At 37.9% G+C, this 71,285-nt stretch overlaps 5 protein-coding genes across 9 annotated transcripts; 3 read left to right on the top strand and 2 right to left on the bottom strand.

Annotated features, from left to right (window-relative positions):
• Positions 1-469: 469 nt before the first annotated feature.
• On the bottom strand, positions 470-13,149 carry LOC126695736 (putative pentatricopeptide repeat-containing protein At4g17915). Of its 4 annotated transcripts, none has more exons than XM_050392557.1 (5): positions 12,998-13,149; positions 12,672-12,785; positions 5,791-7,538; positions 1,790-1,921; positions 470-983 (listed from the first exon to the last, which is right to left on the bottom strand). In XM_050392557.1, the coding sequence occupies exon 3, from the start codon at positions 7,502-7,504 to the stop codon at positions 6,134-6,136; it is 1,371 nt and encodes a 456-aa protein (XP_050248514.1). In that variant the 5' UTR covers positions 7,505-7,538; positions 12,672-12,785; positions 12,998-13,149; the 3' UTR covers positions 470-983; positions 1,790-1,921; positions 5,791-6,133. The 4 variants fall into 4 exon arrangements, with proteins under 4 accessions (XP_050248514.1, XP_050248516.1, XP_050248513.1 ...); XM_050392559.1 differs by having other exon boundaries at positions 470-1,181; XM_050392556.1 differs by lacking the exon at positions 1,790-1,921.
• A 173-nt stretch (positions 13,150-13,322) lies between these two features.
• LOC126695740 (uncharacterized) lies at positions 13,323-23,836 on the top strand. Its single transcript, XM_050392564.1, has 21 exons — positions 13,323-13,585; positions 14,069-14,145; positions 14,231-14,308; positions 14,733-14,864; positions 15,142-15,192; positions 15,291-15,431; positions 15,542-15,664; positions 15,812-15,889; positions 16,132-16,224; positions 16,296-16,418; positions 17,348-17,431; positions 17,938-18,036; positions 18,178-18,372; positions 18,862-18,937; positions 19,644-19,747; positions 19,831-20,090; positions 20,182-20,268; positions 20,348-20,578; positions 21,931-22,009; positions 22,125-22,188; positions 23,257-23,836. Exons 1-21 carry the CDS (start codon positions 13,495-13,497, stop codon positions 23,373-23,375), a joined length of 2,385 nt encoding a protein of 794 aa, XP_050248521.1. The 5' UTR covers positions 13,323-13,494; the 3' UTR covers positions 23,376-23,836.
• Positions 23,837-33,137: 9,301 nt separating this feature from the next.
• LOC126695778 (probable nucleoredoxin 3) lies at positions 33,138-35,148 on the bottom strand. Its single transcript, XM_050392595.1, has 3 exons — positions 34,818-35,148; positions 34,126-34,611; positions 33,138-33,906 (listed from the first exon to the last, which is right to left on the bottom strand). The coding sequence occupies exons 1-3, from the start codon at positions 34,917-34,919 to the stop codon at positions 33,319-33,321; spliced, it is 1,176 nt and encodes a 391-aa protein (XP_050248552.1). The 5' UTR covers positions 34,920-35,148; the 3' UTR covers positions 33,138-33,318.
• Positions 35,149-37,713: 2,565 nt separating this feature from the next.
• On the top strand, positions 37,714-41,332 carry LOC126695788 (60S ribosomal protein L11). 2 transcript variants are annotated; one of them, XM_050392604.1, is made up of 5 exons: positions 37,714-37,856; positions 37,982-38,089; positions 38,247-38,289; positions 39,646-39,841; positions 40,894-41,332. In XM_050392604.1, exons 1-5 carry the CDS (start codon positions 37,854-37,856, stop codon positions 41,090-41,092), a joined length of 549 nt encoding a protein of 182 aa, XP_050248561.1. In that variant the 5' UTR covers positions 37,714-37,853; the 3' UTR covers positions 41,093-41,332. The 2 variants fall into 2 exon arrangements, with proteins under 2 accessions (XP_050248561.1, XP_050248560.1); XM_050392603.1 differs by lacking the exon at positions 37,714-37,856 and having other exon boundaries at positions 37,976-38,089.
• A 7,910-nt stretch (positions 41,333-49,242) lies between these two features.
• On the top strand, positions 49,243-51,551 carry LOC126696358 (NAC domain containing protein 52-like). The gene is made up of 2 exons (XM_050393115.1): positions 49,243-49,707; positions 51,057-51,551. Exons 1-2 carry the CDS (start codon positions 49,243-49,245, stop codon positions 51,549-51,551), a joined length of 960 nt encoding a protein of 319 aa, XP_050249072.1.
• The last annotated feature ends 19,734 nt before the right edge of the window (positions 51,552-71,285 follow it).

The following is a 71,285-nucleotide window of genomic DNA, read 5'->3' on the forward strand; positions in this document are numbered from 1 at the left end:
ATACCTAATTTTCATCCCAAAATGAAGCTTATTGTGGCTTCTAGTTATACAGAGCTAGCTTATTGTGGCTTCTAGCTGCATGGATCCTGGTTGAGTGATGGGTTGAAGAACATGGTGTATACCAATTTAATTGTGTATTCTTTTTTGATGAATATTTTATTGTGTGTTCTGCTAGAGGAATAAGTTTTCCTTCTCATGGAGCCAGATTGAATACCCCTTTTTCTTTAAGTTCCAACAATGTGCACGTCTTGTTGATTTACAAAGAACACAAATTTGATTATTTGATAGGCAGGAGTACAAATACTTTAAGTAGGACAGCCTGAAAATAGAAATGAAGAGCATTCTTGGCCAGTCAGTAAGAATATAGGATCAAGGTATGAAAATCCCAATAACCTGAGAACATCATCCCCCCCCCCCCCCCTCCCCCCCCCCCCCCCCCCCCCCCAATCACCTTCATCATATCCATGACCATCATATCTTTATTCTCAAAATAAATGAATAACAGTATAACACCTTGATTTTGCATATAGAATGTTTTATCCGACAGTTGACTATATTGGATAGCTTAGGTAACAGTAGTGTACATACTCTAGATCTCCCTTGATATAAACGAAATCATCAGTAATCTTAAAGTTGCTAGCATTGACCTTCTTACCACCAGCGTCACAGTGCATCTAAGCTTGATATCTTCTTTGGGTGTTAGCCAAGACATCGTAACACTTCTAAGCTACTTCTAAGATGTCACTCCAACAATGCAACTAAGCTTTTTCATTGTGCCACGTTCAATTTGTCACCCAATGCAATTCCTCTTCCTACATAAGATCTGCAATAAAAAGGTAGTAACCAATGCACAAAACTCCCACTTTTGTAAGATATGAGAGAGATGAATAAGAGAGGCTGATTCCTGGACTCGAACACAAGACCTATTGCTTTTGGTGGAAGGCACTTGCCATCGCACCAATGCCCAACCTCTACCACAAGACCTGCAACAAATTGATAATTCTTAGTCCAATATTATACAGATTTTTTAAATGTCAACCAAAACATATTTATGGAATTATAGTGGCAACATTGGAAGCAAGATCATTTTATTTGGGATAACCAGAGAGAGCCAGCTGAATTGCAACTGATATGGGTTTTCAACAGCACCAACTCCCATGAATGAGTTGCAACTTGCAAACCTAAAAAGCAAGCAGCTTATAGTAAACAACACCTTAAAAGAAGAGGAGAAAAAGTAAAGAAGAAAGTCCAAATGACATGTCTCCATTTCTAATCCCCAACACATGGCAGCAGGTCCCAAAGTCCGCCATTATTCCCTCACTAATCACTAGTGTTCCACCAATATCACCCAATTATTGTCTAAGATCACATACCAAGACATAGACAAACAATCTATTTCATATAGATGAACAAACATTGTCATGACTCATTAGTAACTGTATTAGTGTCAAATCCTATACTAGTTCACACTCTACATCCCAGAGGAAACCATTGAGCCTGCTAATCCTGCCCGTTGGCCACCTTTTGGCGCCCTAAGAAATATACCACACACACACATGTATCCATTATTATTCAAGAGAATTTAAGGCTAATCCTAAAAACAGAGAAATCTGTCATCAAATTGAGATCTACTTCAACAGCTAGAATTCTTAGTAAATGTGCGTAGCTTCTATCAAGGGGAAATTTTGACAAAATTGGATGAGATTTAAGAATTTTGTTGGTAGTCCTTGCACAATCACATAATGGACCTTCAAATCAAACCAGTACACAATGAAAGCCGATTTCTTACCAAAGGGGTAACAGATCATCAATCTCTATGTCATTATATTTTCTTTTTGCTTTGGTTCTTGTAGATTCAGTCTTGTCATGAGGGAATATTGTATGAATAGGGGGTGGCTAACAATTTAATAGACAAAAGATCCTGTAAGTCAAAGAAGGAACAAATGAAAATTAACAATCCTGTAGTAGTTGGGGAGAGCAAAACCATTTTTCCTACTTTCCTTCCATAATAAACTTAATAAAGGAATAAATGTTATTCAGAACAAACTTTTACGACATATTCTATGTTATGGTTTTCAACTAGAAGATATAAGTTTATCATACTGTTGAAAGGGGGGAAAGAAAAGGCAACTCCCAAATGCAAGACAACATGATAAAAGCATTGTCATTATAATTTTCTTGACATGAGAATGCTAAAATACTATAGGAAGGCTAAAGAGAGACCAGCCTATATAGAAAATAGTAATTACAGTGACAACTAGTGGGTATATTTTAACTTGTAAACAACAACATTTTACATTAACCAATGGAATCTATCAATTGGCCTTTGTTTATAGAGACCCCAAGAGAGACTAAATAACTGCATTACTCATTCTATCTCATGGAAGAAAACTATGTGGAAAGTTCTAGCCATAGCAAACAAAAAATTTATTTCACAATTCCTGACAGTGTACATGCTAGTTCCAAGAACAAATTGTTAAAGAATCCTCATTAATCAGCCATAATGTTAGGGTAAATTTCATTTTTTGACCCTCAAAAATGAGGCATGCATGATTTTGGTTCCTCAAGTTTCAAGTGTTTTATTTTAGTTCTTCAATTTTTGAAAGGGTAACAATTTTGGTCATTTCATTAACTATGCATCCAAATTTTGGTGCACCCACATCAGTAAAATTAAATGCAAAGTTGATGGCAGGACTATTTGTTTCACTTTTGAAATTTGAGGGACTAAAACAAAGCACTTGAAAAATTGAGGGACCAAATCATGCATGACCCAAATTTGAGGGACGGAAAATGCAATAATTTACTCTTATATTTATGTACAGAGAGAAAACGAGATAAATTATATGGCAATTTTTTTGGAAGCTGGAACATCTTCAGACAACTAGGGGCTGTTTGGTAGTGTATTTAAACAACAGTTTTCAATGTTTAAACAACATTACATGTATTTCCACATACTTTTTCACTCACACTTATTTTTAAAAAATACAAACAACGTTACTAGAACAATATTACTAAAAGGCCCCCTAATGTTTATAATGCATGTATCCCAATTATTGCTTTCCCATTTTTCAAACACGACTACCCAACTTTAAAGGTGTTAATAGCAAAGCCTGTTCCTAGCTTCCAATTTTGTGACTAGTCAGCTTTTCTAGGCAGAAGAAACAAGCAATAGCACTGGCCCTGCCCATTGCCTAATGAGTCTAATTAGTTAAAACAAAGTGTTGGTTGCATAGATACCCCATTTATGAAAACCTCAGTGGACCAAGGAGTCACAGGTTGATCTCTGTTTCTTCCAATAGAATGAAAGCCACCAAAAAAGGGACCCAAAAGAAGGTTCATGATAAATTGACAACCAGTGGACTGTGATCAACCCCCATCGCATGGAACCTTGAACAAAAAAAAAAAAAAAAAAAAAAAACTAGAACAAAAAAGGATAAAGTGAATAAAACATTACCCATCAAAGTTGCAAGCAAGGCCAATGCCATTAAGTATTTTAGTGTGTACAAATTATATTTAATCAGACTATGATTTAATTTTTCAAAGCACCCGAATAAATTTACAGGGAGTAATATAACATTAGCTGCAGAATTACTTGTGATATTCTAACAAAAGGTGTTCTGTAAAGTCCTTGTCATGACACTAGGTCATATGAGTTAAACTAAAGTAATGTCATTTAAGCACCAATGTAGTAGGAGAAAGATTGATAATCTCAACAAAATACTCAATATCCCCCACAAATTTCTCCGTTAGCTTTCATTTCAAATTGTTAAAATCAAGCAAGAACCCATACAGATGCCTATTAAAGGCACCCACATTGATATCTTATCTACAAATTTTCAGCAATGCATTTACTCAACCTAACTAGAGTAGCATCAAAACAGTTATATCTTTCCCATTGGACAAGGTTTCTGGATTTAGATATAAAGCAGGTTGTTTCACTTGCTCAATACTGTGATAATATTGATCTACTAGACACAATAGCAGGTCAAATTAAAAAAAACGACAACTAAAGAAAAAAGAATGTCATAGATGAAACTCAGAATTCATGTACTAAGCTTCTGACTTGCATGTAAGTTACAAACATATTGCCTGCAGAGTTTTTACTTTATTTTTTGGATAATGAGTCGGATTTATTATTGAAATAGGTTACACAAGCCCATGATGATGAGCATTCTGTAACCCAAAACATGTTTTTTTGACTCATAATAAGAGCGAACAGCACAGACGCTGCTACCTTTTAATTTCCATTACATCCAGTCACCCCTTGACCTCCTAGGGAGATTGGAATAAATAAGATCTAAGTAAGAACTGACTTCCTCCAATTCCCAATCATGAAAACATCTTATGAAACCTCACATTCCAGAACTGATCATCCCCTTCCCTGGCAATCCAGGACTAAATGAACTGTAACATTCTGATCAGAGAACCAGCAGAGCAGGATACAACTCCTTCAAAGATTGACTCCCACACCACACATCATGCCAAAACCGCAGACAATGGTCATCTCAAACCTCAAAAGAGACAAACTAGCAAAGTGCTCCAACCCGCCCTAACACTCCTCCACAAGTTGCACCCATGACAAACCCTAACTAAACCCAAAGTCCAACCACCCCATTCCTCCCCATATTTTGTGGCAATAACCCATCTCCACTAATATATTCCCAATTCTCCCAAAAGTTTAAACTATTAGAAAATGGTGAATTTAATTACTTAACCATAATTCTAACACTCCCCTTCACATGTGGGCCTAAACTCCCCCTTATAAATGGGGCCCAACATGTGGGATTTTTATCATTTTAAATGGAGATGGAGTGACGACAAGGATTAAACTCAAGATCTCCTGCTCCGATACCGTGATATATTACCAATTCTCCTCATAGCTTAAGCTATTAAGAAATGGTAAAGTTATTATCTATCAAAAAAAATTAAGAAATGGTAAAGTTAATTGCTTAACCATAATTCTAACATCCACAAATGAGTTACTTCATTCCTAAATAGCCATAATCATTAAGTAAAAGTATTGTTCCTTTAACCTACTTGAAACACAAAAAGTTACAACAAAGGCAAGAACACCAAGAAGACAAACTTGAAATTTGTATCCCTCCATCACTACATGACTTTGCCGATAGATCATCCCAGTACAGAGTCCAATAGTTTTTTTTTTTTTTTTTTTTTTTTTTTAGAGATAATTACAATATGTTGCTAACCCCGCAACTCAAACCCTTACTAATCCCGTAACTTGAACTCTTTCTCCCCAGACCCCCATACACTTTGTGCATAGGGAGGTGCCAATTCAGAATAAAGGAACAACCACATTTTCTGAAAGCTTTGGAAAATATTTTAATTTATAGAATAGGAATTTGAATCTCTCCTCCTCACCCATAACAATGTCAAAAGATAATATCAATAATGAGTAAAAAATTAGGATAACAAATATAGGATAAAGAAACAATGATGTAGAATTTTTTTAATAACATGCACATGCATAGATATATTTTCTAGGAAGACTGTCCAATTAGGCTTGTTAGGTATATTCTTTTATGCAATAAAAAACCCTTTCAACAATTTAAGCTGATTAAACTAGGTCCTTTGTTTTGGGCCATAATATGAATATGAACAAAATCAATTTTATCATAAAGCTCTCCACTGTAACTAATAAAACAGAAAGTTCTTTTGAAAAAAAAAAAAGAGAAGTACTTATGTTCCACCAAGGAACATCTCAAGCACTTTTTTCACTAGATAACCTTAAGGAAGTATAGCAGCCATCAAAGCATAGGAAAAGAGGTTCACCTGTGAGTCCATCAACTTGAAGCAACTGCCACATCTAAAAGCTTCCCAGATGTGCCTAGTTTTCTTTGGATATGCCTAAAGTTATTTGGCAAAATCTTCCAATCATATGCATCACCAGATGGAATGTTAGATATGAAATGTATGGACAGCAAAAACTATACTGAGTCACTGTCCATTAAATAAGATTGACTATGGTACTAATATGCTTCTCAGTATAAGGCTTATTAGTCCAAAACACTGGACACTTACAACCAGGGGATTCACATGGCAATTTCTTAGACCTTGATCCAAATAGGATAGCACTTATCCAAATAGGATAACACTTGAAAACATATGCAAATCATCAATGTAACAGACGAGCCGACCAAATTTTTGATTTAAGCTTCCTTGCTTCACTTGTATACCCCGAATTACAAAGACCGTCGAGGACAGCACGTTGGGTAGACTTGAGTATTTTCATGCCACCTTTTAAGCAAGACAGTAAAAGCTTGGATGCAGAACGGAATCTCCTTGCCCTACAAAGGTTGTGCACCAAGGATGTGTAGGTAAAAGAATCCTTAATCTCCATAGATTCAAACAATTTCATTGCACAATCAATCTGACCAGCTTTACACAACCCATCAATCATGCAGTTGAGGGCAACCAAGTTTGAATCAAAGCCCATAGTATTCATGTAACTCAAATGTTGTTGAGCCCCTTCAATATTACCGGCCTTGCACAATCCATCAATAATAATTGTGTGAGTATACCTGTCACATTCCAAACCCCTTTTCTCTATCTCATCCAACAAATTAAAGGCAGCTTCCAACTTACCTTCTTTACAATAAAGATTAATTAGGGTATTATAAGACACTAAATCAAGCACGATGCCATTCTTGATCATCTGCCCCATGCAATCATTTGCCTCATTTATCTTGCCCATCTTAACTAAAGCACTAATGGCAGTGCAGTATGCAAAGCCATCAAACGTATGGCCTTCACTCTTCATCTCTGACAAGATCTCAAGCCCTAGTTTAAACTGCCTAGATTTAAAGCAGCGTTTCATAACTGTAGTATAAGTTATGCAATTTGGTTTAAGACCTGATTCCCCAAGTTCCTTGAGGACACTCCTTGCAGCCCCTAATCTGCCTGCCTTGCAAAGCCCGTCAATTAGAATATTATAAGTCTCTAATTTGGGGACAAATCCATGACGTTGTAAATTCCTAAATAAACCAAGGGCATTATGCATGTATCCATTTCTACAAAGGCCATTGATCATGATGTTAAATGTAGTTGGACAAGGAGAAAGATTGCTAAGTATGATATCCCGGAAAACCCTATAAGCTTCATCCGGTTTTCCTAATTTAAAGAAGCAATGCATCAAAGTGTTGTAACTCCATACATCAGGATGTATACCTGATTGAAGCATTTCTTCAAATATATCCAACGATTGTGATAATAAGCAATTCCTGGTGGCACCAGCTAACAAAGAATTGTATGTAATGACATCTGGACTTATACCAGCTTCTCTCATTCTAGGAAGAATAGTATAAGCTGCATCCATGCTGACAAAACGGCAATATGCATCAATCAGTGTATTGTAAGTTACCACATCTGGGAGAACCCCTAATCTTATACCATCAATTATAACCGCTTCAGCCTTTTCCAATTGCCTGGATTTACAAAATCCAGCAATACTAATATTCAACAACCTAGTTGACAATCTACAAACCATTATTCACAACACCCCAGATAACTACCATTGAAACCTGCAAATCAGAAATAAGATGTATAAGTGAAATTCCATTACATATCTGATTTTTAAGTTCATAATATATCAGCCAAAGAATAAAAAAAAATCAGTCTCCAAATTCTTAAGCAAAATACTCCTCTTCCCCATGACTTCATAAGATTTTATCGCATTAACAAGCAGTTGGCGCAAAACTGAAGAAGTGCAAATAGTACTGCCCCAACTATATTTATATTAGAAAAACTGAATTCAGGACAAATATGCCAATATGTGTTCTCTACAAATTGCCAATAACCTTTAGTTTTAGGTCAAATGCCACATCCTAGTGTTTCCAAAGGAGATATTGACGTAGGACAACCACACAATATTATGGGGAAAATTAAACAACAGAAAAACAAAGGATAAACCCTAGGAGTCAGCACCAAGCAAAACTGGAGTTGGCACCAGCGTAAAAGAAACACACTTTTTTTCTTATTCTCAAAAACTGGAAAATAAAGGACGCTAGTGCTGCTAGGAAGAAAGAACTCAGATGGGACTATCAGGTTACATCTAATATTGGGTTGATGGACTGGCTGTTTGTTGCAACAGTGGTGGTCTTGTGATGGCTGTGGGCGGCAGCTCTGGGATGAAAGGGTGAGATCGGCATTAATGAATTCTTGTGATACTGATCTGGTGGAGTGGGTTGGCTCTGCGGTACTCTGAGACAGAGGAGGAACTCGAACTGGCCGGGCTTGAAGAGTTGGGAGCTTGGTTTCTATGGTGTTTTTTTTGGTCTGGATTTTCTGTTTGGGTAGAAAATATGGATGTGGATGGATTTTGATTATGGTGATGTTGGTGTTGCAGAATTCAGTGGTGGCTGGTCTTTCTGGCAGTGGAAAACACAGTGGTCATTTTTATTTATTCTCTCTTTCTTTCTTTCTTTTGGTGGCAGATGTGGTTGGGATGTTTTTGTCAATGGTGGCGAGATGGTGGTGTTGGCAGGATTTTTGTGGGGTTTTCTAGTGGTGGTAAGAAGACAACAGTGATTGGAATTTCTAATGGGTTGGTTAACAGTGGCTTTGTGACGGTGGTTCAACAGATTTTTTTTTTCTTCTGGTTCTGGATTGACTGCAGTGGTCCTTCAAACAGATTGGTGTTTGCTCTGATACCAAAAATGATGCAATAGGATTGAAAGACTGGAAAATAAAGGGATACTAGTTGCTAATCCATGTGATGCACGGGTTTATGAATTATCACTTCTTTTAAGTAGTTTTGCTATGAACATGTGAGTTCCAGCTTATAGAACGTTTTAGAGTCCAGAATTTTTTTTTCTAGGTATAATAGCGTCCATAAAATTGCTAGTAAGAAGCATTAAATAACTGAAACACTTGCACATGTAATATGGTTCAAACTAATACAAAGTTGGAACATCTGTGTTTGTAGTTTACTCTAATGAATGAATAATTAGAAAGCTGGTATTTCATTTTGAACTAAAGTTGATAGTAAATTTTCACCCTATAAAAAAACACAAAACAAATAATTAGGAAAAAAAATGATCTTCAAAAGAGAATCACATATTTGAATCTTTATCTAAGTAGATAACTTGAAATTTCTCTTTGGATTCTCCTCTTGGTTTTGGTGCTTCCATTTGAACCATTCACTTTCACCTTTGATTGAAGATGGAAATTCCTACATACACTTTCTTTAGCTCTAGTTCTAAGGCTCACTCAGACACACACATATATACATATATAAATATTCAAACTAAATTGCATGCTTTTAAGATCTTAGGATCTAAGACATAAAAATCCATCTACAAAATATGCATGCAAATTTGTGTGTGTGTATATATACACACAAATTTTCTCACCCTAAACTCAAATGAAAATAATTAAAGATTCTAGAATCTTTAACTGCTTTTCCTATGATATAACCATAGCCCTCGAAACAACCTGGGTGCAAGTTACAACTACCTTGGTTGGGGTTTCAAATGGTGTTATTTGGTAAGTTTCAATTTTTAGTGGTAAGTTTCAATTTTGAGTGAGACTTTTTGTCAAACACGTGGAGTACATATTCTAAATGGGAATGAAAAGAATGTTTTATAGCATGAAAACACCCAAAAAATGCACCTAAATTAAGCACGCTACAATTGAACATTGACAGAAGTGAAGAAAAAACTTCAAAACAATCCATAACGAAATTTAAGAAACATTAGTTGAAGTTGAAAAAGCAATCCCTTGTACCTTTTCCCTGTATAGCAGCAACATTAAAGAAATCAGGAAAGTAGACACATATTTTGTATTTGATTGTAACCCATTTAAATGAAAGAAATTTTATGTAACAATGATCATAGAGTTAGATATGACTGAAGCTAAATTCTTTACAACTTTGATCTTTCACAACAATTCACAACAGGGTATATCAATAGTTATAAAAGATGCTGTCTCTATAGAGAATCATCTAGAATGTCACTGTTATGCACACACAAACTGCTATTTAGCAATCCCTTTGCTAAAGTTTAGAGGATCAAATTACCTATCAAAAAAAAAAGTTTAGAGGATCAAATCTAGGCAAAGTAGAAAGCAAACATTGAATCTTTTGTTGAAGAGAAAACAAAATGGAGAAGATTCTAGGAAGGATTGTAACTTGGCAAATTAGTGCCAATTACTGATGCTACAGTCAAAGATTATAAAGATCACAACTCTTACGACATCAAAAGACTTGTCTTTGTCTCCCTCCCACACTTGCTGGTAGATTTTTTTTTAACGAACAATAAGGATTTATTAACTGAGACTCAGCATCAAACACCTATCAGGCACTATAACTGAAATTTAATAAAACCTAACTTTAAATTAAACGGATTAAATTTGGAATGAAAAGAATTTGGAGAATTACCAGAAAATAATAAATAGGGACAATTGTCAATGTAAGACTACAAAGCACAAAATAAAAGAATTCTGAAAGTTAGATAGAGATTCAAATAACAATGAAGGAATTTGAGAGGGAGAACGGGTACCCGCAGCAATAGAAGGGGAGGCGCTTGAAGGGGGTGCGGGACTCTTTGGATTTGGCACTACCCCAAAAGTTTCCCTACGTATCTGATGAGCTCTACCTCTGATCGCTTACTTCTTTCTCATTTGAGTTTTGGATTTTGATTTTGGGGGAAGGAGAGGGTTTTGATTTTTGGGTTCTCGAGAAGAGAGAGGAGTTACGGGTTTTAGTTTTAGTTTTTAGAAGAGAATTGGGTTTTATTTTGGGTAGAAAGAGTTTTTTTTTAAATATATATATATATATATATATATATATATATTTGCTGATGTTGAAAATGTGGGAACTCCAAATCCTACGTGGCAAGCTCTAAAGAAGTAAAAAAAAAAGTCAAATATTGGTCATAGTCTTCAGTTTTATAGTATATATAGATATAGATGACCTAGGTGTCCGCACCTTGGCTTGGAGTCGGCACCAAGCGGAAAAACCACTAGGAGTCAGCACCTAAGGCGGAACTAGAGTCAGCACCAAACCAAAGAGACTAAAATGTCATTTTTTCATTCATCAAAATATCAACTATCTCACAAAAGGAGTACAATAGTTTGCTTATAAAGGATTGCTAAACCCTAGTTCTAATTGGCGTAGGAAACCCTAATTGACTTGATTACAAAAATAACCTTCCAAATATTAAAAATACTAATAGCCTAGTAAACTACTAGGACCTAAAACATAAAAATACAATTGACTTGCAAACATAAATAATTTTAAAAGAAAACCTTCTTGCATCTCCCACATTAGATATCCAGGGAGTTGCCGGGGTTCAACTCCCCCCTCACTTAATCTATACAAATCAATACAAAGCCATTTATTCATCCACAAACATAACAGGATTTCTTACAAATCCAGCTAAAGTTTTGGTTTTTTTTTTTTGATAAGTCAGTTTTGGCCCCAAGGGGAGGCAGAAGGGAAAAGCTAAAGTTATGGTATTTGAGAGTAACCCATTGGGATATGGTGCTAATCTACTGAAAATGCCACATTTTATTTTAAAAAGTAAAATAAAATAAAAGTAAGAAATTATGAAAAATGTGATAGGACTGTGAGCAGTCAGAGAGAGCTAATTGCTAATTTACTCAAAGAGAACTAAATGGATTAGATAGATATAATGCGATCATTAACAGTTGGATAAATCACCGAATCAATAATAACATTGTCCCCCCACTAATAACCATGCCTTGTGAAAGCCCCCAAAATAAATTACTTTGTTTAGCAGCTAGGGGAGACTGTTAATCAGCTCTGGAGTGACTACAAGGCCAAGTATGGAAACTAAGGGTTCCAGTTAAGTGCTTACTGAATTGAAAATCCTCCACCATCATAAGGTAAATAATTGTACTCCAATGATTGCTTTAAGTAGCTTTCCTGGAATGTTCACTTGAAGCCTACTAGATTGATCAACAATGAAGCATTCCATATACAAATTTACAAGTACATATGCAAGTTAAGAATCTATATTTTAGGCTAATCTGTTAGCTCACACTTGAATATGGCATTTCATAGGGTTACCCTGTATAAAGTTGTAAAAATCTAGACTCGGATGGTGTACTTTGTGTTTAGTGTCATTTAGGATTCCACCGCCAATCTTAGTTTCTTATTTTTTCCCCCCACAAGTCAGTAATAAAAAAACACATACATTCATTGGATTCTAACTTTTTCTTTAAAAAAAATCATATATAACTGAATCAACCAAAGCACTTTCAAATGTTCCATTCTGCATGTTTCTTTGACTCAGAACTGCAAGCAAATCCTACCCATTTGAAGAGCAGGCCATTCATCATGATAGCTTGCGCGCACACACACACCCAAAACAAGAAGAAGCTACTTTTATGCTCACTACGCTAATAACTCTAGGAGAACATGTGATGACAACAAGGGTTTGCTTCAAATAAAAAAAGGAAAAGTAATAATAATAATAATAATTTTATAAAAAATCTAAAATTAAAGAGCATCAATCATGGGAAAATTTTTAAAGCATTTCCAGAATCGAACCAAACGCAGCTTACATGAAAGCTGCATATTTTCTACCAAACAACCAATTTAATTTTTTTTTTTTTGAAATCATAATAATGTTCACAAACACAAACACACAAGTAAAAGCTGTAAAAGTAAAATGGTTAGTAGCACTACCAACCTGCATATTCCCCAATCAGAAATGAAAACAGTACCAAGCCAGAAGTTGAATTGAAAACTGCAAAGCAGATTTCCCAGACATAGGTACTTGTTCAAAGATTTTGACCAACAGGAACTGCATAACAAAGAAGCAAAGTATAAATCATCAGACAATAATAATATTAATAATAATTTTAGAAGTGAACTGCAATGTGCTCTACAAGGCACATGAAATATAATTGAATGTGCACAGCATAATAAGACAAGACCCAGTTCTATACATGGTCTGAAAATGCAAGAAATAAAAAAAGTAATGAAGGTTCAATCTTTAATGGGGAAGAATCTCACCCCCAAATCAGTCAGATTCCACAACCTTAATTCGTATCCCTTCTTCTCCAACTAATAAATCAAGATCGACGGAGAGAGAGAGAGAGAGACACAGAGAGACACTGAACTGTATTCTTCTTTGTGTCTGTGACTTTCTTGGACACAGTTGTGGGCTTTCTAGGAAAAAAAAGAGCCCATTTTCAGCCCAATATGCGCACTTTTTTTTATTATTATTGCTGCTACAGTGCTACTATTATTTTAGGTTCAGAAAATAAATGAAGGTAAATTACCTAAGCTACCCTTAGGTTTTTAGTTAATTTCCAATTTATACACCCATTTAAACAAAACCCTGGAAACCCTCTTCTCTGTCTCTGTTTCTTCTCTTCTCTTCCATGCTTGCATTGCAGCTATGTTGCTCTCTCTTCTCCTCTAACCGCAAAAACGACGACGCATAAGCAAATAAGCGTGGTTTCAACGTACAGTTATTGCGGTTGGTTTGGTTGGTGGTGGTACCAAGCATGGGAGGCTCGAGGGTTCAGGTGAACAAGTCCCACAAGTCTCGCTTCTCTTCCAAATCTTCCCGTAACCTTCATAGAACCGACCTCAAAGGTTTACTATTTTCTCTCTTCTTTTATTTTATTTTATTTATTTCATTTTTCCACTTGTGTATTGTTGCTCTTTTTATTTTCCTTGGTTTTCATTGCCTCTTTTAAGTTTCCAAATGCCTTTTAATCAATATTATTATATTGTTGGTAGCACATGAGAAATTTTAGTTCTTGAAGTTTAAAATGTGATCTTTTTTATATGACTTGCTCAAACTAAAATATTGGTATGTCATCATTTTATAAGACTTAAATTCACTCACTTTTAAGTGTTTAAGAAAATAAAAGTCACCATTTTAAGTTTGTTAGTGATTAAAACCGATTGCTCATGAGAGAAAGAGAAATAGTTGTTTTATTGTGTTATGATAGAAAGAAAAAATGGGAAAAACCTTGATGTTATTGTGTGTACTTGCCAACTTGATTTCTTGGATTTTCTCGTGCTCGTTCGGCTGCAAGTTTATTTATTTGATATAAATTATTGGTGGTTTAGATAAGAGCAGGATTTCCAAATCCGGTGGCAATGTTGCTAAGGGTGCTAGGGCTGCTCGACTTCAGCATAACAGAATGGTAATTAGTATTTAGTTTAATACTCTCACTCTTTCTCATCACATTGTTTACCCAATTTCTTATTAATGTTACATTGTCTTGGTAGGTACGGGAGCAGAAAAAGGCAGCCCTGTTGAAAGAGAAAAGGGCTACTAGTGGATCAACAAGCCCTCCCCGTGTTATCGTGAGTATTAAGTGTTGTATGTATGATTAATAGTTTATACCATCATAAATATTTTTCCCTTTATGTGCATTGTTCTACATGTTTTTAGTATGTTCTTCCCTCTGTTATTTATTTTGGAAAAAAAAGAAATCAATTTATACTCTGTAGCTTGTAAGCTTGGTGAATTGTCACTCATCAGGGTGCAGCCTAGTAGTTGGAGGCTTGGGATGAGCTGTAGCCTACATGATACATGGTTCTGGCAGGTGGGGTCGTGTATCCATGGTTTACTCCCTAGGGGTGGGTTAGGGCCCTGCCTTGGTGGGGTTCCATGTCATAAAAAAAAAAAAAAGTTTGGTGAATTGTCATTTTAATCTAAACTTATAGGTTGTAACTGTATTTTTGCTCTTCTTTTTCTTCTTTCTATTCTAACTTGTTTCAATTTCAGGTTCTTTTTGGGCTTTCTGCTGCTGTAAATGTAGATTCACTTGCTGTGGATCTTCTGTCCTTGTTATCTAAACAAGGTGCTGGGGCTGCTTTTTCAACAGTTGCTTCTTCTGAGTATAAGCTGAGAACTACGGTAAATAATTTTTTCCAACGAAATGCGGGAGGAAGATTTGCTGTGTGAAGGGTGCTACGATGGAATTTTTTTTTTTGTTTTGGTTTCATGTTAAGCAGTTAATTACCACTCAAGTTGGCTAGAGCGTATATGCATGTTTGTATTTTCATATATGTACACTTCATTAGTATTTTCTTGTATATGATTCCGAATGAAGGGTTATTCTTCTGAAATTATGACTGCCATGCCAGACTGAATTGTGAACTTGTAAATATCTAATGGAAGTTATATGCTCTAGGTATTGAAAGCACCTTATGGGGATTTGCTATCATGTATGGAAATGGTTAAGGTATGTCCAGGAACTGCGTACTTTTTCCTATTTTTTCCAGTTTTTAGGAGCTTCTACTTTATTTATTTTTTAACACATGGGAATGGTTTGAATGGTAGGTAGCTGATCTGGTTGCCTTTGTGGCCTCAGCAAGTTCTTCATGTGAAGAGAGCCCTTCTTGCTATATCGATTCATTTGGAAGTCAATGCCTTTCTGTGTTTAGGTCTATTGGTTTGCCAAGCACTTTTGTGCTGATTCGTGTATGTTCTTGTTGATGTTCATTGAATAGTTATGAAAATTTTGGGAATATAAATTAGTTTTTCCATTACTTGACATGAAAGAAAAAAGAAATGTTCTTTATTTCCTCTAGGACCTACCTGCTGAGCTGAAGAAAAGACAAGACTCGAAGAACACGTGTATGTCTAGTCTTGCTTCAGAATTTCCTGAGGACTGTAAGTTTTATCCTGCAGATACAAAGGATGATTTGCACAAGGTGATTGTCTTGATTATTTATCTTGAGCTGCCGTTATCAGCACTAAGTCCTAATCATATAATTTTTTTTGATAAATCTAATCATGCAAAATTAAATGGAACTAGATCTGGATATGCAGTTTTTCTCACGTATTGATGTTATTTGCAGTTCATCTGGCATAGCAAGGAGCAGAGGCTCACTGTTCCTCACTGGAGAAATCAACGGCCTTACATCATGGCTCAAACGGTGCTAGTTTCTTTCTATTATGTTTTCACTAACATTGACTTCACTTAGAGGTAGCACCAGTAGGGAACAAGATAGATTTTATTGTCTCAATCTCAAATAGTTGCTTTGTAGACAAGTTACCATACACTCATTGAAAAGGAAAGACAAAAAAAGATAAGAAGAATGATTTAAGTGCTATACTTTATATGAAAATATATAGATACTTTTATTGATTTATTATTCTGTTCATTGATGCATTGTAGGTTGATATGGTGGTTGATGATGGCAATTTAGAAAAATGTACCATGCTCCTCACTGGCTACTTGCGTGCTCATAGCCTCTCAGTGAATCAGCTGGTAACTAGAGCAGCCATTTACTTGCCCCTGGTGACTTTTTTACTTGGTTGTCTCATTTTCCTTCACTTCAGGTTCATGTTTCTGGTGCGGGTGATTACCAGTTGACTAAAATCGAAATTCTTAAGGATCCATTTCCTCTAAATCCAAGAAAAGAGCAGGACTTGATGGATGCAGATGAAGTGCATGATGTGGAGGTAAACATTTACTTGGATATTAGTGGAACAGGTTAATATAGTGAAATTGACCAGGACTTGTGTTCTAAATTACTGAAGGGGCTGTGCCATTATTCATTGTTACTCTAATATAATATGGCTCTCTAGAGGTTAAGAAGGGTATACGGGTGGAGCATATTAAATTTGATCATTTTCCCCTTCTCCTAGGAGGAGATGAAGAGAGGAATATGAGAGGGCTGAGAGAGAATAGAGGATCAAGAAGTTTAAGCTTTTCTGAAAATAATTTATTCAATTAACATATTTTAGAGTTATTATTATTGCTTATCCCATATTTAACCAGAGGATTAAATTTCTGTTACCTCAATTAAACTACCCTTTTCCTGATTGCAAATTATGCATTGCAATTTACTTGATGGTGGCTTTGAGCTGTACAAGTTGACATGTAAATATTTACACTAGTTAAACTCATTCAAGCTAAATTATGATATTGATTCTACTTTTTGTTAGTTTCGGCTGAATGATGGAGTATTTTAGAAATACATCTGTTCACGTTATCTCAATTAATCATGTATTTGAATTTGTATTTTTTAAGTGATTGATTTTTACTTGGTTATGCCTTTGTATTTACTTAAAATAAGTCTGTCATTTAGTTGGTCTTGTTTCTAAGTGAAAAGTAAAAAATGATTCTAATCTAAGCAAGCTTCCAATGGTTTAAGTTTGTTAGATTGACAGCTAAAGGTTTATCTCAGTTTCATAGTTTGTTATGTCAGACTACAGGTTTATTTTGAACGTACTAAAATTTTGATGGTGATGACACAATGAATTTCATTGTTTGTAATTCATATTACTTTTGATATGTTTGACTACTTGCACTCACTTGGGGATGGGTTAATACATCTATATGGCTGATGTAGTCCTATTTCTTTTCTATTTTATTTGAACTATTTCAGGTTATTCATTCTTTGGCTCCTGACCCAGAGAAACAGGAGCCTTTACTTGTTGAAAACATTCCTGATCCTCTTGATGGAGAACAGGTAACTTGCATGCATTAATATGAAACCATTGTTCTATTAATCAAGTATATCAAACTTGGTTAACCTTATGATTTGGAAGTTGTGGTTTATCCAACATGATTATCTTATGCTGTTATTATTGGCTTTGTATTCATGCATCTTCCATAGAACACTATATACTTATCTATGGATCAAGTATGTAATTCTACATATTTCCTTGGGTGCTTAATTATGTTTTAAGTTCATCTCTTAGATTTAAAATAAAAGAGGCCAAGGGTTGCTTTCTTGAAGGATTTGTATCCAAATGTGTGTGTGAGAGAGAGGGAGTTCCTTCATCCCTAATTTGATTTTTTTTTTTCTTCATAGTTGTAATGAAATTCCCCCCCCCCCCCCCCCCCCTCCAACCACCACACCCAAAAAGGGGGAAAAAATTATGTTAGTCATCCATGTCAGTTTCTTCCGTTTGCGGGAGTGATGGGAATTTTCTTGTTACAATTGCCATTGATGACATGGTTCTTTTTTATCAGACATGGCCAACAGAGGCAGAAATGGCTGAGGCTGATAAAAATCAAAAGCAAAAAAGGTTGAGAAAGAGAACTCTTCCTCGAGGCACATCAGAATACCAGGTATGCATGAATTCATGCCCATATACAATGTTTGGAAGCCCTATGTTTTAAGTACATTTCTTTAACATCTCTCTTTACCAGATATGTACTTCACGTGAATTTGTTAGTAGTAGACTCACAGGCCTTATTTATATATCACAGGCTGCTTGGATTGTGGATGATACAGATGAGGATTTAGATAGTAATGATGAAGCCGATGATGGAATGGTATTGGATAAACAGGAGAGTGATTTTCCTGATCAAGAGGGCACTAATAATCTAGACCTTGATGATGACCAACGTTCCTTAAACTTGAAGGACTCAGATGAAGAAACCGATATCGATTCAATGATGATGGTGAGTTTATGATTTGCAATTGGGTCTCTTTAGTGTCATTTAGCCATTTGAAACAATTAAGGTGCAAACCACATGTATTTTTCTATTTTGGTCTCTGGCCAAAGAAGTAAAAGAAATTGCCTTTTCACTATAGACAGAATGAAGAGACCATCAGAGCTGACCCCTGGAAATTAAAGCAGGAATTTATCTTTCTTTATATGGTGCACTGTGAACTTTTCTAGCATGATTTTCTTTTTCCTTCCAGATTCACAGAATGCAAAATACTTCTTTTTTTTTTTTTTGATAAGTAATAAGTTTTATTATTATCAATATATCTTATTACTTGTCAAAAAAAAAAAAAGTAATAAGTTTTATTATTATCAAAAAAGGAACACCCTAGTACATAGTGAGTGTACAAGGGGTCAACAATTCAAGTAAAAAAATTACAAGAATCAAGGAAATCAAGTACTCTTTATTGGATTGAATGCAAAATACTCTTTTGTAATGCAGGATGGTGAGACCTTAACGCGGGAACAGATAGAGGATGAGATTCAAAAGATTAAAGATGCACATGCTGAAGATGAGGGTACTTATCTCTTTACCCGAGCATTTATTAGTACTTCTTGAAATTTCTAGTGATCAGTGTCACACTTTATGGCTAGCGAACTGTACAGTATCAAGGGAGTGAATGCTTTAAGCAGTTGAATTACTCTTGAAAAGAAAATGAGCCTACTTATCTTCAGTTTTCTTTCTCTTTATTTATTTTTTCTTTATTTTGCATGTTAAAATTGATTTCTTAGGAAGTATTAGGAATTATCTTTCACTTGCCCAATACCATTCGAAAACTGATTTTTATATTTTTATTTTATTTATAAAACCAAATCATTTCAAAATCTAGATTTCACTCTGTTTGGTAATATTTTTTCTGTTGCAGTAAGACACTATTCCATTTCTTTGTTTTATTTTGCTCCACTGGATCAAACTGATCCTTGGTGTGTGAGCTTTAATCAGTGGCTTAGTTGATATATTCTCCCAGCCAAAAAAGAACAAAAAAGATCATACAAAACGAAAGGAAGTTGGGGGAAATAGCTGGCCTGTACCACTCACTAGGAGTGGATTAACGTGCACTCATATAAACTTGTGATAGAATGGTTGTCTACTTGCTCCAGATGAATGAGATATTAGTATATTTGATAATTGAAACATAGTTCTTTCGGGAATAAGCTTTTTCGAGGCTTCTTGTTGATGATTTATTTTATTTTATTTTATTTCATGGATTGTTGTTCTTTCAGAATATCCGGATGAAGTGGATACACCATTAGATATTCCTGCTAGAAAACGCTTTGCCAAGTATAGAGGCCTCAAGTCCTTTAGGACTTCCTCCTGGGACCCCAAGGTAACATTCATGTGATTCTGTGATGCTCTACACTGTCTCTGAATATCAAGAACTCTACTAAATTTCTTTTTACTAAATATCAGGAATCTCTACCTCCAGAATATGCCAGAATTTTTGCATTTGATAATTTTGCAAGAACGCAGAAACATGTTCTTGCTAAAGCTTTAGATATGGAGCAAGAAAACAGGGATGACTGTATTCCAGCTAGCTCATATGTAAGGTTGCATATAAAGGAAGTACCAAATAGTGTTGCTTGCAAATTATGCTCACTGATAAAGACAGTGCCTGTTATAGTGAGTGGTCTTTTGCAACATGAGTCCAAAATGTCTGTGCTGCATTTTAGGTATATTTTGCAGTCTCTTACTTCTCTGGTTCTGTGTAGTCCATTTTGATATCCATTTCATGAATTATCTATTTTTCTCTACGTTTCACAGCATAAAGAAGCATGACACATACAGCGCTCCTATTAAATCCAAAGAGGAGTTTGTATTCCATGTTGGTTTTCGCCAGTTTGTTGCTAGGTAGTGTTTTATACTGCTTTTCACTGTAGCATCTATTGATATTATTGAAGTTTTATGGTCATATCCCATCACTTTGCAGGCCTATATTCTCTAGTGACAACATTAATTCAGACAAGCACAAGATGGAGAGGTTTCTTCATGCAGGGCGTTTTTGTGTAGCTTCTATTTATGGCCCAATTTCTTTTCCTCCTCTTCCTTTGATAGTCCTGAAGAGTGCTGAAGGGGGTGCTGCACCTTCTGTTGCTGCTGTTGGGTCATTGAAAAGTGTTGACCCAGATCGGATAATCTTGAAGAAGATCATTTTAACTGGGTATGATTTATTCTTAACTCTGGTGATCGAAATAGGCCCTCCCCTCCAAAGAAACCAAGGCCATGTACTACCATTGACTCGAGAGAGCAAAATAATTGATTGATCTGTCATCTGTCTATATCTGGACTCTTATGTCCAATCCGAGTGTCAGACTTAGAGTATTTCTATTGAAAGTATTAAAATCTTCTCTTTTACTCATCCAACAAATGAAGTGTTTGATATTGACCCTAAAAGGGATGCAGAACTGAAACCAGCAGTGGATTGTCTGGTTTGGTTGATTTTGGGTGTGGCTTGCAAATGCAAAAATATCCCTTAAAATCTGTTGATGAGTAGAATAAAGTGAAAACCTGTTATATCAATTTTTTTTTTTTTGGTAAAGATACTTAAATGATTCTATACTTATTAAAAAAAAATGTTGTAAAATTACTAAATCATCCAAAACAACAACAAATTTCTGTTAGATGGAAACAAATTTAGTAGTTAATTGATACCAAGTTGACTTCTGCTGGTGAGGCGTTAAACCCTACCTTTACAATTGGGTTGGTTTGTTTCAACCTGAAGACATCTTGGTCCAATACTGCAGATGTGGATTTGGGATGGCCAGCTCTTGGCGATGTTGATAATTTATTCATGAGAAGTATAATTATATTTCCACATTGGAACTGGTTTATAGTTTGAAATCCTCATAAGAGTACCCTATATTGAATTCTACCTGAAATTAATGTATACATCGTTAGGCACCGGTTGGAATGAAAATTTTATCGTAGAACTGAAACTGTAGTTGTTTAGTTCTTTCATGTATTTCGAAGAAATTTCTTGCACTTCTTTATTCTGTATGTCTTCATTCAATGTTGCTCAATGCTATGACAAGAATACTTCCATTGCAATTATGCTCAATGCTCCTCCAACTTTACTTCAACTTTGTCCATAAAATTTAATTTATTAAGGTCTGACTCTGCTTTATTGCACATGTATCATGATTAGATATGAATATTATTTTCTTAATACAATTACAAAGGAAATGCCATTGTATTTTTTTTTCTTTTTTGATAAATAAATTCCCTGGAGGGTGTGATTAATAGAATGTATACCTTGAGGTGGACATTTGTTTAGACAAGGTGGAAGCGTTTACTGATATGATATACTATAGATCTCAATACACGTTACATAAATGCTGTTGTTTTGACAAAATTTTCCATGAAGTGAACATTAAATATCTAAAATTTTGGGCAGGACTATAATTTTTCTTTTCTGTGTGTTTTCTTTTTCATCATTTTATTTCTAAATATATGTGGCATTTTTCAGCACTTCATGAAATATAATTCTAAAGCTCAAGCTTTTTTCTGATGCAGTTATCCGCAAAGAGTATCAAAATTAAAGGCTGCTGTAAGATATATGTTTCATAACCCTGAGGATGTGAGATGGTTCAAGGTAAGAGAATCTATTTGCATATATAAAATATATATGTGTAGAGACTTAGTCTACATTCATCATGATTGGGTTTTTTATGCGACTTGTTTTTTTACGTGGGTGTTGGATATTGCAGCCTGTGGAAGTGTGGACCAAATGTGGTCGTCGGGGTCGCATTAAAGAACCTGTCGGTACACATGGTATGGTGCTCATTGTAACAAGATAAATCTTTTAGAAAGGAATGTGGTATTGGTTCCATCCTAATGTCAATAAGGCTTGATATAATGCAGAGTTAAGGCTGCTGTTTGATGCTCTCTACCATGCTTTTGATATGATGTTGAATTGGATGTTTATTTGTTCCCTTTTTTTTCCCACGTTTAATTATAACACTGAAAGCATTATTTAGCTTAGCTTTATTAGTACTTTTCCTTTCCTTACCATCACCATTTATGTTGATCTGAATACTGTCACCTGCATTACATTAGGAAGATTATTTGGTGACTGGCAAACAAAATAAACATATAAATGTTTAGCATTTATGAAGCTATTTAACATTGAAAGACCAATGGAATGTTATTATGTTTACTATGGGGCCTGAGATGATGACCTGAATGTTGAATCTAATAAAGACTTACTGTGCTACTACTCACAGTAATGATATTAAAGTGTTTTATAAATGAAAAGAAAAGCAAAAGACTAGAAAGGGGATTGTTCAAATTTTGTTTAGGATCTATGTGGGGAAAATAAATAGAAATGTTTACATAATCTATAAATCTTTGTGGTGATCTGTGATCAATTAAAAATGAATTCTGAACTGTTGTGATGACTGTCAAAGTTTCTCATTGTATGCAAATATCCTTAGATTGCCTTGTTTTCAAGGTATTGTGTAGATGCCAGGGAATAATCGTATTCCTGTGGTGGGAATGTGTCCATGACAGAAAGTGGTGGTCGTCGTTGATATTGATGATGGAAAATTAAAGTGGCATCATTTGATCCAAAGTATCTTCAATCCTTTTATTATGAGGTTTTTTTTTTTTTTTTTTTTTTTTGCTTTTTCTCTATTGGGGGATCCGGATGTGTATACCCTTTTTTTGAATGAAGATTATAACTCTATTTGGATACCTTTGTCCTGTATAAAATGCCAAACATGCCCACTATATGAAGTTGTCAATTAAAGGACTCTAATACCCTGTTGTTTTTGAAAATCATGTCATGTTTTGTTGCATTTATTGAGTAATTAAACGGTATTCTCTTCATTTTTGGCTCAGGGGTGATGAAGTGTATTTTAAATGGGGTCCTTCAGCAGAATGACACCGTGTGCATGAGCCTATTCAAGCGTGCATACCCCAAGTGGCCAAACCATCGCTTTCCAATTCTTGATGCCTGATCAACTGTGGTTGGTGACCAATCCTGTACAGTTGAGTCTGGAATTTGGAAGAAAGCCATGCTAGTGCTGGGAATGAAGCTTCTGTGGTTCAGAATGTTGGTTCCAATTTCATGTTTGCTGATAACCTTGCGTGCAGTTGGAGTGACATGGGGTTCATTGCGCCTTCTTTTTTTTAATTTCAATATTGGTTTCTCTTTGACATATATTCTTTGAAATGTAGAACTTAAAATTTATAGCAATTAGCAAAAGGCAAGAGAGGGTAAGAGAGAGGGAATTTCCATGTCTTTTTTGTTAGCGCATATAGTTGCAAAAACGTTTGTTATCGTAATAGAACGTTTATGCAGCATGTCATTCCTTAAAATGTTCAAGAGAGTGCTAAGTAGCAAGTATGCGTTTTTGCGAATGATTCATACATGCCCCTATATTCTGTTATGTCATTTACTAATTCCTCAAGGGCGTGACACGTGATGGTTGTGGATATTCATTGATATTGGGAAATCTGCTGTGGCATCGAAATGGGTTTAAAGATTTGAGTTTTAGTTTTTGGTTACGAAGATATAAAAGCAGAGCACAAAATGGAGTTATTTTATTTTATTTTTATTAATAAAATTTAAAGGATTTGAGGTTTATTAATTAAAATTTAAAATAATTAGGTGTAAAATTTGGTTTTAAATTCATAATTGCAAGCACAATTGTTTTTGAAACCATAATAGCACAATTTACATTAATTAAAGGGTTAAATGGACTTTGTCAAAGAGATGTTTTTTTCATTCCTAAATAGAGGAGATATAGTGGGGGTGGGTTCGTAGTTTTCTCATTGAGTCCAAATTTTTTCAATTAGTTGTAGAGGAAGGGGGTCGTTATTTCTTGTTATGGATTTTTGAGAGGGGCAAATTCGTTATGAGATTAGTTTTCATGGGCAAGAATGCAGCTCAATGGCTGATGTTTAACATTGAACACCTTGTTGTTGGGGAGAGTTTCAAACAATTTTTTACTTTTAGAGAGGGTGACATTGCTTTCACTCTCCAATGGTGTTCCAACTCTTCTAGTCAGCTCCTGCTGTTGACTGAACTCAAAGCTGGTGGGTCTAGGAGGTCGACTATTATACTGGAAGGCAAAGAGAGATATGGTTGGAGGTGTTTTGGTCTAGAACTAAGGAAATTGTTGAACCCTTCTCAATATGCAGTGAGTGGAAATGGTCTTCCTAAATTCATTTCTCAAGTGCGGAAGTATAACCTGGAGGATCAAAACTCTAGAACTTTTGCTGAAGTTGTGCAAGGCTTTCATGGAAGAACAGAGGATAGAAAGCAGCTGAAACAACTAGGACTCACAGCCAAGGGGAAGTTAACACAGTTAAGAGAGGAGAAAAAGGGGGTGAATCTGAGACTTACAGGTGCAAAAGTGGGGGAAATTCTAGTAGGCAAGTCTGAAAAGATGGAGGTGGTGGGAGGGGTTAGGAGGGAGCAACGGTTGAATGAGGTGGCAGAGGTGGATAAGCAAAAGCTGGCAGATACTAGGTTACATTTCCCAAGCTTTTTGAATTCAAAAGCTGATGAAAAGGGGAAGAAGTGTGATTTTAGGAGATTTTGCTGGTCAGGGAGAGGTCTTGTCGTAGAGGTTGATGTGAAAGGGAGGAGACGGGTCTCTTGGGTTAGAAAGAAAGGGGGAGCTTCAAAGATCAGAGGGGAAGCACATGAAGAGGAATGGGATTGCATTTCAGATGCTTCTAAGGCCCTTAAATGGGTTCCAAAGGGAACCAAACAGGCTGTGGTTAAGCCAGTTTTAGGCCTTGGAACAAGCCCAGTGCTGACTGACTCAGTTTTGGGTCATTCTTATTCGAGCCCAAGCTTATTTGAGGTGGGTGAGAGCTCTCTGGCTGGGGAAGGAATTCCAGCCCAGATTCTGTCGTCGATAGAGGCATGCCCTAAGGCTTGTCACCATTCTCTTAAGCCAGGAGCGTCGGACCGGTGCGCTAAGCCTCTGGTGGAGGCCGACGGCTCTTTCTTCGCCGGAACCAGCTCCGACAAACTCTTGGTGCCACCGGGAAAGACCGTTGGTCTCCTCACTACCGGTACTTGGTCCGTTGAGTCTCCGATGCAGCTGGTGGAGGCCGACGGCCCTTTCTCTGCCAGAACCAGCTCCAACGAGCTTTTGTTGCCACTGGGAAAGGCCGGTGACCCCTGCACCGCCGGTTCTAGTTCCGTTGAGCCTCCGATTCCTCCGTTTAAGGCTGGCGGCCCCTCCTCCGACGGAATTAGCTCCGATGTGCCCACGATGCCACCGGGTAAGTCAGATATGGTGCCGTTGAGGTCATCGGTAGAAAGCTTTTTATCCGATTTCTTTTTGAGCTTATTGCGGGCTGGGCTTGTGGTTTTGAGTGATAATGTTGGGGTTGAAGGTGGCTGGGACAATTGTGCCAACTTCAAGCCGAAAGCTGCCCTTGAACTTGAGCAACCCAGTTTAGTGGTGTCACCTACGAAGGCTTTGTGCGTTGTCCCTGGGTCGAGTGCTTTGGTGGAGGAAGAATTGAATATTTCAGATATGGGTTTGGGTGGAGAGGATAATTTATCAATACCTCTGTTGTCTATCACGCCCTTTGGGTTACCTTTGTCAGCTGAGTTGAATTGTAGCAACGAGGCAGTGGAGAGTGTGAACCATTGTTATTAATTCCGTTCCATTCCGGCCGGAATGGCCGGAAAATTTCGTACCGGCATATAAACTGGAACAATAGTCCCCCGTGTTCCACCTCGGATCAAATTTCGGCCTGTTCCGGTGAGTTTCGGGTGTTCCGGGCTGTTTCGGTCAATTTCGGCCGAAATACAAGATTCGGCCGGCATGAGTTGAAGTTATGGGTCTGAATATAGAGAGAGAAAGAGAGAGGTTTTGAGGTATAGGTGTGATGTGAGAGAGTGCTTTGTGTGAGATAGAGAGAAAACAAAAGGGAAAAAAAAGTTTAATACATGCTTAACTGCATTCGGCATCAAGACAGAAGCAACGAGCAAAAGGAGTGTTGTTTCGGTCAGTTCTCCATTGTTCTTCAAAGTTTTGAGAGAGACAAGATTTTGAACTTGAAATATGCAGAATGGGCTAGGGGGTAGGTAGGGTAATAAATGGGAGAAGATATTTAAACAATTTTATTACTTTTTTATTGAACCATCTGTTACTTCCAATGCTTTTATCTATTTTTTTAATTATATTATTGGGATATGCATGGTAGACGTGGTAGGTAGCTTAAGTTTCACACAATCTCAATGATAAATGTAGCACTGGTGGGTTATTCAGGGGAAAAGAAAAAGTAAATCCGAAAAAAGATAGAAGAATAAGAAGAAAAAAAACTAATAAGATGATTTTGATCAGTTAATTAAGCATTTTTTTTTAATATTTATTTCATTAACTTGTATTATTATTTAACTAAATAAAAATTAAAATATGTAATACATTTTTTTATGTTAAGACTTAAGACTAAATAATTTGTATTATTTGATATTTAGTTATCTACTTCTTTGAATTGCTAATTTTATATTGTATAAGAATATATATATATATATATATATATTAGGAAACCCGAAACACTTTAAAACGGTACGCCGAAATAGGCCGGTACCGAAATATTTCATTCCACTGGACAAACCGAAACGGGGTCCGAAACGTTATTCATAACAATGGTGTGAACACGTTGGATATTTCTAGATGGGTGAAGAACAGACTTCCTGGTTTTAGTAAACTGGTGGGGCTGCCTTTGAGCCGGCATGAGAAGTTATGTATTGCCTTGCTACAAAAGATTGAGAGGGAGACGGAGGTTGCCAAAGAGTTGAACAGGAAAGCTACAGTTTCTAGAAAAGTTGTCATCTTTAAGGATAAAGGGAAGAGAGAACTGAGGAATTTGCAATCTTCGGTTAATTATGATGGTAGGTAGTGTGTTGGCTGCTGAGCTTTTTATCAGTTAGGGATTTCTTGTCTTTATGAATTTGAATATTCTTTCTTGGAATGTTAGGGGTCTGAATGACTGTCGGAAACGTTTGGTAGTGAAAAATTTATTGCGTGAATGGAAGTGTGATGTAATTTGCCTTCAAGAAACTAAGCTTGCTGGCCTGGATAGACAGTTGGTTGGTAGCTTATGGAGTTGTCCTTTTATGGATTGGGTGGCTTTAGATGTTGTCCAGACGGCCGGTGGGGTTTTGATGATGTGGGATAGGAGGGTTTTAGAGAGGTCGGAGTTTTTGGTGGGTTCTTTCTCTGTGTCTGTTCGGTGGCGTGGGGTGGGGGACGGTTTCACTTGGGCGTGTTCGGGGGTTTATGGCCCAATTGATAACAATGAGAGGGGGCTAATGTGGGACGAGTTGGTTGGTGTTCAGCATTATTGGAACGTCCCTTGGTGTTGCATCGGTGATTTTAATATTGTTCGTTTCCCTAGTGAACGGTTGGGTAATTCTCGTCTTACTCTGGCCATGGAACTCTTTTCGGAGTTCATTGGGGATCTTAATTTGATAGACTTACCTCTGGAGGGTGGGAGATATACCTGGTCTAGCGGGTCAGATCAACCTTCAATGTCTAGGATAGACAGAGTTTTGGTGTCTCATGATTGGGAGGAGCATTTTCCGAATGTGACCCAACGAATTTTACCTCGCCCTGTTTCAGATCATTTCCCAATTCTAGTGGAGGTAGGGGGAATGGTGAGGGGTAAAAGTTCGTTTAGGTTTGAGAATATGTGGCTAAAGACGGATGGGTTTACTGATAGAGTTCATTCTTGGTGGAATCGACATTCTTTCTCTGGTACTCCTAGTTTTGTGTTTGCCAAAAAGCTGAAGGCTTTGAAGAAAATATCGTTCAGTGGAATCGTTTGGAGTTTGGTCATGTTGGGCGCAAAAAGTCGCAATTATTAGAGGCTTTGAAATCCTTTGATGCCAAGGAAGGGGAATTTGGCCTCTCTGATGCTGAGTCTTGTGAGAGAGATGTGGTGAGAACTGAAGTAAAGAACCTTCTCTCTTTGGAAGAAATTTCATGGAGACAGAAATCAAGGATGTTATGGATTAAGGAAGGAGATAATAATACTAAATTTTTCCATAGGGTGGCTAATTCCCGTATAAGGTTTAATAATCTGAGTATTTTGGAGGTAGATGGGGTGATTTATGAGGAGGAATCCGAGGTGGCTGCCCAGGTAGTAAATTTTTATAAAAATTTGTATCAGGAGACAGAGGAGTGGAGGCCTTTTGTGGAAGGTTTGGAGTTTGATCAGATAGATGGGTTGGAGAGGGGTTGGCTTGAAAGGAGGTTTGAGAAAGAGGAGATTCTTCTAGCTGTTAACGAGCTGGCTGGAGATAAAGCTCCAGGTCCAGACGGTTTCTCTATGGCCTTTTTCCACCATTGTTGGAGAGTGGTGGAAAGGGATGTCCTAGCAGTTTTTGAGGAGTTCTATCAACATAGTAAGTTTGAGAAATCTTTAAATGCTACTTTTATAGCTCTAATTCCTAAGAAGAATGATGCTTCCAATATTCGAGATTTCAGGCCTATTAGCTTGGTGGGGAGCTTGTACAAGATCCTGTCTAAGGTTTTAGCGAGCCGTTTGAAACTGGTCTTAGATCAACTGATTTCCGAGTCTCAGAATAGTTTTGTGGGAGGAAGACAGATTCTTGACTCAGTTCTTATTGCCAATGAGTGTGTTGATAGTCGAGTAAAGAGTAAGATCCCAGGGGTTATTGTAAGCTAGACATTGAGAAAGCTTACGATCATGTGAATTGGGAGGCTCTTCTAGATCTTTTGAAGAGAATGGGCTTCGAGGAGAAGTGGTGTAGATGGATTCGCACTTGTATCTCAACGGTCCAGTTTTCTATTTTGATTAATGGGGCTCCAGCTGATTTTTTTGGGAGCACAAGGGGTCTGAGACAAGGGGATCCGTTATCTCCATTGTTGTTTTTAGTCATGATGGAGGTCTTAAGTAGGATGTTGAAAATAGTTGAAGGTGCTGGCTTGATCAGGGGTTTCAAGGCTGATGGAAGACGGGGTGAAGGGGAATGTGTCTCGCATCTTCTATTTGCGGATGATACTATTCGGTTCTGTGATGCGGAAGTGGAGCAAATCCTTCATGTGCAGATGCTTCTCCTTTGTTTTCAGGCTATGATAGGTTTGAAGGTTAATGTCCTGAAGAGTGAGATGGTTCCAATAGGGGAGGTTAATAATATTCATGCCTTGGCAGAGATTTTGGGTTGTCGGATTGGGTCCTTGCCTATGACCTATCTTGGTATGCCGTTGGGGGCTTCCCATAAGTCCCCTTCTATTTGGAATCCTATCTTGGAGAAGATTAATCGGAGGTTGGCCGGGTGGAAGAAGTTGTATTTGTCAAAAGGTGGAAGATTGATGCTGCTCAAGAGTACGCTTTCCAGCCTTCCTACTTCCTATTTATCCCTTTTCACCATCCCGTCGCATGTGGCTAATAAAATTGAGAAGATTCAGAGGAACTTCCTGTGGGGGGGAGTCGAAGGTTCATTTGGTGGGGTGGAATAAGGTGTGTGCTCCTAAGGCAAACGGTGGCTTGGGTATTAGGAAATTAACTTCCTTTAATAAAGCCTTACTAGGAAAGTGATTATGGCGGTTTGGGGTTAAGGAGACTCATCTTTGGAGGAGGGTTGTAGCTTTGAAGTTTGGGGAAGAGTGGGGGGGTTGGTCTTCCAAGCTGGGTAGGGTGTTCATGGGTGTGGTTTATGGAGAAGCATCCGAAAAGGTTGGGAGGTTTTTAGCAAGTTTATCCGGTTCGAGGTAGGGGTGGGGGATAGAGTGAAGTTTTGGACAGATCAGTGGTGTGGGGACTCACCTCTCCATATATCCTTCCCGGTAGTGTATGGGATTGCTACTAATAGAGAGGCTTTTGTGGCCTCGTCTCTCGAAAGATTGGGGACCGAGGCTCAGAGAAGCTGGAAGGTTCTTTTACTTAGGGATCCTAATGATTGGGAGATGGGAGATGTGGATGAATTTCTTCATACCTTGGGGTTCTTGTTTACCTCATTCTGAGCAAGGAGACCGCATGATTTGGAAATTGTTGAAGAAGGGGGATTTTGACATTCGCTCATTTTATGACAAGCTTCGAAGTCCCTTGCCTTTTACTTTTCCTTGGAAAGGTATTTGGAAGGTTAAGGCCCCTACGCACGTCTCTTTCTTTGTTTGGATTGCAGCTTGGGAGAAGATTCTTACAGGGGACATTTTGCGGTGTAAAGGCTTTGATCTGGTTGACTGGTGTATTATGTGTCGTTGCAATGGGGAGACGGTGAATCATTTGCTTCTCCATTGTGAAAAAGCTTATAAGTTATGGAGCTTGATTTTCATATCTTTTGGGATTTCATGGGTCTTGCCAAGATCGGTTGCAGAAACGCTCTTCAGTTGGTGGAACTGGTTTGGAAAGCACTCTTCTAGCATTTGGAATTTAGCTCCGTTGTGCCTAATGTGGTGTATTTGGAGGGAGCGGAATTGGCGAAGTTTTGAGGATAGGGACAAATCCGATGACTAGTTGCTTGCTTATTTTTGTGGTTCTCTCTTTGATTGGTCTAGGGCTTGGGGACTCACCTCTAGTGATTCTCTCCCTTTGTTCCTTTGCTCTCTCCTTTGTAATTAGTTCTTTGTTGTTCTCTGTTTGTTTTCTTGTTCTCTTTTCTTTCTTCTGTTTGTTTCTTTCTCTGTATTTTTTGTTCTGCCTCTGTTTTCATGAGGTAGCCTATTGAATATACTTCTTTCTTACTTATCAAAAAAAAAATAAAGGGTTAAAATATGGTTTCAAATTCATGAATCATGATCACACAATTTAAATTAATTTAAGAGTTAGAAGAATGATGGGAGGAAGAAAAGCCTATAACCCAAGATAGTCAAGATTGAGATTTTATGTATAATTGTTGGAGGTAAGTGGGAATCGTGAATTATAAGATCCTGCTTATTTTTAGATTTAAAGCAAAAAACACATTAGTAGTTACTTTGTATGTTGAATTTTCAAGTAAATTATGAATTCATCCATTAAAAAAAGAAAAGAAAAAAGATTTTCATTGTATGATATAATTTGCATGACATAAATACTAATGAAACAAATACACTTAAGTTTTGACTCAATGTATCTAAAAAGTTCAACAAATGTTTAATTAGCAACCAAGTACCAAAATATTTATTAACATATATGGAAAATATTTTCCAACTTCTAAGTTCCAAGTTTAAAATCCAAAATAAGTTAGCAAATGAAATCCAAAAGTAAGATGAATATTTAGGTGAAGTGAATATTTAATCATTCAAATTCTGATGTTCTTATAACCACCATCCTAATCATCATTATCCATTTCATCATCTATGTAGACATTGTATATTTGTATACTAAAACTACAAAATACATCAAAATACAATTTCACACACAACTATTCAAGTTATACCACTCAACAACAATTACGGGATATGCTCAAAAAAATAATCAATTAATATACAAATACAAACATAACGGATAAAATTATATATAAAAGAATATTTTAATAATATTAGAACACAAATTAACATATTGATCAAACAAATTTAACAATACTATAGCTTAAAAGGCAACAAAGGCAATATAAAATTCTTCATTTAGAAATGATGCAGCATTCCTTCATTTTGATTACAAGTGAACTAGAAACTAGAAAGCATTTGCATATGTTAACATAATTTTCTAGAAAAAATAAAAACCCTTAAAGCTTTATCAAAACCAAAAATTTATCCCATTAAAAAAAAAAATCAAAAATTTATTGTGAGGGCAGGTTGTCTAAGCACCTTTTTTTGGGTTATAGGCCTTGCCCGAGAATGATTAGACACCCGAGGATGGTTGAAGGTTCCATGCATATCTAATTCAGAAGACCGAGGAGAAAAGAGAAGATTGATGTAGCAGCTGAGATTCCCAAGGAGCAGAGGAACCTCGGGAATGCTTTAGGGAGTCAACCATTTTGGAAGGATAAACTTCAGGGGAAATAGCAGAGCTGTATTAGCAACGGAAAGAAGAAAGATTTTAGAAGGAGATTGTCACCCCCACATTAAATGCACTGCACCAAATCAGCTGGCCGCATTTATGAAGAAATGGCATCTAAACGTGCCATCCCAGCTCACAGCTTCTCTCATTGCTTCCAGAAGGGCCTTGATGGGACAAGCATCCAAGGGATTTCCTAGAAAGTGAATAGGTGGAAGGCTGGGATGTATGGAAACATGACTATATAAGGAAATGACCATAATAGGGCACAAAATTTGAGAAAAAAAGGATAGAAGAAACCTTTGTATACAAATATACTTGATTAATACAAGAACATCCCATCCTCGGGCTTGATCGAGGATTGATATTTTTATCAATTTTGTGTGTTAAATCTTATTGTCTTGGATCCAATTTGTTAAAGGCCTGAACTTAATTAGCATGATAGCTTGCTTGCTAGACTCACTCTCTAACAAATTTATTGTTTTGGACTTTTTGGGCTAGCTTCCATAGTTCTTGGCGGGCCTAAGTATCAAACCTAGTCCTTACATTTATGTTTTGGTAGAATCTATAGAATCGGTAGGAGCTTACACGATCCTACAATTTTTACGATTCTAGTGCAATCTTAAATATTTTGGTAAGGTGGGATCGTAAAATCGTGCGATCTTACGATCCATATCATGATTTTGACAATTATGTATATACCAAAATATTATATTGTATAGATATTATAAAAAAAAATGAAAAAATGTTAGGAAAAAAAGAGTGGCGTGGTTGATTAGGTGGCGCTATAGGAGCTTTGCAAATTAAATGCAACGTATCCATTATTATATATAGTACATATTTGTCATGATAAAATGGTGATCACCCATTTACCATAGACAAAATTAACATATAGTGAGGTACATTAGAAATTTAGAAGCAGTATATTTCAATGTTTAAGCCAATCTATATTTGACTTCAATAGTCCATATCTCCCACTATTTTTTAAGATGTTTCTTCTATACATGTTGGATGCAGGTCATAATCACATAAATCACAAGAGAACACCCAGAATCGTCCTCGCTGTTTGCAAGAGTCACATACATATGCTTTGGCCATGTCTAGCTTAAGTAAATGTTCATGCTTTGTATCCTTTGTATGTCGAGGCAACGAATCTCCTTCCTTTTTCAAGGCTGCTTCCAACTCTCCTAGCTTTGATTGAGTAAATGGGAAAGCCTTGGCACCATACAAGGAGATGATGGCCCTACCATTTGTGCCAACGATTTTTCCATCTTCTCCAATTAGGACTAAAGATGGAATCGCTTTGATGCCAAAAATCCTACATAGGTCACGTCGTGTTTTGTCCAAGTATGGTATAGCAAACCATGGCATGCTTTTAAGACTCAGATCAAATTCATTGAGGTCTCGATCTGTTGAGATGAAAATAATTTCGAAACAATTTTGTTCTTTGGAAGTAGTCATGATCTCATTGTAAGCTTCTAAAAGTTGTGAATTGAAGGTATGGCAAGGTGGGCACCAATGTGCTCCGAAGTAGAGGCCTATTGTCTTACCAACAAGATCAGACACTAATACCTGCAAAGAGTCAAAACATGTCAACTCTATTCCAAAGCATAAGCCCCCCCATCCGGCCATCCCCCACCTTAAAAAAAAGGAAAATTATGACTTCACATCAACACTGTCTACACTTCGTACTCAAGAGTGTATAAAATGTGGACATTGTTAGAAAATGTTGACATTGTGGACACTGTTGATGTTAAGTAATCCTAGTTAGCAGAAATATATGTACATCACCTTTCTACCATCCTTGTTTTCGACATGATTTCGTCCTTCATGTGCCAAAAGATCTTCTAATGTTCCTCCTTCAAGCTTTGCAGCATCAATAGCCTTCAGTTCCTCTCTTCTACTCCTTGTGAAGGGAAATGCTTCAACCCCATAATCTTCAATTAACCCAATCAAGTCCTCTTGATCAATTGATGTTATTTCATCCCAAGTCAATGGAATTAATGATGGAAGATGTTTAACATGGCACATATTGAGCAAGCGTCTATTGAAATTCACATCAAATGGAACTGCAAGCCACGGCATGGACTTGAAGTCTTCCTTGAATTCATTTTCATTGTGATCAAAAGAAACAAACACAATCTCTATCTTTTCACATCTTGCTCTCAGGGTGTCATAAAGTTGTACCAGTTTGGGGATAAAAGTTTTACAGGGTCTACACCAGTTTGCTGAGAAGAGAAGGCAAGTTGTCTTACCATAACAAGATGATAAGGGTACCTAATTTCATGATCAGTATTCACAAATTTCTATGTTAGTATTAAGATATTAAAACCAAGCTAACAAATTTATTAATTCTGGTAACCAGGAAGCTATTAAGGTGTAGTATAGGTTCAAATTTATTGTAGCAGCATAGACAAGAAAGATGCTCATAAGTGAGAATACCTATGTTTCAAGTATTGAAGAAAAAGAAATTAAAAGGTTACCTTTCCCTCGCCAGATAAAAGGAACTGAACCCCTTCAGCTGCAAGGATTGTCAAAATGTTTCGGCTATCAATACATTTGGCTTGGTAATTAGGCACTGCCATTAGAGCTACCAAAAAAAGCTGCTATCCACTCTTCCTTCAAGAAAGTTTACCGATCAAAATTGAATTAAATAGTGATGATACTGTAACGATCAAAGAAGCATCTAGTATTGCTTTGCGTTTTTATTTTTATTCTTGTTGGAGTTTATTCTCAACTGATTTTAGGAGGTGGAGGTTCAGACAAAATGTCTACTTAGGGAGATGAGCCTACAGGACATCTATTTTACTTTATAAAATGTTAGATAAGGAACAAATGACAATCGAAGCATATTCCCACTTGAGGATGCAGAGTCAAATGGCCTTCCAAGTGTGCAGGGTGGTCCTTGTGGATCACATTCTATCCGTGTGATACAATCTCTCTTTCTTTTTCTTTTTCTTTTTCTTTTGACTCAATATTGTTTCAAACTTAGGTTACATTTAGTTGGGAGTGAAAATAGGGAAGACAAAAAATGGGGGAGAGAAAATAAGATAAGTTTTGGGTGGGAAGGGTATTTCATTGGAGCGATATTAGGGAAGAGTAAACAAGGGAGCACTAGCGAAGGCCAAGGGGGTTCAAATAAACCCCCTAACTTGGCAAAATAATATATATATATATATATAATATTTTGTGGGGTCCAATAGTTTATGGGTCCGGCCCACATGCTTATGGGAAGCCCACCGGTCCTAAACTGAAAGAGGCCAGGGCCCAAGCTCGAAACTAGGAAACATAAAAAGTGGCCCGAAGACACAGCCGAGGACGGTTTCGTCCTCGGCAGGTCCAAAACCTCAGGGATAGGAATGGAACACGAGTAAGCTAGAAAGTTCAAAAAATATCCTGGGGAAGTTGTCTTTAATACCCTTCCCTGACATGACACTGCCCCTAACAGAGCCGGGATCTTAGGCTTTATGGATCATCTCCAGCAATTTTGGGATTAGACTGATGGGACAGATATCTGTCCTGGAAAGATCGACCCTACACGTGGACGAAGGACAACGAGCGTAGGCTAGTATAAAAGAGAATGTTATGTGACCAAAAAAGAGGGGGGGGCTCTCTCCCATCTAGCTTCTTGAGAAAGACTTGATGAAAGAGAATGTCTGGATAATATACGCCGGACACCACATAAAAACCCTCTGACGGGTAACCGGGGGCAGCACCATCGCTCCTCGGACATGATCCGAGGAGCCAAATCCTCCTAGATACAAGATTGAAGGGTCTGAATATCCAGCCCAAAGCTCTTTCTCATATTGGTTCACCTATAGTCTGGCTCGAAATGTCGTCCTGTGGTCCAACGCTGGCCTTTTAAGCCCACTCTCTACAAATATTATTGTGAGGGACTTTCCGTGCGCGAGCCCAACATCGTTGTTGGGCCGTTAAAGATTTTGTGTCCTTACATATTTTATTTTTATTTTGTTTTGATCCCTTAAAACAAAAATTGAACACTTTGATCTTAGTTTTTTTCAAACACAGTTAAAAAAACCTTGAATATGATCTTCTTACCAATATCTTGGTATTTTTAAACAAAGAAAAAAGCTCAACGAAAAACCAATTTGATCTAAAACCTTAAAAATTAACTGTTGAATTAGAATATGCTTTTAATTTGTTATTTGTTAAGTAGGGATTGGGGATTGGGGGCGTGGAACATGCCGAAAGTGATTGAGAGAAGACAAAAGAAAATGTTAACACAACAAAATTTTCCTTAGTCTCCATTTGGAAACAACTTATCTAATTTTTTGTTAAAAATATTGTAGATAAAAGGTAAAAACTAAGTAAAATAAGTAGGAACTCACATAGGACCCGTGAATAGTAGGGGAAAAAAAAAACAATAAGTCGGCTAATAATCAAGACCCAAACACATACTTAATACAATTACAAAGAACAATAGTTATCCAGGTTGAGTTGAATTGTTAAATAAAAAATTGTAAAGAGTAAGACATACAAATAGATCAAATAATTCTGATCAATAATAATTAAAGTTCACTCAACAACAATAATTAATATGTTTATTGTATTTAGAAACAATAGATGATTTTCAAGATTTCATTTTAGTAACAATAATTAGTATGTTCATTGTATTATGAAACAATATGCCAAATGAACTAATAATTTATCTTTTAGTCTCTTGCTAGTACTATAAACAAATTTGTAATAAGGAAACCTCATTGACCACAAGATTCATCTCTTATTCAAAATTCATATTTTTATTAACCCCCTATAAAAAAAATAATCCTAGAGCTGTTATGGAGAGAAATGATGGGACTTGACTATTTTCTCCTCGGGCCCACCATTTTTCAGCCCCTAAATTAGATAAAAAAATGGAGAGGAGAAGAGGTTAGATGGAAATTACTCATCTACCTCTTCCCCTCCTCCCCAAAACTAAATTCCACATTAAACTCCTTTTTTTTTTTTTGGTGTACTTTGCTCTACGTTTGTTGCTTATTTTATTTCAAATTTTTTTTCCTTTCTTAGTTGAACTAACTGAAATTCACAAATAATCTAATGTTAGTGACACAATATTTTTCATAACTATTGCGATTTGAGCAATGTTACTTTAAATATAAAAAGACAAATGCTAAAAATACAAACTTTCTTACAAATCAGGTTATATGATGGGTAGTTATTAACAAGTGAAAAAGTAATATTAATAGTGGGCTAAGATAAGACCAAGTAATACTCAATTAAAAAAAGATAGAAGCAGGCCCGGACCATGGTCTCATTATTTCTTCTAGGCTATCTTGCAGCCCATCAAAAACACAAAAAGGCCCACAGAAACCAAATCCCCTAGGCCGTAGTGTAAGCTCAGCCCAAAACACTTTCAATTCCAAAAAGGGCATCAATGTCATTCACACCCACATAAATGCAAAACCCTAGCACCCATTTTCTCTCCTTTATAATTTATACAAGTGCTCCTCTTGCCCTCCTCTCTCGTCTGCCGCTGCAATCTCTTCTCAACTTCACAAATGGTCTCTCTCTCTCTCTCTCTGCTAAACTGTTTCTACTTTCTTTGTCTGTGTTTTTGAACTGTTTTCTAACTCTGTTTTTCTGTGTTTTCTAAAACACAATAAATAAATAAAAACAACCTATGCAGGCTTCCGAGAAGAAACTGAGTAACCCAATGAGGGAAATCAAGGTCCAAAAACTTGTCCTCAACATCTCCGTTGGTGAGAGTGGTGATCGTCTCACCAGGGCCGCTAAGGTTTTTCCTTTTCCTCTTCTTATCAATTATATATATGCGTGTGTGTATGTGTGTGGGCGCATTTCTATCCTCACCTCTGGTATCATGTAAATCCTGTGCTACCCCCAACTGGGTTTTGATTGTTTTTGGTTGGGATCTTGTATTTGTTTATGTTTAGGTGTTGGAGCAGCTCAGTGGCCAAAATCCAGTTTTCTCTAAAGGTATGTTTATTACGTCTTTTTATTTTTGGGCTTTTAACAATTTTGTTTGTTTGGAACTCTAAGAAAATAGAGAGAATGAGTTAGATCTCTGATTGTTTGGGAGTTACAACAAGGGTTCTTATATTGACTTACTTTGATACATTGTCTTCTGGCTTAGTTGGATAAAATTTATGTTTTGGAATGTTGGATTGAGTTGGGCCTTTTTTGTTTTCTTTTATTAGTTATCGCCTGTAATTAAATAATGGGTTTTTTGGTTGCTGAGCAAAGATGGGTAAGCTTTTTTGTAGTGTCCAAGAAAGGGTTCCTAATGGAACTACATGTGCCTTCGTTGATTTGGGTTCTAAGTTTCTATTTCATCATGTTTTCTCTTCCTTGATTTTCTCAGCAGTCAAATGGCTGGTTGAGTTTTATTTTTTGGCTTTGCTATGTGAAAATGTTGGAAAAGATTGACTACTGTTTTAACATTTTTCAATATTGAAGATTTCACACAATGCTGAATTGTTGGTACCATATCTTGCAATAAAAAGTAATTTCCAGATCTTCAATTTTTACATTTTTCTTTAACTAGCTAGTAGCTACTACTAGTGTAGAATACCAAATATATATGCATTCAGAAGGGCAATTTTGTCTTCCAAAAGCCAGTAGTTTACTTTGGGTATTGATAAAAAATTGATGTTCATTAGGAAACATAGCTGCTGTTGGTTTCTATACTCCTTACTGTTGATTTTATATTAGGGCAAATTTTTGCCTACATGTGGTTTAAAATTTGACACTTTTCCCACTTGAGGTTTGACCAAAATTTAAGCTGCCTACTTTTGGTTTGAAATTTCATGATGCAAGTGTTCCGATGGATAGTTTTTGATTTTAATTGATCCTGTATTTTTGTGTTTTTGGAGGGGGGAGACATAAAAGTGGAGCAAAATTACATATTTAGCTCTGTTTTTAATAGAGGTGGGTTATAGAAATCTAACTGAGCTAACCTCAAGTGGGTAAAGTGTCAAATTTCAAACCATAGGTAGGTAACTTAAATTTTGGAATAAGCCTCAAAGGATAAAGCCTTGCTAGTTTAAAATTTTGGAATAGCCTGAGTTTTTACTCTCAAGGCACATGTGAGAGACCTCAGAACTCTGCTTCAGAGGTTAAGTGGTGATTGTGGTGCATCTTGGGTTCAAAACATGTCTAGTGAAAAAGATTTGACAGTGTAGCCAAAGTGATTACCTAGGTTATCATCTGCGGAAATTGACTGTTTTTTTGCAATTTCTTTTTTACTGGTGGCAACCAGTGTCAGTTAATTTCATGTTTCTCTTGATGCTGTTCTGCTGTTTGATTCTTACATATTTTTTTGTCAATTGACAGCAAGGTACACTGTGCGGTCCTTTGGTATCAGACGTAATGAAAAGATTGCATGCTATGTCACTGTTAGGGGTGAGAAGGCAATGCAGCTTTTGGAGAGCGGTTTGAAGGTGAAGGAATATGAGCTGCTGCGAAGGAACTTTAGTGATACTGGATGTTTTGGGTTTGGTATTCAGGAGCACATTGATTTGGGAATCAAGTAAGCTAATTTGTCCTTGAAACTTCATTTATGCCTTTTTATTAAGAAATTTGGCTTCCATACATTTAATGGTGCATCAACTTGGTGCAAATCCGTTTGATTTTGAAATAGCCTAACGTAAACCTTGATTAATAGTAAATGATCTCTCTCTCTCTCTCTAGTATAATTATTTTACTCTTGCTAAACACTTGGGGGAAAAACCCAAAAACATTTTCTTATATTATTGTTTTTGTGGTAACTTTCATGTTAAAAAATAGATGTTCATTAGGAAAGTAGTGATTCCTTGTATTATTTTTTGATGCATCATTGTGCTCCAGTTTTAATATTTATTTTCATTTGTTGGTCATCTTATGAGTCTCTAGCCCAACCTGAGATGCATGTTTACTGTTTTTAAATAGCTATTGGGTGTTCCAGAACCACCAAGGTGAATAATTGCTAGGTGAAATTGAGCGAGTCTTTTTAACCAACTGGCCACTGTAACTGTTTCAGTTTGTGATGTTTAAATTGTAGGGTGTTGAGGTTCATAAAAGAACAAAGATTTTTTTTTTTGAGAATCAAAAATAAAAAAGGCAGGGCAACAAGGATGGCAGGGCAAGGATAGGGAATGGCTTGTTGCACTGATTCTCCGTATAGTATATGACAAACCAACTTAATTTTCAACACTGTTGGGCTAATGTAATCAGCTTGGGATGGGATGATCAAATAACTAATAATTTTTATTTAGATGTAATGAATTGGTTATTGGGTAACTAACCAATAAAAGATCTAATCTGTTTTTGAGAAAGGTTTTCCCAAACTCATAATGTTTCCTATGCATGTATTTTTGGTATCACTATAATGTATTGTCTTTCACTCCCATTGTCATTTCCTTGTTTAATTGACCCACTTTAGTCATTATGTATAAAACTGGTAGGTTATTTTGAGTTACTTTCATTGTTGCGAATAGTGCTTCTTGTCCCAAATCTAAATGAATGATATACTTATTTGGTTTGGATGCACAGTCTGTTATTCTTATTCTTCCCTGTTATTTATTTGTTATCACTATGATTCAGGTATGATCCTTCAACCGGTATTTACGGGATGGACTTCTTTGTTGTGCTGGAGCGCCCTGGTTACCGTGTTGGCCGTCGTCGCAGGTGCAAGTCTCGTGTTGGGATCCAGCACAGGGTCACAAAGGATGATGCCATGAAATGGTTCCAGGTCAAATATGAGGGTGTGATCCTCAACAAGTCTCAGAATATCACAGGTTAATAGGCATGGAAGATTTTGACTTAGGTTGTTATGTAGACCAGTGTTCTTTACTATTATTATCTTTCTTTTTCCAGTTTTGGGAGAGCTTGGGATAATGTTTTCTGGGACAAAATCTGTTAATTTTTTGCTCCTTTATATATTTTCAGCAGTTTCAGCTGACATCTGAATCACTATCATGATAGTTATCTTCAGACAATTAGTTTTTCTATGATAATGAGTATTTTGTGTTTTGGCTTTCAATGCATTTAGCATTTTGCCTCTGCCTTGTCTATATCATGTTCCAATTACCTTGAGCTATCCAATGGATGATAAGGTCACAAAGTCTGGTGATCGCAGACTCATGAATTTCAATGGCACCTTAAAATGTACAAGACTATATAGGATGACTGAATTCTCTCAAAATGCTTGTGTCACCCAGAGTGTATTCTCTACTTGCAACCCTTTAATTGGCCATAGTCCTCTTCCCATTGTTTTTCTTGTTGCTTATTGTTCTTGTATGTACTTTCTAACTTTCAGTTAGTCCTGGACTATTCTGACGTTTTCGTCCTGGTATTGCTTTAAAATGTTGTTTTTGGGGGCATTTGGCCAAATCCTACGTTGGTAAATAATTTTTAATTGGCTGTGTTCTCATTGTCCGAGTTATAGCTTTATTTATCCAGAATAAAAACTTGTAAAAAAGGCTGCTGGGCACGGGTTTGACAAATTGAAAAAAAAAATGCGGGTTGAATCCTCTTTGTCCTTCAATGTGTTAAGAGTTTTTTCTCTCAAAGAGTTATGCCCGTTTGGTACATAAACTTAAATACATGTTTTTAGTTTTTAAGCAATATTACACGTATTTTCATATACTTTTTTATCAATACGTATTTTCAAAAAAAACTAAAATCTCTTGTTAAGAAATACAAGAATTCTTGTGAGTTTTTAAGCAATATTACACGTATTTTCATATATTTTTTTATCAATATGTATTTTTAAAAAAAACTAAAAACTCTTGTTAAGAAATACAAGAATTCCTGTGAGTATTATTCAGAATTGTTATTGGTAGAACTCAACAAATTTTTCTTTTTTTGAGAAACTAGAACTCGACAATATGGTTGTATCTTAGAGACAAGTTTGTGATAAATATTGTCTAAGGATAACAATTTTGTGCCTAAACTTTTGTAATAACTCAAATGTGGGGGGCAAATATTGTCTAAGAATAACAATTTTATGCATAGACTTAAGATATGACATTGGACGCTTAAAAATCAAATAACTGCTACAAATAATACATGGGGGGTTAAAAATGGGAGATTGGTGCTAAAAAAAAAAAACCCATTTATACCTCAATTTTATCTATTTGAACACCCTATTCCACAATCTATTTTGCATTTTATCTCCTAATGTAACATTCAACCCATTAAAAGAATATAAATCCATTAAAAAAAACCAGCAGTAAACCTAGCCACATACCCACAACCCAAAATCAGTGGGAAAGCAACCAACAACCATCTTTGCTAATACAACAAAAACAAACCTAATATACCCACCATAAACTCACAACAAACCCATACCAAACACAACCACTAACAGCAAGTCGACCACCACCAACTACAACCACAACGCTGAGACCCAAACCCACCAACCAACCACTGTAACCAAACTTGAAAATTACTACAATCCAAAACACATTGAAGTCCACCATGATCTCCACCATAATCACTGTGACCCAAAACCCACCACCCAACACCACGACCCAAATTGGAACAAACCGCGACCTAAACCCACTAATCTCTCCAAGCCATTGGTGGCAAAGTCTCAGAGAGAGAAGTGAGAGAGTAGCATTTGTGCTACAATGAGTTACTATTAAGCAGTTCACTCTATCACAAATGCTACTTTTTTAGCTTTAGCAAAACTGATGTAGGTATGTTTTTATTCATTGAGGTGCTAAAATAGCATTTTGGGTATTTAAACATATCCCATGCTAATGCTTTTAAAATGAGAAAGACTGATTTAAATCAATTTGATTACGAAAATTGATGTTATAGTTGCAAAATCATTTTGTTCTTCTAATGATGGGTTGAGAAGCCATAATGAATTTGAGAGTTCTCTAACAAACAAATAAGCTACAATGAATTTGAGAGTACTCCTAAGGCTAGTCCACATCTACTTACTTACACATTTACAAATCCCATCTCTAGTCCCATCCACTTATCTCTACACTTGTGTATCCAAGCACATATGACAATGATTTGAAACCGAGGCACTTGGGTGTTATTCCTTGCTCCTCTGTGGTGATCAAGCCATTCTAGTGTGATCACCTCCCTCCACCTCCCTCTCTAGACGCTCTCATACATTTCCTTCATTCAATGGGTGGAGCTGAGGATGGAAAAAATTTGTCCACCATGTGTGTTTGATACAAATGATAGAAAAGTGGAACACACACGCACATATAAAAAGTAAAATGAGAGGATAGTAAAGATTATTTGAACTTACTCTTAGACTCCTATAAAGTTTTTAATTATTACATAAGAAAAAAATTATATATATATATATATATATTTGTTTAATTAAGAAGAAAAATGAATTTTTTTTTTTTTGAGATTTACTATTATACTCATAAATTTTTTATTATTATATAAGAAAAAAAATATCTATTAAATTCATAAAGATAATTTAATTATTTTTCTGAGTATAACTTAAAAAACTAATTTTTGATTAATTATTTGTTTTATGCTTGATGTAGGGAGATGACTTATGGAACCCAAATAATAGATTTTCAAAGCCCTAATAACATTGGGCCATGGGCTAAAACAGGCCAAAAACTTATTCCACTAGGATGAAAAGCCTCCCCAAGGATCCACACATTGGAATAAGGACCAAAGGATGTGTTACCAAGGATCCAGTGAAGGCCTCCCCAAATGGTCTATACCTCGGATCACGGACTAAAGGGCCTGCCATCATGAATCAGATCATAATTTACCATGGATTCCATCCGAAGTGAAATGTTTCTACCAGACTAACAATGTTAGCTTAAATCCTAACTCCCATGCTTTTGAGGAGTAATTCCAATACGTATGTGGCTATCCAAGGATGCCTTCTAAAGCTTCTTGATAGATCTACAACAACCCGCCTGACACACTTGCATTTAATATTAGATAACTAATTAGAATAAGACAAGAAGCCCCAAAAGTCTCTATTCATCATAACATTGAGAAAAGAAGAGCCTAATGGGACAGAAGGCTGTTCAATTGAATAAAGACAGCTCATGCTGGAGAAGAAAACGAAGCACATTAAAGAAAGGATAATAATGAAAAAGGAGGAGGAGGGGGAATATAAAAGAGAGGAAACTAATAGCAAGGAAGGGGGGGATTCGGATTTTAAGAATTAAAAGAAAAGAGAGATACACACTATAAGGAACTGGCAAAAAAACCTTATGAATAAATCTTTGATGTTATTTTATTCAGAAAAATGTTTGGTTCATGTTCAAATCTCCCATTATGAATTATTGCAAACCCACAATATAAGTTAATTGTGATCACAAGCCCAAATTAAATTGATTTTAAGCTTGCGTTTCCACACTTGAAATGGGATTTCATTTTGTATTTGGAGGGTTAGGTAGCTTCTATTTGATGAGACGGATGAATGCTTCGCTTTAGTTTATATACTCAAGTGGAAACATTTTGTCATTAGGTTGGTTAACAAAAAATTGTCAAGAAGGGTACACAAGTCATTTGACTTTTTAAAGCTCCGTCTCCTCCTCAATTTCTCTTTAAGGAGATCAAATTTTGGTGGGTCTAGTAGAAAAATCTAGGACTTTAGCTTTTCCTCTTCATTTTCTTTTGTAAACTAAATTGAGAAAAATGAAAATTCTTAGTTTACAATATACTAACAATGTAAGATTTAGATTGTAAACTAAACAAAATGTACAATATTGTACACTTTTTACAAATAAAACTATAAATCCATAATTTAATTAATATCTAATAATATATCAATCTCAAGCCCAAGAAAGCTACCCAATAATAATAATAACCATTTGAAAAAATATGTTAAATGCATCAATATGCACAAGTGAAAAAAAAGAAAAAAAAGAAGATGATATGATGATACAAATAAAGAAAAGCAATAGAGATTGTACTAGGCACACGTGCTTAGCTAGCTCACAAAGTCTCAAGATTAGATAGCTCAGAAGATGGAGAAATTATTGGTTCTCCCGGGTGGATGGGTGACGTGATCCTCCTAAGTAATGTCAATAGAAAGCAGTCACATATTAAAAAAAATATGACTTAGCCTTTGGGACCACATTTGCTGCAATACATAAATAAGCTCCAACCTTTTAAAAACAAATACACTTCACTTCTAATACTGATTTACTTAGCCTTTTAAAACCCATCATATTTTCTAATCATAAAAAATTTCATTCTTTTAATACTTTCTTGTCTTGGGCTTTTTACCAAACATGTAGAAGGCACTATATTATAAACTACATAAAGACAAAACATAGCAAGAAAATAATACTTTGAAGAGTGAACAAGTTTTTGTAACATGGTTAGTTGCAGTGATGAGATTTGGATTCTGACAACCACTTTAGTCATAGTTTACACCCACAATTTTTGTAATTGTGTCCTCACCATGGTTTTAAAAATCGGACCGAATTGGCCTGTCTAATCGGTTCAACCGAGAATCAAGTACCAGTCCAGTCTGGTAAAAAATGCCCAAAATCGTAAAAAATCGAGAACCAAAGGTAAATCTAGTTTTGCCCACAGTTTGGTTTTTAAAACCATGTTCCTTTCTACTCATCCATGGGAAAAGAAGGAAACAAGCCTGAACAAGTTAGGCCCAAAAACAAAGTTAATTCAAAATTTCAAAGCTTGTTCATGCAAAGAAAAATTCCTTCAATGATGCAGGAAGGGAGAGAGAAGAGAGCTGGGTAGTTAGGAAAATTTTGGGATTTAGAAATTTTAGTGACACAACTAAGTAAATCAGTATTAGAAGTGAAGTGCATTTGTTTTTAAAAGGCTGGAGCTCATTTACATATTGCAGCAGCAAGTGTGGTCCCAAAGGCTAAGTATTTTTTTTTTTTTTTAATAGTAGCTGCTATTTATTGGTGAACATCACTTAGGAGGACCACATCACTCATCTACTCGGGAGGACCAAATAATTTCTCAAGGTGGGCTCAAGACTTTGTAAGAGAAATTAAATCTCAGGCTTATATTTCTAATAATACACACAACATCAAAGGTTTTATTTTAACATTCAATACATTAAAAATAATATAAACAACATAATAAAATAATATATCCAACACAATAAACAACAACCACAACCATTAACACATTAAAATACTATTTTTTGAACACCCCACATTAAAAAATTAGTTTTTATTTTGAGTTTAAGCAACAATGAGCTGCTATCTCTAGTAGCTATAGCAGCTCATTATAGCTCAAACTCAAATTTTTTTAAGTTTGCCTTCTTTGCTATATGTGGTGGGCCTTTTTATGTTGTTGGGCTTCGATCCCTCCTTCTGTACTGTGACTCATGAGTCTAAGGTAAGAGAGTTGAGACTGGCCTAAATGCAGCTACACTTTAGACCAAATTTGTGCACAAGTTAGGCTGTCCCAATATAGACGTGTTCTGGCAGAGGCATCACGAGCTAAGTGTATGATGTGGCCACAACAGGAACAACTGTTACAAATGTTATAGCAGAAATACAGTACGACAGGATAACTGTAACACTAAACGAAATAAATGAGACTAACACCGAGAAGGAAGGTAGCTAATAAGGTTATGGTAGAATAATACAACAAATGAAAATAACGTTACAACAAACAGTTTACTAATTGAACGGTAAACTAATCACCCAATAAGCATGAATAGTAAAAAGAAAACATGTTTGCCATTGAAGTAGGCTTAGCCTTTCAACAGAAGCGGACTCAAGAAGGGAGTCCATCTTTAATGTTGGTAACCTCAAGGAAGGCTTCTGCTGCAGAAGTTACACACTTTGGAAAAATGGCCTAAATGGTTTAAGCTTTAAATTTCAATTCTTCAGTGAGTAGGTTTGTTAAGAGGGAGAGGAAAAGATAGTCCATTGATGCATGCCTTTATTTCTACCACTTATCTCTTTGGTTTTTCTGTGTATTCTTTCTCTTTCTCTGTTTTTTTTTTTTTTTTTTCCTACCTCACTTCCCTTCAGTTCCCCCCCCCCCTCTCTTCACTATTCATAGCTACCCCTTTTTATACCATATGCTGTAGTGGGATTTGCCATTTTTACCCTTTAACTGCTTTTGGCTCCTTATGGGTGTCCTTCAAGGACTGCCCACTGGCAGCTCAGCCACTACCCGTACTCAGAGTGTGTTGGTTGCATCACTCTCTAATCCCAGACAAAATTGCTTGTCTCATTTTTACCTCTCTGCCCTTTCATTTCATTCCTCTGGATAAGGATCCAGCTCTCTCTCATCACCTACCTTTATGACATGCATCAGGTGGTCTCAACCCATACTTACCTCTTTTGGGTGAGATGTCATCCCAGCAGGACATCTCTCCCCAGAGAAGCTTAAGTGGAAACCCCAGAATAGACCTCATTTTCTCCCCACCGCCAAACCACACCCTCTAAAAACCTTAACCCGTGGCCCACCTCCCATATATTGGCTGGGTACAAGTAGGTGGTGCCCATGCCCTTTGTGCATACTCCACTCCGTTTGAATTTTGTTTTCTTTCTGGCCTTCACACCATTTCTATTGCCTCCGTGTTTGTTTGATTTTGCTATATGTGTTGGTTGGTGTATATCTTTTGTGGCATGAAGGGTGTGTGGGATTTTGGGCTCATATTCTCTACCTTTTACCCCCTTCTTCGACTGGGCGTTACTTGGGCAAAAGCCCTCATCTTCCTGCCAAGTCCATGTTTTCCTTTTTTTATGTCCGTGAGCCTTTTGGCTATTGATCTTTTCACATCACTTCATTGTGTCTGCTATAACTTTACCTCTCCTTTTACTTCTTGTTACACTGTGGACTTGCAGGCTGATGTTCTCGCCGTGTTAGCCCACTTTTTCATCAATCTTTTGTTCAGGGTTTCCTAGGCCCACTTTTCATATCTTTACCTTTTTTGGGTTTTGTTGGCCAACATTTTTGCTGTGCCTACCCATTTCATTACTTCATTCTTTGGGCTTCCTCAACCCATTTACTTTTTTCTTTACCTCTTTTACTCCCATGGGCTTTTTGCTAGATCCTTTAGGTTTCTTTGGCCCAATTACCACATCTTTACCTCTTATTACTTTTCAGTCTTATTGGTCTTTAAGCCAACCCATTGAGTTTACTTATTCATTTTCTGGGCTTCCCTGGCCCATTTACCTCTTCTTTACATCTTTTTATTCTCATGGGCTTACTACTTCATTCTTTGAGCTTTCTTGGCCCATTTACTTCTTCTTTACCTCTTTTATTTTTGTGGGCTTGCTAGCCATCAATCTTGCCATTTCAGCATGCTGGGCTTGTTTTCTCATTCCTCACCGTTTTTCCCTTCTCACCTTCTTTATATTGTTGTGCTTCTTCTTTTGTTGAGCCCTTTGTCAAAAATGGGCATCAACACTATAGAATACATTTTTATGGTATTGATTGCTAAGCCTTATTGAGGATGCTCTAAAGGGCATAAAGAAGAAGTCAAAAGCAGCTTCAAGAAGCTGGAAAAAAAGAAAGGAGAAAATGAGCTGAAAGAAGAGGAAGAAGAAGTTGGGAACAAGAAACGGATCTAAGGAAATATGAGTATTCACCACAAAAAATTAATTTTTCTATAGTGGCGTTTTCTATAGGAGAAGAAGAAAATGGGAGGTGGTGACGTGGCTCACTCTTTTTTTTTTTTTTTTTTTTATTTATTTATTTATTTTTTCAAATTCTTTGCTGGCTTATAATTGTTTTCCCGCCGGTATATATCCCAGCACTATGCGGCTTAAGGGTATAAATTTGTTTTAAAAAGGAACCGTGTAAGCAGTGAAATATTCCGAGTTTTACTAGGAAAGCATACTAACCGAGTTTTACAAGGAAATCATATTAACCGACTATAAACTCTTTTTTTTTTTTTTTTGAAGCCGACTATAAACTCATATAAAAGTAAACATATTAACTTAAATTTACTATGTTACTACTACTGCTTTGCTTTTTGAAACGCTCGTTGTCAAGACCATGGCGATCTCTTACTCTCACACGGAGAGTAACATAATGGCTCTGATGGATTTTTATGATGACTATGGTGATCTTCCTGGGATTAGGTTTCGACCAAACTATGTTGAGATAGTAGAGCATTATCTCTACAACAAGGTTTATGGCAAGCCCTTGAGTGCAGACGTTTTGATTGAGTGTGATATCTACGAAGAATTTTGGAAGAAACACTTTGAGAACACGGATGAGACTAGTCTTTACTTCTTCACAAAATTGAAGAGGGTTGGCAATGGTTCAAGAATACAAAGGAACACAACCTACGGCACATGGAAGTCTAATAACGAGAAGCCCATATATCGAGATCAAGCTAAGAAGGATCAAATTGGTTCTGTGAGAAGTCTTACCTTGGTGACCAAGAAAGGGTCCAAATCCGTTGGTCGGTGGGTTATGCATGAGTTTAAACTCAAAGGGCGCTTATACAATAAAGAGGTAACTATCTTAGAACATTTTGAAAAAAAGAAAGTTTCTTTGTTGCATTCTTGCTATCTTTAATTTCAAGATTCTATCTTTGAAGGATATTTTATGGTCTATTGATTTTTTTAGAGGAGTTACGGTCTATTGGTAAATTTATGTAATTTCTTAGTTTTGGTAATTTCATGTAATTTTTAGATTTTTAGATTTTGTTAATTAGAATTGAGGTTTTCTAAGAATTTTCCTAGTCACATTAGGTTTTTATTTATTTATTTGTAATTATGGTGGATTTTAGAAAATTTTCATGGATTCGAAGAAATCTCGTGGATTTAAAGTTATTTATCAGAAGCAAACATGTTTTGTTTCTTATTTTCTAGAAGTAGACATGTTTAATTTCTCATTGCTTCTGCATCCCATCATATTTTGTAGCCATTAGATCAAGGTAAGGCCAAGGCTCTGATACCAACTGATGTAGAAACTACTATTTATAGAAAATAGAAATAAAAAACAAAGCACGTTAGTTTATGAAAAATGAGGGTCTTTGAATCCTAGGGAGACAAGGAAAATGCCAAAAAAACCCTAATTCTAGGGCGGCTAAGAAAACACACAAAAATCTAATTTGACTAAACAACGTTAAAGACGAAATAAAAACTTTAATCCAAAAAATATGAAATTACAAAAAATTACAAATAAATTTAAAAAAAAAAAAAGTAAATTACATAAACTAATTTGGAGCTGTCTTACATCAATTGGGTTGTGATTTTTAGATTGATTGGTTGGTTAAAATTATTGGGTTGTAGTTTTTATTATATGGGTTATTAATATCTTTATGAAATTTGCATTGATGTATAATCTTTAATTATTTTGGTTTAATTCATTCTTCTTCAACATTGTCAAACCTGTGTCATTTATTTGCATTATTCTAATTTCAAATTGTCATTTCTCCCCCGATTCCATCTTTTTATCATGCCACATATAATAGTTTTCGGTCTATTGGTTGAATAGATTATTGGGTTTTTCTTTTCATTAATTATCTCGGATATGAATATCTTCTGCCTTGGTGTTTACATTATAAGGATTGTGCTTTGTTGCGTTTGTTTGCTTTTAAGTAAATGCATAGAATCCATAAATACATTGTTGGCTCGCTTTCCTATTTGTTTTTGATGGTATGAGAGCTTAGATGTTATGTTCCGAATCTCTCTCGTGTATTTACTGATTGATTGACACGTATGATCTGTATTTTTATCTAGTGTCTTAAAAAATTGTTTCTTAGTTATTGCTATATAAATGTGTTCAGTTTATTGTTTTTTATTTTCCTTTGTAGCCTTATTGATTTGATCGATAAACTAACATATTTTTCCTTGCAGTACGAGGATTATGTCATTTGTAGGATCGAAAGACTCAAGCAACAAGAAGACAACAACTTGAATGAGGACACTCAAAACATCGAGCAGTTTGTCAAGTCATTTGAGCAACACAAAGATGGCGTGACTAATACTGAGATTGAGACTGAGACTCAGCTTGGACGACATCAACAGGATAGACTTGAGCAAAAAGAAGACAGCTTCATAAATGAGCAATCTTTCGAAACAACTGAGCAACTACAAGATTGCATGACTGAGATTGAGACAGAGCTTGACCCTAATGTTGTCCTCACTGTCGAAGACTTGGAGGCTCTCCTAGGCTGGGATAGACTTGAGCAAAAAGAAGACGGCCTCAAAAATGAGGGCATTCAAAACATAGAGCAATCTTTCGAAACAACTGCGCAACTACAAGATGGCATGACTGAGATTGAGACTGAGCTTGACCCTAATGTCGTCCTCACTGTCGAAGAATTGGAGGCTCTCCTATCAGAACCATAAGAAGGTACATCATTCCCATTAAGTTGGGATAGACTTGAGCAAAAAGAAGACAGCCTCAAAAATGAGGGCATTCAAAACATAGAGCAATCTTTCGAAACAAATGAGCAACTACAAGATGGCATGACTGAGATGGAGACTGATCAGGTTGACACTAATGCCGTCCTCACTGTGGAAGAATTGGAGGCTCTCCTATCAGAACCATCAGAAGATACATCATTCCCAGTGGGTTGGGATTGGGCATTGGACACATCATCCTCAACCTTCATGCAGCCAATGCCTTACCAAACATACTTAACTGATACGACTACTATCTGCATCTAGAATGACACCTCCACTACCACTGTTAAGGCTGATGTTCCTCTTTACAACACTAATTACGTACATTTTGGTTAACAGCTTTTCAAAGTATATGATGTACATTGGTTGGTTTTCCAAGTATATGAGAAAATAAGACCTATTCCTCTGCATATGATCTATTGTTGCAAAAGATTTCTAGTTTATTTTTTGTGAATGCTAAATTGTTCTGTGTTGCTGTCTCACTTGCTTAAACCTGAAGCTGTAATTGACAGAATCAGTTTGTAAGTTGGATTCATTGATAATAGTTTGTGCAGAAGGTTTTATGGCATGTTGACCTATATTTCTATTTGGGGAAATGTTAACAAATGACTTAAGAGCATTGGTTTAGTAATTATTTTTAGAAATATTTTATTGGAAAATGATAAAACAATTAATTTTTCTAACACCTTTTTATATTTTCCATAAAAGTGATGTTAAAACTTTCCTAATTAATATGGTTTATTAACAATTATCCTAAGAACATTTGTTAATATAATCCTTTTATTTATTTCTCAACTAAAGGGTGTCATATGGGTCCATTGAATTCAGTATCATTAATTTCTTGCTTCGTTTGTCACTATCATCAATCTATTTATGCTTGTGTTCGTATGAATTCAGTATCAATTTCTTGCTTCTTTTGTCACTATCATCTATTCATACTTATGTTCGTATGGATATACTTCTTTTGCTTTAAATTCATATTTCATGTAATTGAGTGTGCATGGGGTTGGATTCACGTCCACGGCCACGTTTTGCTTCTTTGCGCGTTTTCAGTTTTTTTTTTTTTGGACGCGCGTCTGGCACTGTTCATTGTCCATGAACAGTGATTTTAGGCTTATGAACAATAAAAAACAGAGTGAACAGTAATTTTTCACACAGTAATTTGTCACTATCATCTATTCATACTTATGTTCGTATGGATATACTTCTTTTGCTTTAAATTCATATTTCATGTAATTGAGTGTGGGTTTGGATTCACTTCCACGGCCATGTTTTGCTTCTTGGCGCGTTTTCAACTTTTTTTTTTTTTTTTGGACGCGCGTCTAGCATTGTTCATTGTCCATGAACAGTGATTTTAGGCTTATGAACAATAAAAAACAGAGTGAACAGTAATTTTTCATACATTTAAAAATTATTTTGCTACAGTATTTTCAGTTTTCAACAAAATAAGTTGTTTCCAAACGGACCTTGAATTTTAGTGTCACTAATTTTTATCTTGAATTATTTTTTTGTCCATTTATCGTACCTTGTATTTTTTGTAAGATTTATCCTATGCAATTTTTTAGTTGCTATTTTTATCTTACACATTGAAACTTAGCTGCTGTTTGATAATCTATCAATTGAAATAGCTAAGAGCAATCGCATCAGTTCGTACAAAAATTTATATCTATTTTAGTATAAGAACTTACTTTGTCTATTTTACATACTTACTTTTCAAAACATCCCACATTAGATTATCTATTTTACGCTACATTTCCTTAAAATATCATTTTTCATGATTTTTTAAAATTGATATTTTTTCACACACAATAACCACTATCCAGTTTTTTTTTTTTTTTTTTATTTTTTTTTTTTTTATTTTTTTATCTCAAGATACGTAAAGAAAGAATAAGAAATTAAATACAAAATGAATAGTGTCAGTGTAAATTTACACGGTTACTATAATAAACTTGTAAATTTATACAATTATACACAGACAGATGCAGTGGCGGCGCCACGTGAAGTTTAGGGTGTTCCCAGGAATACCCTGACCTGAAATATATATATATATATATATATATATATATAGTAATTAAAATTTTTTATATTTGATCTGTATTAGGAACACTCTCAATCACAAAATTAGGAACACCCTCAAATTAAAAATAAAATAAAAAATTATTTGTTTTACTTTCAATAAAAATAAAAATAAAAATTTAATAGAACCAAGCCCATGGCAAGCCCAATAGATTACAGAGGTACCAACCCACAGATTCTCAAAAAGCAAAAAACCAAACCCCAATGCAGAGCAAATCCTAAATCAGAAATCACTTCTAAATCAGAATCACTAAAGGCCTAAAGCAAATCTAAAGAGTAAAGACAGAGCAACGCGCCAACACCTTAGAGGAGTTAGAGCTACGCCTCAGCTCCCTTGCAGCTCACTCGTCGTCGGAGATTGGTCTAGTCCAGAGCACGTCGTCGTTGTCAGAGATCCCTCACTCGTCGTCGCTCGCTACTCATCGGAGATCGCTCATCACTACCTCAATGGCCTCAGCCTTCAGGCCTCCCTGCTCAGCTGCTCCGGTGCTCCCTCCCTCAAGGTATTTCTCTCTCTTTTTCTCTCTGACTCTCTCTCAGTCTCTCAGTCTCTCTCTCTCTCTCTTTATCTGAATCCACAAATGAAAACTATGAAATGAAATTAATGAATGAGAGTTTCTCTCTCTTTATCCTTTAAGAGTCTAATTCTCTCTCTTTTGAACTGTGAGTCTGTGATTGGCTATAGCCTGCCCAAATCTTTACTCTTTAGCTTTATTAATATTTTGCTTTTTGCCTTTTGTCGTCTTTTTGAATTTGGCTTTATCTTATCCGTTGGTGTTGGTGTTGTGTAACTTGTGTTGGTGAGATATTAACTGTCTTTTAGTGTTATGTGTAGGGGTGTTCACCAAACCGCAAAAACCGCACCAAAACTGCTCGCAAAATGGCACAACCGCACCGCACCGCAAGTAATAATGCACCGCACTGCATGGTGTAGTGAGGTTTGTAGTTTTATAATAAGAAAACCACATAAACCGCACCACACCGCACCCTTTCTATATATTAATATATTTATTTATTTTTAATATTAAATATATTATTAATAGTTTAATAACCTTAGTTAAAAAAAAAAAAAAAGTTTAATAACCCTAGCAAGTGTTGACTAGAAAAACCAACTCAAAATAAAGAAAAACTAGCTCAATAATTTAAAACTTGGTCCAAAAAAAGGGGAAAAATTAGTTTTGGGTTGAGTAGGAAAAGTCCAAAATTTGAAAAATATACTGATTTCAAACCGCATCTTATACATAGTATCGCACATGTGACTGCAAAAATAAGGTGCGATGCAGTTATGGTTTTGGTTAAACTCCAAACCACATCACACCGCACCGCACATGTGACCGCAAAAATAAGGTGTAGTGCAGTTATAGTTTTAGCTAAACCACAATGCAAAGTGCGGTGCTAAAAATGACCCAAAACCATACCGCACTGCACCGCAAACAACCCTAGTTTTGTGTATTGTGATTTGTGATTGTGAAATTTTCTGATTGGTAGTTGACTCTTGTGATTGGGGGCATCAGGCATGAGGCATTGAGGCTTGTGCTTGTCTGTTGAGTGGGGTGGGGGTAGATGGGCACATAGAGCCGAGCAGCACATTAATTAAAGCAGTGTAATGTGCAGCACATTACACTTCTTTAATTATTGTGCTGCACATTGGATGTGTGGCTGGCTCTTTGTATAATGTGCACATGGCTAGGCTAAACAATATAACAATTTTTTTTTTTTTTTAAGAAACAACAATATAATAAATTAAAGTAGTATAATTAATGACAAACAAATTAAAGCAATATAGTTTATTGTTAGGCTAAACAATAATAATTAAAGTAGTATAATTAACCAATACATTATAAAAGACAAACAAATTAAATTATGTTAGGTTAAACAACAATTAATAATTTTATAATTAATGAAATAATAATATAACAAATTATAGTTTATAAAAAACAAACAAATATTTGAAACAACTAAACAATAATACATTTGGGAAAAATTTCTAGAGCCGCCATTGAAAAAAATTATCCCTATTAAGGAACACTTTAGAAAAAATTCCTAGAGCCGCCACTGGACAGATGTAAGTCACTTTTAAATAAAATTATGTAAAATTTACATATTTTACTATTATACACATACATACCGAAATGACTAAGGAGGTATTTAATATAGTTGTTTAAACAACAATTTTCAATATTTAAATACTGAAACACATATTTTTATAACACTTTTTAATCCACACATATTTTCACAATATTTGAACACCGATACTAAAAATTTCTAACCGCATAGCCCTAAATGGTGAGTAATTACGTAGAAGCTGAATATTTACTTTTAAAAATAATAATAATCATGTTCAATTTTCAATGATTTGACTCTTGATGTAAGAGAATCTGGCATTCAGTCTCACTGTCCTTTTTGGGTTTTGAAATCAAGGAGTGTTGGGATGAGCTTAATCAATCTCATTGTCAAATATTTTTTTTTTTTTTGCTGAAACTCGTTGTCAAACAAATTAACAAAGCATTTAGTGATTGATTTATGGCGGCGTAAGAGAAACTTCACCATTTTTTTTTTTTTTTAAACTTTTTCTAATACTTAAGTCAAGCATAGGGCACAGGGACTCTGCTCTTAATTTAAAAGTTTTTTTTTTTCTCTTCTTTCTTATTATAATTTGTATTATTGAATTTTATGTAACTGTACAGGTAGATAAATAATGGCTAAAATGTAAATTATATATTTTAACTTTGACTAAAATTCAATTCAAGTTTCTAACTTTATACTTTCGTCAATTTCCTTCTCAAAAAAAAAAAAAATTGTCCATTTGATTGTGGGTGGTTCGAGAAGGGTGGACCCATTACCTTGAAGGCTGAGAGGGACAAGCCCATCTCTGAGACAATTTAGGGCCCCCTTTTTCGCCGTGACTCTAGCCAAAGGTAGGCCCACCTCAACCAAGAGTACAGGGAAACATCTCGGGGAGAGGAACTTCACCTCGATGAGATTCTTACAAGAACTTATATGAGCCAAGAGCTCAGGATAGTACCTTAGGAGAATCCGTGTGTCGAACATACGATTTGGCGTCAGGCGTAAGTTACCAAGAAGTCACCTCAACAGTAGGAAGTGGGCCTCTTACTTAATGCATGATTAGACACTCGCAAACAGTAACCCAAACCCATGAAACCACTCAAATCCTAAGAATTAAGGGACCCTAGACATGCATAATATTCTCTCATCATGACACGCCCACTAGGGCAAGCTTATAAAACGAAACTAAGGGGAGGGAAATGGGGGTTTTTTGGACCATAATTCAGGGGAGAAAGACACAAGAGCAGAAGTGAGAGCAATGTTTGGGGTTTGCAGGGGTCCTTCTCAGGTCTTGAAAAAACTAAAAAGGGGTTGGCAGCTTGGGATCTTTCTTGGCCGAGTCAAATCAGTCACGTTTCAATTATAGTTTAGGCTTAAACACGATCTACCATTAAAAATACCAATCCAGAGGCCTCCCATTGTAGGTTATACCCAATTTAGAACATACTAGGAGCCCAAATCTCTAAAGGCCCAAAGGTTTTTGGAGGTAGAGCCACCACATGAGTTCTTTAATTTTCAAAATTTTTTAATTCAGGCCTTCTATTAGTCTCCGTTAAAATAAGACCATTTGAGATTCTTAAAATTACTTTTTTATCCTTTTATTTTTATGAATAAAACCAAATGTTTTCTTTGTTACTCTAAAATTGGTTTTGTTTCCAAAAGCAATAAGAAATGCATCGCAAATGAATTGAAGTACCGTAGAATACTAGAACGTGGAATCAACCAATAAAAATAAAAATAAGCCAAGAACGAAATTGAAAGTGATCTCAATTTTTATTTTAGTCTCTACTAAGGTGATAGCTTTGGAATCGTCGGGTTTGGGTTCTTGTGGATAATCATGAACCAAAACTTTCTCTTGTGCCAACATTTGAGATCCAAGATCTACCTATGAATCTTTTGTAGTTTACAAAAAGGATACTGCGAAATTTATAAACGGAAACGGATCACATCAATCAATATATTACTAAAAGCTGAAGCGTGGCATTTATAGCTGCTGAGCTCCTGTTGCGCCACCTCACCACCACGTCATTCACCACATAATTAATATTTATTCCTATTTTTTTTACAAATATATATATATATATATATATATATATATATATATATATAGATTATTGACTTTACATATTCATCTTTGTCGGTTTTAACATCTATATATAATTAATATTTATTCCTATTTTTTTTACAAATATAAATATATATATATATATATATATAAATAGATTATTGACTTTACATATTCATCTTTGTCGATTTTAACATCTATATATATTTCTTTTTTATTTCCAATTTTTCTATAATTTTTTTTTTTTTACATTCACTTATTTTTTTAAATATTTACATTTTCTTCAACCTTTCTTCTTCCCTTACCTTTTCATCTCTCCACTACCCTCTACTTTAATATTGCTATTCATCCTTCTCTTCATCTTCCTTTATTTGTCTTTTCTTATCCCTTCCCTCTTACTATAAATTTGTCACTCTTTTCCATTCTTTGCATAGTTTTCTCTCACAAAAAGGTTCTCTCTCTCTCTCTCTCTCTCTCTCTCTCTCTCTCTCTCTCTCTCTCTCTCTCTCAATGTTTTGGTGGATTTTTATTTTTTTATTGTATCTCTGCTTTAGGTTGATAAAATTTTGTATTTTAAGAACTCTAATTTATGTTGATACGATTTAGTTTTGTGTTTTAAGTTATTATTATTATTATTATTTTGCTCTTTGATTGTTAAATTTTATCCGATTACATTATAAAAAATTAAAGATAGTAGATAAAAATAAAATAGTATTCCATTACATAGCATAATTTGGATAATTTAGTGTTTATTGTTATATCTTTTAATTTTTCTTATTTTTTTCTTCTCTTCCATTTTACTCAATATTGAAATTCAACCACATCCTCCTTATCATTAAATTATTTATATTTTCTCTCTCTTTTTGTTTTAAAAAATAAAAAATGTAATATTTTACTTAAATTCAAATAAAAGAAAATTGTGCTCATCAAATTGTACTCATTTTTTTTTTTAACATTTACACTTTCTTCAACCTTTCTCATTCTCTTTACCTTTTCATCTCCCCAAAAATTCTACCTTGATATCACTCTTCCTCTTTCCTTTTATCTTCCTTTATTTTGTTTTTTTATATTATCATCCTCTTAATATAAATGTATCATTCACTCTTCTATTCTTTACATAATTTTATCTCACAGAAAAGTGGTTATTTCCCACTCTTTCTCCCTCAATTTTTTGGTAGATTTTTATTTTTATTTTTCTTGCATCTCTATTTTAGCCTGATAAAGTTTTGTATTCTTTAGAGCTCTATTTTGGTTTATGGGATTTAGCTTTGTGTTTTAAGTTTTTTTATTTATTTTTTATGTCTTTGATTGTTAAATATTATCATATTTCATTATAAATAATTAAAAATAGTATATAAGAATGTACTATTATTATATTACATAGAATTATTTGGATAAGTTAGTGTTTATTGTTATGTATTTTATTTTTATTTTTTTTCTCATATCATTTTATTTAACATTTAAATTCAACCACATCCCCCATATATATCATTAAATTATTCATATTTCCACTCCTTTTTTATTTTTAAAAATTTTAAATATAATATTTTGCCTAAATTAAATAAATAAAATTGTCCTCATTAAGTGGAGTAATGATAGGGAAACACTCATTCTCACACCCAATGCATCAAAGGAAGAATGAAATACAAAACAAATCAAGTTAGAAACACTAAATAAATAAATAAAATTAATAATGCATATTTAATGTCATAGAATCATCATCAAATTTTGGAAAACGATAGGTTGCCAGTGGAGAGAGAGATGGTATAGAAAAAAAAAATCCAATACAAAGTAATAAAGAGTAGATAAAGAAAAAAAAAAAAACCAAACGTCAATTAGTAATCGTTGATTGGAAAACAAAGAGGTTGTTAGGAGAAGTAAAAAATAAAATAGAGATTACCGTATGGAGAACATTAAAAACTTTACAGTGTAGTAACATTTAAAAACTTTACAGTGTAGTAACATAAACTGTTTAATTCACTTAAAAAATTAAATCAACAATCAATAATTAAATACAATCATAGTACTAAATTTAAATTTAAAACTAATCAAATTCTAACTATGGAAACCATATTAATCATAACTAAAAAAGAGATGTTCTCTGATAGTAGTAGAAATTGAATAAGAAATAAAGTTAGAAAATTTAAAAATCCATTTTTTGACATTTCATTTAACCTTATTTATAATATATATATATATATATATATATATATATATATATTGTACGGCACCGAGATCCTAGGCCCATACAGGCCCTGGGCCCAGTCCCATACAGGCCCTGGGCCCAGTCCCACACAGGCCTTGGGCCGAGTCCCATACCGGCCTTGGGCACAGGTCCAGCAGAAAGGTCCAGTTATCCTGCGCCCTTCTTGGAGCTTCCTTAATGTACAAACAAGCGTAGAGTATTGAATTCCAAGAGGTGATCGGTCAAATGTTCCCGGTCAAATATATGAACTGTTCCCGGGAAAATGTGATATTCATAGGGAACTGAGTTGCCGAACATAATCGGTCAAGATGGAGCCAAGTTCCAAGATCATAAATGCTGCACCGCCCTCTCACCTAAACATTCACTTTAATCAGATAATATTGAACCTTCAGTAGCACTAACGGTGGCTGTAATCATAATCTCCCCACTAACCTTGGCTATAAATAGAAGAAAGTTGGGAGAAGAAAGGGTTCAGAAAAATTGAGAGAAGACAGTCAAGGAGAGAGTATCAACTGAGTGTTGCTTTGAGTCTCTCTACCGAGAACGACTCATTGTAAGAAATCCTTAAGCCCACTACAAATAAATTGTGAGCCCAAGTGATCTAAGGCCCAGAAGTCTTGTACTTGGTTCCTACAATTGGCGCCCACCGTGGGGCCCTCCTACGAAGCCGTGGTTCGACTGAGACTCAAACGAAAGGAATGTTTGAGGAGCGTTCAGGAGAGCGTGCACCGAGCGGCTCCATAGGATCTTCTCGGGGGTCAACGTGGAGGGAGAGAAGGCAGAAACGGTGGGAAGATAGGGAGCAACCAAGGGAGGAGGAAAGGTTCGGATTGGGAGAAGGGTCAGCTCAGACACACCGGACGGTTTCCGGCGTCTCGGCGCATCGGCAGCATGATGATAGAGACCGAGAGTTGGAGCGGTTGCGCAGACTGGTAATGGATTTAGAGCTGGAAGTGAGGGATCGGGGACATGAAAGGAATCGCAACCCCCAGCAAAGGAGAAATCAGGGCGAGGGCTCCAGCCGATCTGGTACGCAACGATCCCGAGACCGATCGCATTCCCAAGAGTCACACCGGCAACCACGGGGACTACGTCATCAACGAAACCGCTCACGGTCGCATGGTTACGATGACCAAGGATCAGAATCGCCGGAGGAATGACTGCACCACAATGCTGCCGTGGATGCCATGAGCCGAGCCTTGCGGATGGCGGCCCGGTCTCCATTCTCCGATGAAATTGAACGGGCCCCGCTGCCGAGCAGATTCACACGACCGCCATTCAATTCGTATGAGGGGAGGACGGACCCCGTGGAACATGTCAGCCATTACATCCACATGATGTCTTTGCATGCGCATAACGATGCATTGATGTGTAAAGTATTCCCCTCTAGTCTCGGCTCTACCGCACTGAGATGGTTCAATGGGTTGCGGAAAGGTTCTATACACAGCTTCGCCGAGCTGATTCAGGAATTCGGCGGCAGGTTCGTGACATGCAGCCGAGTGCAACAGCCGGTCGACGCATTGCTTTCCATGAAAATGAGGGTCGGGGAAACCCTTCGGAGTTATGCCAGCTGATACTGGGAACTCTACAACAAGATTGGTGGAGGAAACGAGAAAATTGCGGCAAGCACCTTCAGGATGGGGCTCCCCGAAGATTCTGAATTGCGGGAGTCGCTGACGAGAAGACCCCCGGAGGACATGAGGCAACTGATGAGACGTATAGAGGAGTACAAACGCCTGGAGGATGACCGGCTGCAAAGCAGGGGGAAAGCTCCTTTTGCGGGGAGATCTCGGCAAAGCATTTTGCCGCCAAAGCCGTAAAGAGATTTCAGAATGCAGGAACCAAAGGTGCAAATCGAAGGGGTTAATGTGGTGTTTAAAGAGCCCATGCACAAAATCTTGGAACGGATCAGGAACGAGCCATTCTTCAGATGGCCGAACAAAATGGGGGGCGACCCATCTCGGAGGAACCAAAACCTATACTGCACCTATCACAGAGACAAGGGGGCACACCACCGAGCAGTGTAGGGTATTAAAAGATCATCTCAGACAGCTAGTGAAGGCAGGGCACCTGAAAGAGTTTGTAGCAGATTCCATTGACCGAGAATCCGGGCAGGGCGCCCAACAGAAAAGGAACCCCCTTCCACCACCCCTGGGGGTAATCGACGTCATCCATGCCGCACCAAGAAGAGCAGCAGTGGCAAAAAGGGTAATGACAGTGGCTTGCGCGGAGGGAGAATCATCCAAGAAGAAAAAGAAAGTTGGACGGCTGGCCATCTCGTTCGGAGAAGATGATTTGGAAGGGACAATCCAACCTCACGACGATGCTTGGTGGTGACAGCCCGGATAGGCGGATTCTTGGTGAAGAGGGTGATGATTGATCAAGGTAGCAGGGCTGACGTCATGTACCCGGCCCTCTTCGAAGGGCTCAGGTTAAAGACCCAGGATTTGGCGAAGTATGACACGCCATTGGTCTCGTTTGACGGGAGAGTTGTGATTCCCGAGGGGCAAATCTCTCTCCCAGTGGACATGGAAGGCAAGGGAGTTATAGTTACATTCATAGTAGTCCGATCATTCGCACCTTACACCGCAATCCTGGGGAGGCCGTGAATTCACGCCATGGGGGCTGTTCCGTCCACCCTTCACGTGAAAGTAAAATTTCCTACTGAGTATGGAGTTGCAGAGGTAAGGGGGAACCAACAGGTGGTGAAGCAATGCCTTGTAGCCGCGGTCAGGTGGGAAAAGAAACAGCTCGGTCAAGCTGAGCACGCCTAGAAAGAGACTGCATAGCAATTACAGAAACCCCGGGAAACTGGGGCGGACGTTGCCGAGGAGGTGCTGAAGGTAAGAATTCTTCCAAATAGTGACAGATATTTCCAGATAGGTACAAGCATGAATGACCGGGAAAGGGTCGAGATGTTGTTGTTCCTGTTGCAGAACATAGATGTCTTCGCTTGGAACCCATATGAAGTGCCCGGCGTAGATCCCGAATTCATTGTCCACAGACTCAATGTGGATCCATTATTCCCCCCGAAGAAGCAAAAACCAAGAAAAGCGTCAAAAGAACACGTCGATGCAGTAAACCTGGAGGTACAGCGGCTGAGGGAGGCCGGAGTCATAAAGGAGATATTCTTCCCGAAGTGGTTGGTAAACACTGTCGTGGTGAAGAAGAAGAACGGCAAATGGAGAGTTTGTGTGGACTTCACAGACTTGAACAAGGCATGTCCCAAAAACCCATTCCCGATGCCCAAGATTGATCAGTTAGTAGATGCAACATACGGGCACCCGAGGATGAGCTTCCTAGATGCCTTCCAGGGCTACCACCAGATTGCCTTGGCGCCCGAAGACCGAGAAAAGACAGCATTTATCTCCCCGAACGCAAACTATCACTACGAGGTCATGCCGTTTGGATTGAAGAACGCCGGGGCCATGTATCAGCGAATGATGACGAGAATGTTCCGAGAAAAGATTGGATGCACGGTTGAAGTTTATATCGACGACATGGTGGTAAAAAGCAGAATCGAGTCACAGCACACCGAAGACCTCCGGGGAGTATTCGAGATACTACGACGGCACAAATTGCGCCTGAATGCCGAGAAGTGCACTTTCGGAGTGGGGGCTGGTAAGTTCCTGGGATATCTGATCTCTACTCGGGGAATAGAAGCTAACCCCGACCAAATAAAGGCCGTGAACCGCCTCAAACCACCAAGCAATCCTAAAGAGGTGCAAGTGCTCACTGGAATGTTAGCCGCCTTGAATCAATTTATCTCCAAGTTTGCCGATCGTTGCTGGCCGTTTTATCAACTTCTGAAAAAGTGGAAGGGGTTTCGATGGGACGAGAGCTGTGATGAGGCTTTTCGAGAGCTAAAGGAATACTTGGCAGAGGCGCCGAGGTTGACGGCCCCGGAGCCCGAGGAGGATCTGTTTATGTACCTTGCAGTCAACGAACATGCCGTAAGTGTTGTGTTACTAAGAGACCGGGGAGTACAAATGCCAGTGTATTACGTGAGCAAAACTTTAGTAGACGCCGAGACAAGGTACCTGCCCCTTGAGAAGTTAGTTTTAGCCCTGGTGCACGCCACGAGGAAGTTGCCACATTACTTCCAGGCACACACGGTGTTCATCCTCACCGAGTATCATTTGCAGTCACTGTTAAAGAGATCGGACTTCACAGGTCGGATTGCCAAATGGGGGACTCGGTTGGGATCGTTTGACATAAGATACCGACCTAGAAGCTCGGTGAAGGGACAAGTTCTCGCTGATTTCATCGCAGAATTCACACCCAAGAACGAAGGCAAGGTAATCTGTAGTGCGGAGATTCGCCTGTGGAGGGTATTTGTGGACGGTACATCAAATGCTATGGGGGCCAGGGCTGGCGTTATCATAATCACCCCTGAGGGTATACGACTGGAACACTCCTTCAGATTGGGGTTCAAAGCCTCGAACAATGAAGCCGAGTATGAGGCCCTACTGGCCGGATTGAGGGCCGTATTGCATCTGGGCGCAAAGGATGTTGAGATTTACTCGGACTCTCGGCTGGTCGTTTATCAGATCACGGGGGACTTCGAGGCTCGGGACCCCCGAATGAAAGCTTACCTAAGTACGGCAAAGCAGATTATCGGTCAGTTTGGAACGGTAAAGATATCCCAAGTGGCTCGGTCACAAAACAAGCACACTGACTCTCTTGCCACGTTAGCCTCATCGGCCACCGAGGACACGCCGCGGCTTATCACGATAGAACTTATAAGGGAGCCAAGCATCTATGTGAAGAGTGTTCCCGACCAGGCCGGAGTAGAAGTTGCGCAGGTAGCAGTGGCTGGTCCGTGTTGGATGAACCCGATCATAGACTTCCTTGCCGAAGATAAAGTTCCAGAGGATGAGGCCGAGGCCAACAAGATTCGCCGGATGGCTCCCCGATACTGGCTCTCTGCGGATCGAAAGTTGTACCGAAGATCCTTCGCAGGCCCTTACCTCTTGTGCCTACATCCCGAAAAAGTCAAAGAGCTTCTGACCGAGCTACATGAGGGAGTGTGTGGCGGGCATGCTGGGGGACGATCTTTAGCGCACAGAGCGATGACACAGGGGTTTTGGTGGCCACAGATGCAGAAGGATGCCGCTGAATACGCTCGGAGCTGCGAACAGTGTCAAAAGCACGCCCCAATGGTCCATCAGCCTGCAGGACACCTAAACCCTGTCAGCAGCCCGTGGCCGTTCACACAATGGGGGCTTGACATCCTCGGGCCATTCCCCCGAGCAACGGGGAACCGCCGTTTTGTATTGGTAGCTGTAGATTACTTTACGAAGTGGGCTGAAGCCGAAGCCTTGGCTAATATCCGGGATACGGACGTGAAGAAGTTTGTATGGAAAAACATAGTTACAAGGTTTGGGGTGCCGAATTCGCTTGTAACAAACAATGGGCTATAGTTTGACAGCAACGCTTTTCGAAACTTCTGCAGCGAGCTCGGCATCAGGAACAAGTATTCAACCCCGGCATACCCACAAAGCAACGGCCAAGCTGAAGCAGTAAACAAGACTATTTTGAACGGGCTCAAGAGAAGGTTGGATGGGGCGAAAGGAAGATGGGCGGAGGAGCTACCCAGTGTATTGTGGGCTTACCTCACGACCCCTAGGAGATCCACGGGGGAAACCCCGTTTTCTCTAACATACGGAGCAGAAGCAGTGATACCAACCGAGGTGAGCTTATGCAGTGCAAGGGTCGCCGGGTTTGACCCCGTCCAGAACGCGGACCTGATGATGAAGCATTTGGATTGGCTAGAAGAATGCAGGGAGGCCGCGACCGTACGGCTTGCCGAGTATCAGCAGAAGTTGGCCCAAAGATACAACCGAAATGTAAGGGGGAGGGAATTCAGTGCCGGGGAACTAGTGTTAAGAAGGGTAGTGGGGAACATGCGGGACGTGGCTGCAGGGAAGCTTGCTCAAACCTGGGAGGGGCCATACAGAGTCACAGCCATTGCGGGTGCAGGGGCCTACTACTTGGAGGACCTTGACGAGAGGCCGCTCCCCCGACCATGGAACGCCAACAACTTGAATAAATTCTATGCATGATCATCCGTGTAAGTCAGAACTTGTATTTCATTGAAATTAAGAGCATGATGAACGTTTTTTTTTATACTGTTTTTGATTCCGTAACCGCACACCCAGAGAATTGCAAACAAATCTCTAAGGACAGAAACCTGACTCTCGGCTCGATCAAAATCGCCGAGCAGGTGGAAACCTTACAAATAAATCTCTAAGGACAGAAACCTGACCCTCGGCTCGATCAAAATTGCTGAGCAGGTGGAAACCTTACAAATAAATCTCCAAGGACAGAAACCTGACTCTCGGCTCGATCAAAATCGCCGAGCAGGTGGAAACCTTACAAACAAATCTCCAAGGACAGAAACCTGACTCTCGGCTCGATCCAAATCGCCGAACAGGTGGAAACCTTACAAATAAATCTCTAAGGACAGAAACCTGACCCTCGGCTCGATCCAAATCGCCGAGCAGGTGGAAACCTTACAAATAAATCTCTAAGGACAGAAACCTGACCCTCGGCTCGATCAAAATCGCCGAGCAGGTGGAAACCTTACAAATAAATCTCTAAGGATAGAAACCTGACCCTCGGCTCGATCAAAATCGCCGAGCAGGTGGAAACCTCACAATTAAATCTCTAAGGACAGAAACCTGACCTTCGGCTCGATCAAAATCGCCGAGCAGGTGGAAACCTTACAAACAAATCTCTAAGGACAGAAACCTGATTCTCGGTTAAACTCAAATCTCCGAACAGTTGGAAACCTTACAAGCGAATACTCTAAGGACGAAAACACGATTCTCGGTTATACTAAAGCCTGAAGAAAACCTAACTCTTTTGCAAATACTAAGTCCATTAGCGTTTTCAAATTACCCAAAGCGCCGCACAACAGGTTTTCGGGGGTACCATTCTATTAAGCGGCCATAGCACTGGCATAATTCAAGCAAAACACACAAATAGATATAAATTCATTCAACAAATTGAAACGGGAAAAGAAAACGGTCTGCTAATTAAACAAATAAAGGCAATTGTTCAGTCACCACATCCCGGTGACGTAGGCAAATAAAACCAGCAAAATAAGGCAATTGTTCAGTCACCACATCCCGGTGACATAGGCAAATAAAACCAACAAATTAAAAATAAGCTAGTAAATAAAAGCAAAATCAGCTGGGAGGTTGGGTCGGCGGTGTCATTTCCTGCTGGACGGTTAGAGGGAAAGGCGGGTCCTCACCGAGAAGCTCCTGCACAGTCGGGATGCTGGTGGCCTCCATTTCCTCGGGCTCAGCGTGAGAATCGATTTGCTCAACCAGCTCCCTCATACTGGCCGTCTCCTCCTCGTCAATAGCAGCCAGGGCGTCCTGGACGGCAGGTACAGGGTTCGGAAATGGAATTTGGCCGGGGTCTCTCAGCTGCGAATCTTCAGGAACTCCCATTGCCTGGAGAACGGCAAACCACCCGGCCTTGAAACCCATATTCCGAGCCCAAGCCACCACCGGCTCTGCGAAATTTTCGGCATCAGCAAAACCTACGTCATACCACTTTTGTTCCGCGGCCGCCAAGCCTGCCCTGAGATCGGCTATCTCATCGGCGTTGGAAGTGTTAAGGCTGATGGCTTCGGCTAATTTGACTTCCGTCTCATTCTGCTTGGTCAGGAGCTCCGCATACCTCTTTTTGGCCAATGCCCGGTTCTTCTCCGCAGCAGCAGCCTTCTTCTCAGCAGACTCAGCAGCTTTCAGCTTTTCCTTAGCCGTTTTAACTGCTGACTCCCGCGCCCCCTTCTCGCGCTCGTTTTCCTCGGCAAGCTCCCGTGCCCGGGCAGCCACAATGTGAGCCATTTGAGCGGCCTAACAAGCACGAAGGTTAGAAAAGAAGCAAAAGGAAATCTATATGAAGGAGTAGATAGACAAAAGAATTACCGCAATGGCGTGCCACTCTAACCGGCGCCCCACAGACTCCTCGACCCCTCCTCAAAAGCATGCACGTCCTCGGGAAGTAGGAGAGCTTCGGCCAAAGTTTGGGCAATACGGCCGCCCTCACCCTTCTCCCACATCCGAACACAGGCGGTTGAGGGCAATGGCTTGCCGTCCAAAAGGAACTTTGGCTTCCATGCTGGAGCCACTTGGGAGGAGGACGCGCCCCCCGTGCCAGCTTCGGTTGGCGGCTCGTGGATAACGATTCCACCTGTTGGTCGAGGAGGAGTCTGGACAGTGGCATCTCCCAGGCCCGTGGAAGGTTGATCGGTAACTTTTTGTTTCTTTCGGGCACGTCCGGCCTGCGAGGAGGGTGGGGGCTGGGGCACTTGACCTCGGCCCTGGGAAGGCGGGGGCTGATTGGGTTGCCGGGCACCTGGCACGAACCGTTCTATTGACATCACCTTCCTTGATACCATCCTTCCACTAGGTTGGATAGCTTCAGCTAGCAAGGCAGCCGCTTCTGTCACTTATTGTTGAGGCACGGCGGCTGGATTCTCGGGAATGGGCTGCCCTTGTGCTTGGTCTCCTTGCTGTATGGCTTCGTGGGCTATCTCCCTGAGACGCCAGGATGCTTTTTCTGCGGATTCGTCTCGCAAAGGGGCTAGCTCGTTCGCGCAAGTAAACCGCCGACCAAATTCCCTCACTTCCCCGGTTGTAAGCTTCGGCGGCAAAAAGTTTACGTACCGGACGTCTATATATGATAGCAGGGGGCTGTCAACTATCAGTGCCTGCTTGAAAGGCTGCCAAGTAGAATAAACCGGCTCCACTCCGAGGATCAAGTGCGAGGCTCGGAGTTGTCCGTCCCAATGCACGTATATCTCGGAATGGAGGACGAAGTTTAAATCCTTGGCGTGGACGGCTCTGAGGTCCTAAACAAACACTTTGCCGTCTGCAAAAGAACAGGTGGCGCATTAGTCTCTAACAATAAAAATTTTTTACTCCAATAAGAAGAAAAGAAGAGGCGGAGGAAAGCAATTGTATAAAGGGGATGGTACGAACCCACTTCATGCCGTGTAAGGGGGCAAGGGATCTCCCCGGCAAACCAATTGCCGCGCACCCTGACGAACTCCCTGGCGGAGTTCCTGTTCGAATCAGGTAGCATGATATCAGCCGTACCCGAGCATCCCTTGTCTTTTGGTAATAATTGGTGGCTTTGCTCCCACAGAGGCTGTACATTTGGTTAATGTCATGGTGGTCTAACTGTAAGTTAAAGGTGTGGTTCAACTTACTGACACAACTAACTACCCGATAAAAATTGGGGGGAAGCTGGTCAGGGCACAGCCCATAGTAAGTGAGTGTGTTTATCAAGAGGGGATCTACGGGGAACCTGACCCCACCTTCTAAAATGGACATCAAAGGAAAGAAGGCTGTACCCTGCCCTCGGTGGAGTTCCATATCACTCTCATGGCAGTAAGCCACATCCACGTCATCGAGAATATTAAATTTACTCCTAAAGGTGGCCAAAGCAGCCGGGGATTCTATAAGGTAAGAGTAACCCATCTATAAAGCCTAAAACTACAAAAGTGAACTCAAAGAAATAAAGCTGAAGGAACAGGAAGGGGAAGAAAAACTTACTTTGGGTTCTAAAGAGGAAAAGAACACTGAGCAAGCAAGCGCACAGAAATGTGGTCGGCAGAGAGTAAGCACTAAAAATCAAAGGCGAAGGAAAAATGGAATGGTGTTCAGAGAGGGACTATTTATAAAGCCAAAAAGAAATGGGGGAAGAAGAAACGTTTAATCAAGCAATAAATGGGCACAATTTACGAGCGACCCAGCGAATGCTAAACGTAACCGATTCGCGCGCCGCTTCGGTCCACGAACCGTCAGGCAATAATGACGACTGCGCCTGGCGCCGCGAAACGGCGCGTCTTTTGAGATGAATATTAATAAGAAGTAACAGTCATAAGTCCCAGGTAGGGCTGTCCACGGGTCGGTCCGGGTCGGGTTTGTGCCCAACCCGGAACCGATCCGACGGAATCGGGTCTTGGAAAATCTCAACCGCCGCCGACCGCCGGAGTAAACGGATCGGTCCGGGTCAAACTTCAACGGGTGGCGGGTGGGTCGGTCGGCGCTGGGTTCTGAGAAAACGGGGAAAAAACAGTGAGAAAACTCGAGATCCAGCAAAAATCTCATCGGAATCTATGAGATTTCGCCAGATCCGGCAGTAATCTCATCGGATTTGATGAGATTTCACCAGATCCGGTCAAAATCTCGCCTGATCTACGTGAAATATAGCCTGAATCTGGGTTTTTTGGCCGAGATCTGGGTTTTTTTCGCTGGATTCTGGAATTTTCCTCGCCGGAATCTGGGTTTCACGCCGGAATCTGGGGTTCTTGCCGGAATCTGGGTTTTTCTCCGGTCGGTTCGGGTTTTTCGGGTTTTGGGGGATAGAAACCGAAACCGACCCGCCGGAGTCGGTTTCTGTGGGGAGAAAACCCGCCGTCGACAACCGGAATAGTCGGGTCGGCCGGTTTCGGATCGGTTCCGGTCGGATCCTCCGGGTGGGTCGGGTCTCGGATGGGTTTGGACAGCCCTAATCCCAGGCTAGAAGATTCCCGAGGTCAAAAGGTCCAGACAGCTCCTTGATTCTTCTCGGCGACCGAGTATGAATCAAGGGGGGCTATTGTACGGCACCAAGATCCTAGGCCCATACAGGCCCTGGGCCCAGTCCCATACAGGCCCTGGGCCCAGTCCTACATAGGCCCTGGGCCCAGTCCCATATCGGCCTTGGGCACAGGCCCAGCAGAAAAGTCCAGTTATCCTGCGCCCTTCTTGGAGCTTCCTTAATGTACAAACAAGCGTAGAGTATTGAATTCCAAGAGGTGATCGGTCAAACGTTCCCGGTCAAATATATGAACTGTTCCCGGGAAAATGTGATATTCACAGGGAACTGAGTTGCCGAACATAATCGGTCAAGATGGAGCCAAGTTCCAAGATCATAAATGCTGCACCGCCCTCTCACCTAAACATCCACTTTAATCAGATAATATTGGACCTTCAGTAGCACTAACGGTGGCTGTAATCATAATCTCCCCACTAACCTTGGCTATAAATAGAATAAAGTTGGGAGAAGAAGGGGTTCAGAAAAATTGAGAGAAAACAGTCAAGGAGAGAGTATCAACTGAGTGTTGCTTTGAGTCTCTCTGCCGAGAACGACCCATTGTAGGAAATCCTTAAGCCCACTACAAATAAATTGTGAGCCCAAGTGATCTAAGGCCCAGAAGTCTTGTACTTGGTTCCTACATATATATATATATATA

Source organism: Quercus robur, chromosome 8 (assembly GCF_932294415.1).
Source record: "Quercus robur chromosome 8, dhQueRobu3.1, whole genome shotgun sequence".
In the NCBI taxonomy this organism is placed as follows: domain Eukaryota; kingdom Viridiplantae; phylum Streptophyta; class Magnoliopsida; order Fagales; family Fagaceae; genus Quercus; species Quercus robur.

Bases quoted from the DNA above. Each gene is read 5' to 3' on its own strand.
- LOC126695736 (XM_050392556.1), bottom strand. From the start codon at position 7,504: ATGGTTTGTAGATTGTCAACTAGGTTGTTGAATATTAGTATTGCTGGA.
- LOC126695740 (XM_050392564.1), top strand. From the start codon at position 13,495: ATGGGAGGCTCGAGGGTTCAGGTGAACAAGTCCCACAAGTCTCGCTTC. The intron at 16,225-16,295 runs GTAACTAGAGCA...CCTTCACTTCAG, and splicing joins GCCTCTCAGTGAATCAGCTG to GTTCATGTTTCTGGTGCGGG. The intron at 18,037-18,177 runs GTATGCATGAAT...TATATATCACAG, and splicing joins GAGGCACATCAGAATACCAG to GCTGCTTGGATTGTGGATGA.
- LOC126695778 (XM_050392595.1), bottom strand. From the start codon at position 34,919: ATGGCAGTGCCTAATTACCAAGCCAAATGTATTGATAGCCGAAACATT. The intron at 34,612-34,817 runs GTAACCTTTTAA...TCATGAAATTAG, and splicing joins TTTTATCTGGCGAGGGAAAG to GTACCCTTATCATCTTGTTA. The intron at 33,907-34,125 runs GTGATGTACATA...GACTCTTTGCAG, and splicing joins AAAACAAGGATGGTAGAAAG to GTATTAGTGTCTGATCTTGT.
- LOC126695788 (XM_050392603.1), top strand. From the start codon at position 37,976: ATGCAGGCTTCCGAGAAGAAACTGAGTAACCCAATGAGGGAAATCAAG. The intron at 38,090-38,246 runs GTTTTTCCTTTT...GTTTATGTTTAG, and splicing joins GTCTCACCAGGGCCGCTAAG to GTGTTGGAGCAGCTCAGTGG. The intron at 38,290-39,645 runs GTATGTTTATTA...GTCAATTGACAG, and splicing joins AAATCCAGTTTTCTCTAAAG to CAAGGTACACTGTGCGGTCC.
- LOC126696358 (XM_050393115.1), top strand. From the start codon at position 49,243: ATGGCGATCTCTTACTCTCACACGGAGAGTAACATAATGGCTCTGATG. The intron at 49,708-51,056 runs GTAACTATCTTA...TTTTCCTTGCAG, and splicing joins GGCGCTTATACAATAAAGAG to TACGAGGATTATGTCATTTG.